General features: G+C 32.1%; 5 protein-coding genes across 5 annotated transcripts; 4 read left to right on the forward strand and 1 right to left on the reverse strand.

The window, feature by feature from the left end:
- Positions 1-10,914: 10,914 nt before the first annotated feature.
- LOTGIDRAFT_83098 (hypothetical protein) lies at positions 10,915-18,937 on the forward strand (the record flags this gene model as incomplete). The annotated part of the gene is made up of 6 exons (XM_009058985.1): positions 10,915-11,046; positions 14,852-14,952; positions 17,565-17,681; positions 18,004-18,154; positions 18,379-18,579; positions 18,869-18,937. Coding segments are annotated over 6 exons (771 nt in total), but the record flags the coding sequence as incomplete, so codon positions are not given.
- Positions 18,938-29,149: 10,212 nt separating this feature from the next.
- On the reverse strand, positions 29,150-44,139 carry LOTGIDRAFT_217135 (hypothetical protein). Its single transcript, XM_009059039.1, has 23 exons — positions 44,105-44,139; positions 42,760-42,873; positions 42,220-42,462; positions 41,575-41,742; positions 40,577-40,655; positions 39,796-39,883; positions 38,349-38,445; positions 37,112-37,213; positions 36,631-36,709; positions 36,258-36,431; positions 35,767-35,828; positions 35,422-35,499; positions 34,865-35,067; positions 34,291-34,514; positions 33,784-33,880; positions 33,368-33,528; positions 32,909-33,158; positions 32,234-32,310; positions 31,675-31,749; positions 31,178-31,291; positions 30,762-30,871; positions 30,484-30,587; positions 29,150-30,104 (listed from the first exon to the last, which is right to left on the reverse strand). The coding sequence occupies exons 1-23, from the start codon at positions 44,131-44,133 to the stop codon at positions 29,992-29,994; spliced, it is 2,841 nt and encodes a 946-aa protein (XP_009057287.1). The 5' UTR covers positions 44,134-44,139; the 3' UTR covers positions 29,150-29,991.
- A 524-nt stretch (positions 44,140-44,663) lies between these two features.
- LOTGIDRAFT_233270 (hypothetical protein) lies at positions 44,664-49,776 on the forward strand. The gene is made up of 7 exons (XM_009059040.1): positions 44,664-44,756; positions 44,944-44,988; positions 45,336-45,451; positions 46,094-46,257; positions 47,477-47,504; positions 47,786-48,110; positions 48,467-49,776. The coding sequence occupies exons 1-7, from the start codon at positions 44,720-44,722 to the stop codon at positions 48,895-48,897; spliced, it is 1,146 nt and encodes a 381-aa protein (XP_009057288.1). The 5' UTR covers positions 44,664-44,719; the 3' UTR covers positions 48,898-49,776.
- Positions 49,777-53,886: 4,110 nt separating this feature from the next.
- LOTGIDRAFT_162980 (hypothetical protein) lies at positions 53,887-57,008 on the forward strand (the record flags this gene model as incomplete). Its single annotated transcript, XM_009059041.1, has 4 exons — positions 53,887-53,950; positions 54,810-54,902; positions 55,765-56,031; positions 56,764-57,008. The coding sequence occupies 4 exons, from the start codon at positions 53,887-53,889 to the stop codon at positions 57,006-57,008; spliced, it is 669 nt and encodes a 222-aa protein (XP_009057289.1).
- Positions 57,009-58,476: 1,468 nt separating this feature from the next.
- On the forward strand, positions 58,477-60,745 carry LOTGIDRAFT_162981 (hypothetical protein; the record flags this gene model as incomplete). Its single annotated transcript, XM_009059042.1, has 4 exons — positions 58,477-58,546; positions 59,054-59,278; positions 59,650-59,916; positions 60,501-60,745. The coding sequence occupies 4 exons, from the start codon at positions 58,477-58,479 to the stop codon at positions 60,743-60,745; spliced, it is 807 nt and encodes a 268-aa protein (XP_009057290.1).
- Positions 60,746-64,777: the final 4,032 nt, after the last annotated feature.

Below are 64,777 nucleotides of genomic sequence, written 5' to 3' on the forward strand. Positions count from 1 at the left end.
CTGTTAAATCATTTTACTGTGTAGAATTGTAGATTGAATTCGAAATTTAATTTTGTGTTGGCATTTTTGTGTATAAAAAAACAATAACTAGCGGAAGTGACTATAGTAATCCAAGATGGTGTTTGTGTTTGCTTAGTACACCAAAAGCATAACTGAAGTGAAGTTAACCATTCCACAATGGTACGAGTTTGTGTTTGTTTTGTGTACCAAATAGGTAACATATATATATAGTAATCCAAGATAGTGTTGGTGTTTGCTTAGTACACCAAAAGCATAACAACTAACAGAAGTGATGTTTAACACTCAAAATGGTGTTGAAATTAAGATTCCGGTGTTAACCAAATGAGTGAATATTTGATTACTTAACAGAATTCATTAGGTATTGAAGCAGATTGAAGAAAACCAGACACCACAGGTACAGTACAACATGTCTGCACCCTGCAACCTGTACATCTGGATTGATAATGGATTATTGTTGATTGAGCAACTCCTTATCTGCCATCTTGTTTTTCTTCATCTTTCAACATGGAGGTCTATATCTGACAAATATATCATTGCTGGTCAATTTGAAATACTTTTAAACTTTCATTTGTTCAATGGAGTAATTGTTCTTTGCTGATATAGCTCAAGTTCTGCAAAGTTTTCTCAAAGGTAGTCACGTGATGTAATTTCATAAAAACCCTGTTCGCTAGGAATGAATTGGTGCTGGGGATCACATTTTTTGTAAGAATTAAAGGCCCAGAGAACTCATTTCTGACAATTTTGAGCTGCCAAAAATGTATCAAAATCTATATCTTTTTGCTTTTGTACAAAGACACTGTAAATGAATCAATCTCTGTTGAACTGAAGAATGTTTTGCTGGGGCTTAATTCTCACTTGCTGGGGTCCAGCCCCCACGGTCTCCACCCTTACGACGGAGATGCTTTATATGTATCCATTATGAAGAAATCTGCTCTGAAAACACCAATTCAATGACTATGATCTTATACTTAGTGTGCTAGTAAGTAAGTTGATAATTTCAGCAGTCTTGTTGATTAATAATGATGTATTTTGATTTAAAACGAAGACGATGTGGTTTTAGAATAAATTGGTCCCTCAAGCTATGACAGTGTTGATGAATACAGGGATATGTTTAAAAGATTAAAGTATTAAGTCAATTATTAGGTTATATCATAGGATAGGTCATCAAGCCGTTTTAGTAGTTAGGCCATGTGTCATTAACATGGGAAATGGATGAAGTACATATTCTGTGGTTTGTGGGCAATCAAATTGGTAAAAATAGGAAAGCACAAATTGCAAGAGGGTGTAACACTGTAGTTAACTGCATGTAAGAATGTGGAATAATTTAGTTTTATATAGCATTGACCAAAGGCATGAATGTTGAATCCCAATTGAACAGATGAACGAATCTAAATTTTTTTCGGTACATTACAGTAAGTGAGTGGGATGGGAATGACTCAGAATTTTCATGTATCTAAATATTCTATCAATTGAAGTTTGATTCTGAAATTCTGATACCTTATCTTCATGAGATACTCCTACTCATAGTAATGACCATAACTGATAACTTCATTATCTTCAGCTGGTGTTATTTGAACTAATGGTTGAGTGCTCATCTTTAACCAACTAGTTTCCAAACTGTGGTACGATAGACTACCTGAGAAGTTGTATCACAAGCTAAAGACAATTGAAACTTCTCTGTTGCAGAATATCATGCTTAAGAGATCAAGGATCATACATACAAGAGTCCTTAATGTTGAAAAGCAGGAATTTGTATTTGTTTGATGTCAAGTTCTTGTGTGATTATTTAAAATGTACCAAAATGTACACATTTTACTGTCTTGTTTTGTGACACTCACAGGGCTCAGGTCATTGAAAAACCCTAAAGCTACCATGGTCAAGAGGATTGTCTATACCACAAGCTGTTTGATGGTGTCAACTTCACAGATAGGTAAAATCTATGAAGTATTCTGTTATCTAGAAATCACCATCTAAATGTACCTTAAGCTGTGCTATTCTACCTGCTCTTCCTATTTATTAGTTGCAGAAGTGACATTGATGTGTTGACCTGCTGTGAGGGGAGATAACTCTCCAGTTATACCTGTCAATCATTTTAGCTTGATGTATTGTTGATATGAAAAACAGGTGTCCCTTGACTTGATGAATTATATGTATAAAAATATATTAAGACAACTAACATATGTGTTTACACCATTGAGTCAGTGTTTGACATTGCAATAGAAAGAGGGTCCATTGTTGGTAGAGAAGGAAAGGTCAAGCAAGGTTTTGCCCCACCTCCACTCTTATCAAAGGGTTTTAATGCTTGGTGATCCTAGCTTCCTTGACCAATTCTGTGGCACCTACTTGCCCCCACCCCACTAATGATTCTGAGAAATGCCACTAACCATTCCAGCACTCTATCCATCAGATCTATCAAAGCGGATGTCAGAAGTACAAGGTTGGTACCATAACCTTTGGTAGTGTATGATTTCTCCAAGTAGCTGTTTTCAACTGTATCAAATGATTCTAAAAGGACAAGGTCATAATCAGTTTTATTTTTGGTTCAGTTTTGAAGGTTGTTTTGTCTCCTAGTATTTTGCATTCCACTGTTCAGGTGGTTCTCTGAGATTAAAAGAGGAAAGTTGCTTTGTGGAGATTTTATTGACCTTCTGGAAAAAATTGTGGTCAAGGTATGCTTAAAGGGACAGTTTCATCATCTGTCGACCAAGAACTGTAGTCTCAGAAACAGGAATTAGTGTTAGTAGTAGTATTTACAGCTCACATCGAACTTTGAGCCTTCAAATCCATTTGTGTCAGAATTATCAAAGATAATACAGAAGTTAGAAAGTTAAAAAGTTGACTCATCTGTTACGACTCTGTCATATATAGAAAACTTTTGGAATTATATGACTTTTGTACATTGCCAGTACTTCTGAAGACTATCTACATATATTCAAGACCCAATCAACCCCAAAAATGGCAAACCTTTCCCTTTAATGTTGTTTCCTTCACATTGTTCACTTTTGGCTTGGCTTGGGAGGTGATTTGGTCTGTTGCTTTAATATAAGATATCTCCTTGTACTAATGTATGAAAGAATCAGGTCATGATTAATTCTCTAAGATAATAAAACAGAACAGGAAATTAATATCTCATTATAAGAGAATTATTTTCTGATTCTATATAAAGATTCATTGACCTATATATAATGTTCTGGAATTATAGTTGCTTATCTGAAACCACAAGATTATTTGAATTTAAAGTTATGAAGATGTCTAAATATATGCTTTTTTTTGTTTGATAGAGCTCAATTTCATCTATATATAGCAGTTTTCAGAATCCAAATCTGGCATTTGGATCTCCCACAAATACTACACCAATTAGAAATTTCATCAAATCCAAATTGGTGTAGTTTATTTGTGCTGAATTGGAAGTAAATCAGACTGGTGAAATTTTGGGTCAACCAGCAATTATATTGACAACTATATCTCTGCAATAGGCATTTTTATCTGATTCACAAAGCTTTGTTACCCTTCAAATTTGAAATCTGATATTTTTTTTAAGGATATGTAACATGCCAAGATGTCCTCCCACACTTAAAGATAGGTTGTATTCCCTGATCACACTCTGAAATAAGTGAGCCATTGTATAAGAAAATAAATGATTATTTGTGTGTGACAAATAGCATAGATTATTTAAAATGAAAGTGACATTTAGTGATTCAATGTTATGTACTAAATACTGAAGTCACTTCTCTGTCAAATCTGAGATTTTTTATGGTTTTCAATAAATCTTGTCAGAAATTGAATAAACAAGTTCAGTTAAATTTTCAAAACCCATTAAATATTTTGTACTGTGTTAAACCGTCTTTGGATGAAATTTCAGTATTAAGAAATGTGATCTTTTGTGCAGATCTTTAGGTTATAATCATTAGTAGGAAGGACTCTCAGAAGTACCGGCTTAGGAAGTGAGCATACTCTTAATTTTGGTGTATTTATCCAACTGCAGCTAATTATCTCACTGACCTTTCTGAAGACATCCTTTTGGATGCATTCTTGTACCCTCTCTTAAGAATGAAACATGCATGAAGAAATTTGTAGGTAGTGACTCATTCAGTATCCAGATACAGTGTTGTGTTCAACACACCTGGTCAATACTAGTATAATATAAACCAAACAGTCAAATTACCTGATTCTTATATCTGTATACTAATTGTCTACTTTCTTTTTTCTACTTTATGGTTTATGTTACAAATATTGAACTGGTAAACTTTGAAAATGCCAAGACTAGTTTATATGCACATTTTATTCCTTGAGTTATATAGATGTTGCCTAGTTGGATAGACACTGACTTTTTGTCAAATATTTAGTATGGATTATTGTTCTTGAAAACGCATTCAATTTTTAGATTGTAAACAGAAGGACATTCTTGACGGAATTTAATGACAAAACTTGGTGTGAATGTTTGTTATCACCCAAAGATGAACCCTATAGAAAATCAGAAAAATCGAATATTATATAATGTGAGTTATTGCCCTTGTTCATGGAAATGCATTCAACAAGAAATGTATCAATGAAGGTTGAATATTTCCTACTGATGATTGCAACTATACTACCAAATATTTTATTTCAAATTCAAAGCTGCCAGTGGGCATATATCACCTTGCCTGTCATGCTATCTTGTTTATTGACAATGTACTTTTCTGTATATTGTAAATATGCATCAATTCTGCATAATAAAATAGTTTGGGAATATATTTATTAAGCATTAAACTTCATCCCTGCCAGGACTCTTCAATGATTCAGGAATGTAGTGCCATTCTCTGAGTTATCACCCACTCTTCCTGTTCTACTGACCTTGTCAACTCTGTCCATAATTTAAGATTTCACAGAGATGAATTCTGTGCCTTGCTTCACGTACCACTAGACACCTGCATCAATTGTGTCTTGGTGCAAAACTGTAAAAATAGAATTTACGATTCTTAAAATAGAAAATTTATCACGAACCATACAAATTAGTTGATAAAACTTTTCATGGGAAGTTAATTTCTAAACATTATGACACGATTTCTTCATCTTAAGTTTCAACTTAAAGAAGCTCTTATCAGAAAGGTTGTCTATAAATCTTTGAAGTATAGTTTGTTGTCAATTAAATATTTTCCATGTTATATCAAATCAATTTTGGTGATTTTGGTATTGTTTCATCGGGGCTTTTATGTGTGCAGCAAAAGTACTAAGCCCATAACAAAGTTCAGATTTCAGAAATTTCCATGTCCATACAAAGATTGCAAAAATGGTGTGCATCCTTTCATGGCTCATCTGGGCAAGCTTTTGTCCTGTTATGGCGCAGGCTCCTCGGAACAATCTTTTCTCCTGTTATGGCTCAGGCTCATCTAAACAAGTTTTTCTCCTGTTATGGCTCATCTAAACATCATTATCTCCTGTTGTGGCTCATCTAAACATCTTTATCTCCTGTTGTGGCTCATCTGAACAACCTTTTCGCCTGTTGTGGCTCATCTGAACATCTTTATCTCCTGTTAAGGCTCATCTGAACAACCTTTTCGCCTGTTATGGCTCATCTGAACAACTTTATCTCCTGTCTGGTCTGAACAACTTTATCTACCAAATATGAACAACTTTTCTCATGTTATGCCTAATATGAAAGACTTCCATGCTTCATGTGAAGATCTTTTTTTCAGTTGAAAATTATATGAAAATGGCAAATTTCTAGTGATTTTTCTCTCTGATTTTTAAACACTTCTGACTCTGAAAATGTTAAATGGCCAAATCATGTAATTTGGGAACAAAGGGTTATTATTTTGTATATTGTTGAAAGGTGTTAAGAAGTCCAGGTAGGTGTGTTGTCTAGAGTGAGAAGTAGGTAATTAGGTCTAGTATGATAATTCCAACTCTTCAACATGTCAACAGAACATTTTCTAGGTGACAAGATGGTGGATTATAAATATTTAATAACTAGAGTGTTTATCTTGAAATAGTGTTCAGTAATTAGAGATTTTTAGCAAACAATTGATTGTCTAGTCACAAATTTTGTCAATCAGTGCTTTGAGATTCAGATTTACGCCATTCTAGCATCTTTGTGAATTCATAATTGCCTTGTTTAGTCAATTGTCAATTTATACTGAAGCTAATTCAAAATTATTCCCATCATGCCATGGGAGTACCAAAAGTCTGGAACAGTTTTACTTTATGTTGTTCATAATTCTAATGGAATCTATTGAAAAATTCGGGTAAATATTTCTTTTATGAACTCAATTTTGCTTTGATGGAAAAAGTGCAATCTGAAAGAGCGCATCCTTTGGAATAAAAATTTGATTGGTGCTTTTATAGTCTGCCTTAATCTCTATAGTATGATTGTGCCGGAGAATTCATTTCAGTCTACATTCAGCTGATATCAAATTCAACAATTGAATCTAGTTGTGTACAGATAAATTTAAAAGATCTTTTCTGATTTTGCATTTAGAAAGATTTTCCCAACTGAAATTATCATTTTCGTGAATTTGATTTTGGATTTGTAAGCATGTCATCAACAAGGTTTTTAAAGAAGAAATATATCTAAGAGGTATTCTGTCATATTTGTATTTTTAAAGGTAGATAAAATCAACAGAAAATAGTCATAGTTATCAGATAACTATTTTATGAAATTTTGATACTGTTACATTCCATTTTTAACCTGGTTTAAATATCACTTACACTTTCTATAACCTTGACCTTGTGATAGTGTGTTTTTGGGGGATCGAGTTGACCACATATTTTAAATAGTTGTTTTGCTATCAATAAATTGTCTAATGAGGTTAAATTCTGGATGTGCTCTTTGATGAATTTTGATATTGGAATTTATGAGTTTGATACTATCTAGTTCTGTAACTGGATTCTGAGACATTTGCAGGTAAATTTAAGCAATTTCATTTGAGGCATATGAAAATGCTAAACTTTCACTATTAGTTATGTGAACTCTCTCAATAAAGGATGTCAGATATCAGTGAGTTGACAGATAAAAATGCAGAGTGAATTTAGGTGCTCATTAATAGGAGAGGTTTGAGATTTTGATGCCTAAAATTTATACAGTGAACACTGAACACTATGACTGATTAGCTTATCTAAAAATATTCAAGTTTCTGAGACTAAGGTACCATTGGTCAAATGGATAACAAACATGTCCCTTTAAACATGAGCATGCCAAAATTTGACATTTATTTGGTTTGAAATTTTTGAACAAATTATATAATATATTATGAAAGATTATAAAGAATGTAATGAAAAAAAAAATTATGCTGCTCAAGCAAATTTTCAAATTTTCAAATTTATTTCCTCACCTCTTTCATGACATATATCAAATTGAGACATCTTATTTTTGACACTTTTAAAAAAAATATTAGTTTAACCTAGAACTCCAGTTTGTAAGGTTGAATGCTTTTAATGTCTCTTTTAACTGTAAATACTTTTATTAAAACAACTTCACCTTGTATTATGAGACTGAGGTTATGTGGTCTAGGCAATCACTGTTACATGCAGTATAAATAGTGTGAACTAGAATTGTGTTTTTATGTCTATGATCGCAGGTACATGTTTTTCAAATAACAATATTTGGAATGTTTTACAAGTTAATAAAGAATTGTCAAGTACATTGTGATAAATGGATGGAAATTTTTAAGTGTGAAATTTTGTTTGTCTACTCCTTACCTATGGTACTATATGAAATTGTGATTTTGCTTACATTGGGAACTGATTATAACTTTTTTGGCATAATTTTTTTAATGTAATTTCTCTGTTAATATAAGTGTGCTTAAAGGGACAGTGTCACCATTTTCATGGGTTGATTTGTGGCTTGAATATATGTAAAAAGTCTTCATAAATACATGGTTTTGAAGGCTCAAATATTGACATTAAGCTGTGGACACTATTACTGATTAGCTTAGAATTCCTGTTTCTGAGACTAAAGTACGATTGGTCAAATGGATGGCAAATCTGTCCATTTAAACAGCAATCTGTAAAATCTTGATTAATTTGAATGTGGAAATCATTACAAAGCTTACATACAGATCTACATGGTTTGAGATTTTAAGCATGGATAAAGTTTGATGGCTACCTGACTTCGTAATTTTAAATACATAACAAAGTTTAACAGTTAACTAATATGACTCGCTTTTGTCATGAATAGATCTTTCTATATGTGACTGTTTAAAATTTCAACACACCTTATCATAGTCATATTGTTATTTATTATTTTCAGCCTCTCCTAAATTCCTTGTATAAGAAAAGTTATATTGCATGTGTAGAGTTATAATAAATAATATAGTATTGTATAGGGTGTGGTGTGATCTAACACGATCGTATTTTATCATTGTACAATACACGATACACTTTCACCACACAACACATTCGATCAGAGATCAATAATTGATGGGTATTTGTCATAGGAAGGTGAATTGATTTCTGATATAGAATTTCCGGTTGGAATATTGTTGTAGTGAGGTACTATTTTGAAAAACTAATTCTCAACTATTTGGTATTGATGACAATGTATATGTAGGTAATAACTGGTGAACAGTCAATAAATGATGGGTTTTTGTCAGAGGAAGGTAAATTTATTTATTTCTACAGTTTGATTTCTGATTTAGCAATTCTGACTAGAATGTGTTTCTGGTGAGGTTTTTTTTTGAAAAACAAAACTTCAACTATTTGGAAGTGGTGTTGAAATGAAAATGTAGGTAATGATTTTTACAATATGATCATTTGTTTGATTTTGATTTCTTATAAGGCAACATTTGGTTTTGATTTTCTCAGATGGTAATTTTTTTATTTTTATGAAGTGTTCATAGGATTGTTAATTGATTACTATAAGTTCGTAATATAATGATAATTAAGGAATGACCTGAACATTTTTTCCGTTAAAACGGAATCATGATTTAATTATTTGTACATATACATGTATCAAATAAACACAAAAAATGACAAATGTACATGATTGCAAATTTACATAATATTTACATAGAAATAGAGATATTAATACTGAATGTCATTCTACAATTGATGCATTGAGCACTATTTTAACAGTGATATTTCTATATCGCTCTACAATTGGTGTATTGAGCACTATTTTAACAGTGATATTTCTATATCGCTCTACAATTGATGCATTGAGCACTATTTTAACAGTGATATTTCTATATCGCTCTACAATTGATGTATTGAGCACTATTTTAACAGTGATATTTCTATATCGCTCTACAATTGATGCATTGAGCACTATTTTCACAGTGATATTTCTATATCGCTCTACAATTGTTGTATTGAGCATTATTTTAACAGTGATATTTCTATATCACTCTACAATTGATGCATTGAGCACTATTTTAACAGTGATATTTCTATATCACTCTACAATTGTTGTATTGAGCACTATTTTAACAGTGATATTTCAACATCACTCTACAATTGTTGTATTGAGCACTATTTTAACAGTGGTATTTCTATATCACTCTACAATTGTTGTATTGAGCACTATTTTAACAGTGGTATTTCTATATCACTCTACAATTGTTGTATTGAGCACTATTTTAACAGTGGTATTTCTATATGGCTCTACAATTGATGTATTGAGCACTATTTTAACAGTGGTATTTCTATATCGCTCTACAATTGATGTATTGAGCACTATTTTAACAGTGGTATTTCTATATTGCTCTACAATTGATGTATTGAGCACTATTTTAACAGTGGTATTTCTATATTGCTCTACAATTGTTGTATTGAGCACTATTTTAACAGTGGTATTTCTATATCGCTCTACAATTGATGTATTGAGCACTATTTTAACAGTGATATTTCAATATCACTCTACAATTTTTGTATTGAGCACTATTTTAACAGTGAAAATATTTTATTATTGTAACATATTATATTTACTTTATCATTATGATACAAGATGACATGATATCAAATGATTCTAAGATTAACATATTTTACAAGTCATAATTTAAAAGACATCTCATATTTTATCATATTATATTCTATATATAAAAAAACAACCTGTATTTGTAATGCAATAACCAAAAATTATTTTGGATTTTTATGCCATGTGAAATTAAATATTTTTCTAATTTTCTAATTTCAGGATCATCCCTAGATTTGACGCCAACATTGTTAACAATTTACGATTCCAAGGTAGCAGGAACTACAGAGGATGATCACCTGGAGCAAGCAAAACTTAAATCGCAGTCCTTACCAGCGTCTGTGTCTACTAGAGTTGGAAAGGAACCAAAAGTGAACATTCAACATGATTTTGATAAACGTCATACTGTGATAGACCCTCATTCAGTTGAATTAGACGATTCACTTAGCGATAATCGTAAACGGCCTTTAAGTATAAGTTCTATGTCATCAGCCTCTTCTTCATCATTACCACGGCAACAACGAAAACGTCCCAATTTAAAGGAATACGATCATTTGTTAATTAAAAGTGACTCTAGTATATTGAACGGATGTATTAAAGATGTGAACGGAAATACGAAAACTGAACCGATGGATATCATGTCTGCAAGATTTGAACGCAAGATACATCAACCTGGAAAGAATGATCTTTCTGGCTTGAAACATCTGGAAAGTTTTTCGAAAAAATCTGATCATGATAAAAACAAACCAAGATCAAAAACTGAAATAGTGAACAAAAATGAGTCAAAAGTAGACTCCAGAAATAATGTGAAAATTGAAGTGATCAAACCCATCATTACTGTGAGACGGTCCCTTTCGGATGCAGACGCATATGCTGTGACAGCGGCTTTGGAGAATCATAAAGCAAGTGCTAATAAAAAATTGAATTTGACTCATGTAGGCAGTGATTCCAATGGAAATACGCTAAAACCTCCAAGCCCACGTGATGGCCCTGAAAGTCCTATCACCTCTGACACTCCCGATGGACCTATGTTATCCAAACCTGTACCTCAATATGTGAGTTATGTGAATCGGGTGGTAGCTGAAATTATCGAAACGGAAAGAACATATGTCAAAAGTTTAGAGGATATCATTCAGGTAAGCGTTTCATTCATCCATTGATAAAGATCTGGCCTTTCTTTCTATCAATGATCATTCAGTTCATTATAAAAGATCTTTCAGTATGACAGAGACATAAACCCGTTTTACATTACAAAATTTATCTGTTAACGGAATGGAAGAATTGTGTGTAATGTAAACAGAACGGTTCTCCAATCAGACTCGATAAATTGGTGTAATGTAAACGGTAACCGTTCCAAGAACGCTTTAATGTGCATGCCGCACATAGATCTTCACATTTTCCGGCTCAATTTCATCAATATTCAGTACAATTGTTGTTTATATCCAGTTGTCTTCAATTACATCTTGGTGATGACAACGATTAATTTTAACTTCTTCAGGAAGAGTTCCACAGATAAGCGTACCGATAACGCTTTTCATTTGCACTACAACTGAAGAACCATTCTCAGACCACTTGAGTTTACTTGGGCACATTTTATCGCGACCTTGTCTGGACCGAGAATGGAACGCTTCATAGTGGCGTGGTGTAAAAAGGGCTATATTTCTGAATACAATTTGCTCTATCAAATAATTGAATAATAGCTCTAAAAAAAAAACCTCAACAAGGGTATATCAGACATCCAAATTGTTTCATATAAGAAATTTAAAACTTTATTTATAGACACCTCCAACTGTGATAATTGTGTCTATCTTTATACAAATAGTCTCACAATAATGACATAAGAATAAAAATATTTCAAATCCGCTGACCGTGAATACAAACATTAAAAATTATTCCAACCATTAATATTTCAAATTCCTATTAACCTAAATCTACCTAGACATTGACCAACATTATTGAGAGATAAGGGACCCCTGGTTGGATGTGTGTGGTATTGTTGTCATGCTAACTTCATTAAAATTAGCCCCTGGTCATCCTTAAACCCTCCTTAGTCTCTCTTTGATGTTTGATACACAGAGTTAAAATGATACCGGAAACTGCTGGGCACTTGTAGATTTTGATAACACAATTTCAAACCTCTTTAATTGAAATTAATTTAGGTCATCTTATCTCTTCAGGGAATCATAATCTTAATATGGACCCCTATGATTCTTACTTATATAGTTAGTTTCACGTACATTTGTATTTTCTGGACTTGGTTCAAGAAACAGATGGCATGGAACATTTTTGCTGAAAGCTTCATCCTACAGATTTTGAAATAATTTCTTAAATGATAAATTCCTGATTTGTTTATTGGTACACTAAATTATGCAAATTAGCTGATATATTAACTTTGTTTAAGTGCAAACGGTTGTAAAAACAAAATAATTGAAATTACGAAGGTAATGGTATGCCAAATCTAAGCATTAAATATTTGAATTCAAACAGAGGCCTGCGGTTTACCTTTGTCTAGTCTTAGATGTTTTCTGAACAAAACTGATTAAAAAGTGCATAAGATAGCTTAAAAATAGAGAATAATATGTAATTTTCTGAAAAAAAATGTCTGACAAGGTGAAAATAGGTAATAATAATATAAACAGCTTACTTCCTGTATATATAAATGATAAATAACGGAAACCAGACAAGTTAATATCAAGTGAATTATAATTATATTTAATTTTTGTGAGTTTCTTCTAAAAAATATAAAATTCTGAAGGTTATATACTTACCCAAATTTTCAAAACTTTAAATGAACAATAATGAATAGCTGATATCTTAAGTGTTAGGAGGTGAAAATGAAAACACCAAGCGCTGGCTCAGACATCAAAATTTTCAAAAACTGAAATTGCCTAGCTTACTTTTGTCAAGATGCAGAAATGTTTGATAGTAATGTTACTTCATCATTCCTTAGCAGACAAATTGGTATTGTTTTCTTAAGATATTAGGGTGGTTGAAAGGTAACAAGTTACTAACCAACAGAAGGCACTGTCACAGGGTTAAAGCAATGTTTACAAATGTTAAAATCAAAATTTGTACTCGTAGTCCAAATTCGAAATGTTAGGAATTAAAAGGAAAAAAGTCATCACTTTTTTCAAAATGGTGGCTGACATATTTCAAGAATAAAACAAAAGGCTGCTAAGTGACTTATTCTAAGTACTGGTACCATCTCAGTTAGTTGTTAATATATAATGAAAAATATTGAGACTGTATCTCTATAAGCTCAACTACCGGTACCAGTAAATGAACTTTGTAAAAGGATTCCTGCAGATCAATTCTGTGTTTTCTTAATAATGATGATAGATACAACACTGACCTATCATCTAATTAGTCAAATTATATATGACTGGTATATTAACCTTTGAACTGAGAGTATTTAATGTAAAAATGATGTAGTGTTGATTGATCTAAGATTGTGCTTTCAGTTAGTTTAGTTTATATCAACTGAAACCATATGTACCACATCTACCTATCAGTGTTAGGTCTAAAGTTAAATGAAATCAAGGGATAGAGTTGTCCAATTTATAATTTTGATTAAAACTACCCTTAACACTTTTCAGTTTGTACATCTCAATTTCGATTTGATGTCTTCTGTTGAATTTTCAAAGATGCCTAAAATGAATGTGACTCCGAACTTTTAAGCTTGCAGAATCATTCCAAATGGCCGTTACCAACTGACATCATAACATTAACTCCATATTACTTGAATTCAAGTTCTTTTTTTTTTCTTCACACTCAGTGTTCAAAGGGTTATATTACTTGTAAGATTACTAAGTAAGTAATTATGAAAAAATTGAACTTGTCAAAGATATTTTATCTTCTCTAACTACACCATTTTAAGTTATTAATAATTCTTATCAGCTATCTTAATTTGATAAAAAATACAAAATATTTAAAAAACTTGTGCCAAAAATAAATGATTATATTGAGAGGTTTGATAAGAACTCAGTCTAAACATTTCTGTTCTTACAATAATTTATTTATTTTAATTTCTCCATTTAATTTATTTATTATATTTTGACTTTCATCTGAAATTCCAATATTATCTGATTACATTCCAATTTCCATTTTTTTTTTTTTTGGCTTGGCAAAAATTGTGCAGTACATGTTTCTCAAAATATTGTAGATTAACACATGAGCATAACAATTAACCATTGTTAACGTCAAAATTAACGTGTTTCTTCACTTAACGTACAAGTTTAGTTGTATGAATTTTTGAGAAACATGGTCCTGGTAGGGTACTGAAGAAACAACACCACATAAGTATTTCTTTAGACTGCTACATCTTACTTCTCTACATCTTACTTTTCTACATCTTACTTCTCTACATCTTACTTTCCTACATCTTACTTCTCTACATCTTACTTTTCTACATCTTACTTTTCTGCATCTTACCTTTCTACACCTTACTTTTCTACATCTTACTTTTCTACATTTTACTTTTCTACATCTTATTTTTCTACATCTTACCTTTCTACATCTTACTTTTCGACATCTTACTTTTCTACATCTTACCTTTCTACATCTTACTTTTCTACATCTTGCTTTCCTACATCTTACTTTTGTGCTCTTACTTTTCTACATCTTACTTTCCTGCATCTTACCTTTCTACACCTTACTTTCCTACATCTTACTTTTCTACATTTTACTTTTCTACATCTTACCTTTCTACACCTTACTTTCCTACATTTTACTTTTCTACATCTTATTTTTCTACATCTTACCTTTCTACATCTTACTTTTCGACATCTTACTTTTCTACATCTTACCTTTCTACATCTTATTTTTCTACATCTTACTTTTCTACATCTTACTTTTCTGCTCTTACTTTTCTACATCATTTTGATTTCAAAGCACATGTAATCAATGCAAGATAAATTGTTATATTAAATTGTATAATTTCAGGGTTATTTAGAATATTTAGAAGAAAATGATAATATAAAAGTTGGAAGTGATGATGTTAATTGTCTATTTAGTAATATCAGAAGTATCTATGATTTCAGCAAGTAAGTTAAAAAAAAATATCCAATATTATCTGTATTTGTGAAAATTAAAGGTCATCTTTCATGTGAGATTGTACTTTTGAATGCAAGGAAGGTTCACTATCTGGGAGAAATCTTTTCTTTGACTTAAGTGGCCTGTACTATGCAAAGAAGGTGACCTTTTCGAGATACTCAACTACATTATTGTTGTATTGGGTTGTATTTGTGGTAGAGACTTTTCATTACTATCTCCAGGAGCGACTGGTCTAGATTATCATAGGAAAGGTCATCTTTATCTGAAAGAAATGGCAGCTCTATCATTGCTAAGGTTGTTTATATTTAAGGTTATTCCAAGACTATCCTTATTTGATAGTCTAGACTTATTTTGGAAAATCAAGGTCATCTTTATCTGAAAGAATTGGTAGCTCTATCATCGCTATGGTTGTTTATATTTAGGGGTTATTCTAAGACTATCCTTACTTCAGAGTCTGGGCTTATTTAGGAAAATCAAGGTCATCTTTATCTTTACAGAATTTGTTATGGATGCAAAGGTTTTTAAGGGTCAGACAGAACTTTATCAAATCATATGTCCTCTTATTCAGTTGACGTAGTTTTCCTGAAGTATTCAGAGGAAGGAAACATAAACAATGAAAATGACCATTTAGACGGAAGGTCAAATGGCCACCAAGTATCTAAATTTGGAATAAATGTAAATATATAGCCTGATTATTGACACATGGTTTTATTTGAAGTGAAGAATAAGTGTCAAATTTGCCAGTTTTATGAGACTTATTTGATATGGTTGTCTGATAAGGTCAAAACTGAAAAAGGGGTTTTTGAATTTGAATTTTTGAACCAGGCACCCCTTCCGGGAAATCTTCCTGATTTGCAAATGGCAATCTTTTAAGAACATCCCATCTTACTTTGGGGCTATTGGTGTGTTAGTGTCTACACTCAGTATTGCTGATTTCATTTTCACCATCAAATCATGGTCATGTTGTGGAAATGTAGAACAGATTTTGATGAGGGCACATGAACTTAAAATGTTATTGTGACAAATTTTTGAGAACGATTTAAAACCTAAAAACATGACATCATCACTGATGTAGTTTTTCTCATCATTCAAAAGGAAATGATTCAGAAAGACAATTTAAACTTTGCATGTCTCTTGACAATGCGTTAGTAATTAGTCTAAAATTTAGATTTGGATTAAACCCAATGTAATGTTAGATTAAGGATTTGGACTAGTTTTAGTGGACCTGTGAAAGTTTATTTAGGCAATTCCCCAATCAAGAATGTCCAGTTGAGTCAATATTGCTGTGTAGTTTGTTTCAATGGTTTACATTAACGAAAGCTTGTTGTTTTCCTGTAGTCTGTACATATTAACAGGTTACTAGTTTAAAATTTATAGTACGCCTACATTCTGATGTATGTATTGATGTGTACAGAGCATAGTAGTAGTCCCATAGTCTTAGCCATAGTCAATCCATGGCATAGATTAAAATAATACCTTAGAATTTTTAAATTCGGTTACTTCCTGTCATTGCTGAGGCCTGAGTCACGAGCATGAAAAAGAATGTATTTAGGGCTCTGCACATTAAACAGCCCTCAACAGTTAGATATCAAAAAAAGCAAAATTTCTTCCATTGCCACTGCAAGGTGTTGCTGACATATTGCGTTGTATTGGTGATGTAAACATTGATATTTTATTGAATGTGAAATATCAATATTATCATATTTGTTGTTTGTTGTTGATATTTATATTTGTGTGATATTGATTGGTCAATATTATCTCTTGTTGTCATCACTCAGGATATTGATATAGTTTGTTCTTGATGATCAATAAGTCAATATTTTTGGTACATGTACACTTGTGTCATGTCATTCAGTAGCAAGTTTGTTGTGCACCCACACGAGCAGTCTTGGTCAGAGTTTTTTGTTGTCGATTGGAGTCTTGAATAAAATCTCACGTGTGCTCGTGCTTCCATCACCAAATTATCACGTCCCCGACAGGATCTATTATATCAAACAAGTTTGAAAATTATCTCTGATAGTTTTATCGTCTGTGCTTTTCATCATCCAATGAAATTCATTTTCCATTCTTTGCACTCTGCACGTTACTATCAACATGGTGGAAAACGATCGCCAGGAGATTTTTGCTAGTTGGCAAAACTCTTGACATAACTCTAGTAGGCTATAAAAATCTCCGACCAAGACCGTTCGTGTGCCTGCAAATTTATTATCATGAATTGCCATCTATAGAAAATTGTTTGGCTTGGCCTTCTAAATATGGATTGTCCTAGCTTCAGTCCATAACACTGTTTTCACAAGGAAATTTAAACTGTTTCATGTCTGGAACACTATGGTCAATCATGGACTTTAGTCATTCCTTGTAGGTTCCATCTTTGCAAATTTTCAGTTTTTTGACACTGCCCAATGCTTTGAATTTTAAGTTCATTTTAAGTCATTTGATTGTTAATGAAATTGTACCCCTTTTATACCCTATTAATGTATATAGAAATTGAACCAGTCTACCACCTTGTCTTAAATTAAAAGGATGATTTTCCGAGTTTATATGTAATTTCACAATACCTAGTGTTCTTGATAATAATAATGTTCACTGTGATATTTTTCAGGGTATTTCTAAGTGAGTTAGAACAATGTGAAAGAGAACCTATTAAAGTAGCCGAATGTTTTGTAAGAAATAATAAAGGTTTCGTTATTTATACAGAATACTGTACCAACTATCCTGGGTAAGTTGTATTTGGTTGTAAAAGTTTTGAAATGCTGTGAACCATCATGGATTTTTGTTATCCCCTAGGGATTATACAAAATGATTTGAAAATCTGTCTTTGGAGGATGGGGGAGGGGTCCAAAATGAGAGGTTTCTCTCAGAAGCAAGGCCCAAAGAGCAAAAGCCCCTCAAGATTTCAGAGCATTTAATGGGCATTTAAGACCTTTCACAGACCCAATGAGGGGCTGCCTAAAAATGCATTGTTTCAGATATGAAACCTTAGCAGGATAACTGTTTGTATTCACATAATAGATATAAAAATGTGATTTTTATGTTTTCAGTGCTGTTGAAGTCCTGACTAAATTCATGAAAGACCCAGAATTATCAGAATTTTTTAAAAACAGGCAGCAGAAGTTAGGTCATGGATTACCTCTTGGTGCTTATTTACTTCGTCCTGTTCAACGAATACTCAAATATCATCTTTTACTACAGGTTTGTCAAATCTTCTTTTGGGCTTATATTTGCAATATGATTAAGCTTATGACACATGTTAAAGATCAGTTATAACGTCAATATCTAGAGTTTTGCTTTGAATTTTGCTTTGGGCCTTTTTTAGTATTTTGATAGCTGTTGGCATATGGAGTACAGTCCTGTAAGTCCTACTTGTTTTAAAGTTTATCCCACAAGATAAACTTTTGGTTGGATTTTTATTTCAGAATATATGGAAGAGTTTTGAGAAAGACGAAGAAGGTTATGATATTTTAGAACAAGCATTTAAACATATGACCAGTATGGCCCACCATATTAACAATATGAAACGTCGCCATGAACACGCTATTAAAATACAGGAAATACAGAGTCAGTTAGAGGACTATACTGGTGATGATCTTACAAGATTGGGTGAACTTGTTTTAGAGGTACTATAACATAACTATTTTTTTTGGTCTTCATTATTTTAATCTGCAATACATGGCTGATCATCAAAAGCACCTTTTAAAAAGTTACAGAAGTTGTTACCCAGTTGTAAAAAACAATGGCTCTGAATGAGTAAGCAATTCAGCATTTGAAGGTGAAGGTCAAATTCTATTTTCATAACAAAACTACATTCAGGATTGTTGTGTATTTTGGAATACAACAGAGAACCTGCAGGATTGATTGCGCTAACTTTAAGATCACGCTTTTATTGTGTTACATATTTTATTTTAGAGTTCATTTCGAGTGCATGGTGCAAGAGCATCTCGTCACATATTTCTGTTTGAGAAGGAAATTTTAATCTGTAAAAAGAAAGATGGAGGAATGCTAAGTTGTAAATCTTCTATACAGGTAAGAGGAGGCTAGTATATCCAGATTGGGATTATGGGTATTGTGTCATTTTAGGATTGAGATTTTAGGAGTGTGATTCTTTACCTTAAAGTCTAAACCAACTTTGCATCTAATAAAGAAAATTTTTTGAATCATTCGTAGCCTTTGTAGTTTTTTACTGAACATGTCATGTCACATCAATAGAGGTAACTGAAGGGAAGACAAAAGTTTTGCGGAAATAACCGTATTTAAACAACCATCAGGACTTATATTTTCACTTCCACCTAAAATGATTTCTAAGATTGGAATTCTCATGCTGTCAGAGTGTTATGTATATAAAACCCATCTACAAAGTATTTGTGTAAGGATGGAGGTTAAATTTGTAACATATGTTTTCATGAGCAACTTGGTGCAGAAATTTGTTTAAATGTAGTTAATCCGTATATTGCTATATTTTTCAGTGTTCTAATCTAATGTTGGTAGAAGTTATTGACAACGAACCTCTTAGTTTTCATATTATACCATTTGATAATCCTAAAGCTCAGTATACACTACAGGTAAATATACCATTTGATAATCCTAAAGCTCAGTATACACTACAGGTAAATATACCATTTGATAATCCTAAAGCTCAGTATACACTACAGGTAAATATACCATTTGATAATCCTAAAGCTCAGTATACACTACAGGTAAATATACCATTTGATAATCCTAAAGCTCAGTATACACTACAGGTAAATATACCATTTGATAATCCTAAAGCTCAGTATACACTACAGGTAAATATACCATTTGATAATCCTAAAGCTCAGTATACACTACAGGTAAATATACCATTTGATAATCCTAAAGCTCAGTATACACTACAGGTAAATATACCATTTGATAATCCTAAAGCTCAGTATACACTACAGGTAAATATACCATTTGTTTTATATACTCACATTTATTGCCAACACCCTTGTCTATCTTTCTGTGAGCATTTCTCAACAGTGAATTAGATGCTACAATTTGAATGAAAAGAAAAGTAATTTCTAAACTGCTGTCATGGGCATATGTTATCTTGTCTTGCAAACTTTCTTGAACTTAAACTGTTCTGTCAAAAATGGTACAAACCTAAAATGACTGAATTTTTGTTGCCTTGCCTGGTCTGACTGATACAGAATTCATGTGTACTGATTTCCAACATCTTTTAGGCCAGAAATATGGAGCAGAAGAGAAGATGGTGTCAAGAAATTAAAAGATTAATATTAGAAAGTTACAGTGGGAAAATACCAGATAAAGTCAAAAGTTTAGTTATGGAACTGGGCAGAAATCATGATGAAGGTTAGTTTACTTAATTGATTATAAATTTTATGTACACATAATGCCACTCTGCAATTTGTTTACCAAATTTTACAATGCTGATATTCAAACTGTGGTTGTATTTTCCAGCTTTTTTTAACTTCTTTCTTTAGTTAAAAAAGAGCTTATCTTCTAATGTCAAGGCCGAGATAGAAGGCTTCAGTTTAGTTTGTAAATAGGAAAATACACTTGATTTGATTTAATAAACTCACAGAACAGAAGTGAAGAGTCAACAACAAAAAATTCTCCAGTACAAAACAGATGATAGTTTGGTGCTTGTGATTTAAATAAAGGAAACAAATCTTTTATCTTTTCAGATTTTGTGAGTACAGAGAATTTAGATGCCAGCAGAAAACATCAACATACAGCACCAGAATATTTGGAGAAGCGTCGAGTTCGGAGAAAATCAGGCGGCAAACTTCCAGGTAAGCATTACGTTTAGTTTCGGCATTGTTTTTCTGAGCATTTTGAGAATGTGTTGATATTAGATTACCGTAGATATTTATTCATTATTTTTTTGTGCTCATTCTGTTTTCTATGTTCTCACGGCTTGATGTGCATCCATCAGTTTTATTCTCATTTTGTACATGTGTTTTACAATATTCATGTGTTTTACAATATTCATGTGTTTTTACAATATTTCATGTGTTTCTTGATGTTTTTGTCCTATTACGTTACATTCTGTTTACAATAATTAGGCGAAAAAAAAAAAGGAATTTAAATACTCACCTCTGCTATTTCCCACAGCTATTTCTGTTTTCCTCAGTGCTTGAATTCACAAATTTTGATATTTTAGCAGGTGTGTCAAATTGAAAATTGCACTTTCTATCTGAAATGTAATTGCTTAAAAATTTGAATGCATTTTGATGAAAACTTCTTTAAAATAGCAACTTTTAATTCAAAAGTTTTAAGAACAGCCAAAATTTGAATTTCTTTTGTTCCCTACAAAATTTGGTTTTGACTGTTTCTACTAGGTGATGATTGCGACTTGTTTATTGACAAATATCTTTGTGAGTTGTCTTCTCTTATAACCATTAATATTGTGTTTAGCTGAGTATTGATTGTACTTACTGGAGCACTCTAGTTCTTATTGTTACCTTTAAGGGGATATTAAAGAGGTTCTCTTAACAATTTATGTGTATCATGGACACCATTGTAATATTCCTTCAGAAATTTGTGTTCCTTGCAATTCTAATTAAGCTAAGCATTTTATCACAAAGGCACTCATATATTCTTAGCTTTTGCAATTGTGAGTCTTATGACACTTAGCTTTAGTAGAACTGCATGAACCATAGACTTCTGATTGAAAATTGAAATGGTGCAAATTGATGCTATCAGCGTCCCCGATACAAATAACAAGTTTTTAAAACCTTTTTACAATCCCTTTGATTTCACCTGGATTCTATTAGCATGTTTATTTACATTGCATGATGTATTATACCAATCTTAAATAAATTCATATAACCTTTAACCTAATCCTACTGGAAGGCAGAGCTACAGCCATCTTGTTCATATACTGTATAATTGGGTATATAATACGCTAGCATGTATAATACGCACCCATATAATTATGTTGCATATTTTGTTGATATACATACATTGTATAAAGTTGGTTTCTAGTCCTCTGACACTTTTACTGATAATTAAATGGCAAGATTGTTTATTCTGGACTTGAAGTAATTTCTATTTAAAAAACAATTGTTGCTTAGTAACAGAAACTTTCCAAGATCACGGGAAAAAAGATTATAGGCATGGCATCTTTAAATTAAGTATTTGCATTAATTTCTTGATGGATAGGCTATTTGGTTTATAATAGAATTAAGGAGAGCTTCATTGGTTTGGTCGTGAACAGTTGTGCAGTTTTTCATTGCATGTTCCCAGGTTTTTTGCTTTGGGTTTGATGTCCCTTTGGATTTGATTTTGATATGTTTGTCTGTGCAGGGAACAATCTAACTGAAGGTTATCAAGTTTATTTTTTGATCATGATTTATGTACAAAATGATTTAATGGCTTGTAATGGGGTTTTCTGGTGTTTTATTGGTTTGAAGTTTAGTATCGTAATTTATGGATCTGTTCCATCTTGAATTTGAGGCCTTAGAGAGGCGCTGACAGTTTAAAGTAATGATTTAAATTCTGTGTTCCTCACAAAATTGGAATTTGCAAGTAAATATTTCCAAGAACTGATTGCAATTTCAAAATGATTCTGGATACAGTAGTTTGGTGTCAAAGGTTATATGAATTTATTTAGATTGTAACTTTAACGTTGTTGATTAATTTCATGAATGTTGGCGCCACATTTTACCCACAAATATCATAAAATCATTCCCTATGATAGTTCCATATATAGTTCCCTTCATATACAATTTACACCTGTTATACATCAAAATGTTAGCAAATATGTCTTTAATAGACTTTATTTTGGCTCTTGCTAGCAGGCAGTTTTTCCCTTCAGTACACATCAATACAAATGAACGAAACCAATGGTCTTTATATTCTCTATATTTGATCCTCTTCATTTGAAACCTCAAGGAAATAAGACTTGATATTGCCTGCCCAAGAATACCAACCTTTCCTTCTTTTAGAAGAGTCGCTGTATGAATTTTGTCAAGTCATAATCCCTCGGTGTTAATAATTATTTTTTTCTTTTTAGAATTTCATCTATTGAAGGCACAGAAACAGAAACGAGGTAGTTATAGAAACCCAATCACTTAAAAAGACTATCAATGATGATCTAGAGCATGTTTTCGGAACACAGTTGAATTCATTTAGTTAATGTGGTCATATGACTTTGATTATTTGATAAAATATCCCATTTAGGCCTAAATCATAGATGAATTTCAATCAATAATACTTTATGATAATTTTGCACTCTATTAATAATGTTTTTCTGTTTTATTTTTCAGCAAACAGAAGAAAAGTAAGTATGATTTTTGTCTTATTTTAATAATTATAAAGAGATAAGCGTATCTTTTCAGGGATTTAAATTTAGTATTAGAGTTTCTGTTTTTTTTTATATAAAGTTCATAATGTGACATGATGTTTTATTTTATGTGTTTTCAGTCTCCTGATAGAAGAAGAATATCTGGGGAAACCAATAAAGATAAAGACAGGAGAGGTCGGACATTGGATGTTGTACCTAGAACTGGACAGAAAAAATCGCAATCTTTGCCTCGTGGTGAATTGGGAATATTCAGTGATTTTGATATTTCGGATAGATCTCTTTTGGACAGTACTTTAGACTCTCCTGGTGTACAAGATAGTTCAATGGATATTACTCCAGAGGTTACTAAGAGAGCTCAAAGTTTCAGACGTGCGGTACGTCTGGGTCCAATTTGTTCTGCTGATTTGTCAGACGTGAAAGTGGATTTTAATTCTAAATCTGATGTGATGGACGTGGATTCTGATACAGATGATCCAAATTTAACTCAAGATCATCTAGCAGAATACAATGATTGTATGTTTACTAGTCGTTCTGATCTGGATGAGGAAACAGACACGGATCATTGGGTCCAGCAGTCGCAAGAAAATTTAGAAAATTGTGATAGTTTTGGAAGTGATCATACACTTGTTAATGGGGTCAATGGAGATCATTTTCGATCTAAATCTGAAGTGATTGTATCACCAAGGGCAACGATACCTGTAGACATTGATTCAGAGGCATCAAAAAGTTTCAGTGATTTGAAAAATGCCGAAAATGGAAAGAAATATTCTGGTTTGATTCGTGGTCGTCCTCGTGTTGGTACAAATTGGTTACAACGAAAACCAAGATCTAACTCAGAAAATACTATCACTGCCTTTAATGATTCTTTCAGAAAAAAATCTATGGACATTATAGGAAAGGACAAAAGTTTGAACAGCAGTTCCAGTTCAATTGTTCAACAATTGTCCAATGAAAGCGATAAACTTCATGCAGCTAAAGGCTCTAATGCTAAATTATGGAGTAGCAGCGATCAACTTTTACGAGCATCCACATCCAGTCTTGTTGTTCCAAATCATGAGGATCCTTGGATTAAACACTCCGATTCTAAACCTTCTACAAATATTTCAGTTGTCACAGCTCCAAAATCTCCTAACTTGCAACATTGGGGACGTCCTCGAAATGTATCAGACGTAACCGACAGACGCACACCTTCTCGTGACAATTTAGACTGGATGGTTTATGTCAATAGAAATTCATTAAATGAGTACCCTCAAAATGTGAAATTTTTGTCCAAATATTGTTCACCAACAAAGAACAACACATCGGTACCGAAACAATTCAAAGGTGTGTGGCGTAGTGATTCAACCAGAAGTGAATCGGGAACAACTCGCTACCTCACACAACCAAAATCCTTACCCGGAAACAATCAAAATAATAACAATACTTCAAAGGGAAGTAACCTTTCACGCTCAAATTCTTCTCCTTGTAATCGGAAATATTATGAATTGGGCTATGGAAGACATCGACCAGCCTCGTTGGATTTGGAAACTCTTCAAGAAAGTGATAGAATCATGGAAGAAATGGAGACCTACATGAAACATTCTTCTAACCACTCACTGAATCATGCCAAATTTCCAACAACAGCACCACCAAATGAGGAAGACAAAGATCTGAATAGACTTTCAGGGGTATCATCTATTTCAACCTCTTCATATGACAGCCAAGCCAGTCATTCGAGTTCTAGTGACAATCTTGTTGGTAATCTAAAAAATAAGATTCAGAATTGGACAACCAAACTGAGCAAAAGAAATGAGGAATATGAACAAATGTCTGCTACATCAAGTGTGCCTGACTTCAGACCCAATTCCGAAATTTTGTCTGATGATGAAAAATATGATAACGGACCAAATCAAAATGTGTTGCCTAAAACTGATCAAATGGAACATAATCAAAAAGTGAGGTCACCATCGAGAGAATTATCTATCAACTATCATCAACGAAGGCCGGTACGAACCTCAAAAGAACCTGATCTTCAAACAGTATTATTAGAAGGTAGTTTAGGTAGTTCATCTGTTGGTTCCAAACTGGCTAACAACCTCCCGCCAAATATTGAGGCTATGTATGCAGCAAAAGTTCAGCAGTCTTCAACACGACCTCATAGTGCTTGTATCTTACGTGACACTGATTCCTTGTCTTCATTCGATCATTCTAGTAAGGAAGGAACTCCAGAACCTTCATCCCGTCTGTCTCTCCCACCGAATGATGCCCCACTTATACCTACGCCATCATTAAATAGTTCTGAATTTCAGCAGTCTGATTCAGGATTTTCTATGCAAAGTGATGATGTCATAGACAATCATGATTTGAATGAGTTGAGTAAAATAAAAGTGTCAGAAGCAAATACGGAGGAATGTAAAACTGAGAATTCTAATGATTCTGAAAGTAAAGTTGTACATAAAAGTGTTATTGACGTTAAATACAAAAAACATGGAGGTCAAAGTCCGGTTCGACAAAGAAAGAAAGACAGGAAGCGGACAACATCTAATTCATCAGAAGAATCTGTGGACAGTTTTTATGAGCGTAGATTGTCAGCAGATCTGAATTCCGATGTTTTCCGTGATTCAGCTGTGTTTTGTGATATTGACACTGATATTAAACCGATATCAAAGGAAGATTCTCAACAACCAGAGCCAGTTTTCAAACCTGTGAGAAAATCTATCAAAGACTATGTTCAATTACTGGAAGAAAAAAGCAAACCAGTGCCACCAAAAACTTTTGGTGTCAAAAGACGTGAACCGGCAGCTATCATCAAAGAAAAACTTCACCATCTTCAAGAAAATTCCCAATATCGCAAATCATCAAGTCGATCTGCAAGTGAGGAACGAGAGTTATCTCCCCCTAAATCTCTGAGTGAAATCAAATCTCATTTATCAGAATCTAACAATCAGTTCCGATATCGTAGAAATCGTGCAGAATCGGAAAATAGTAATGATAGTGTTTGTAGTTCTGTCAGCTCAACCTTACGTTCTGCTAGATCGTTAGGTAGACTAGATCAAATAGGTACAGATACTGAAAACTTAGTGATTATGAAAGGATGGGTCCAACAACTTATTAGTAAATTCCAAAGTGATAATAAATAATGGTGACTTTCTCATCAAAAATATTGGAAATGATTTGAAGACAATTTATTCCAACTGATGATTTCAATATTAAAACAGCCTTGTTTTTCATGAAGCAATATCTTTGTAATTATGCAAATCATATATGTGTAAGTTTTCAATCAATGTGTAAGTTTTTCATCATGTGTAAGTTTTTCATCATGTGTAAGTTTTCAATCAAAGTGTAAATGGTATTATTATTTATTTAAACATGTAAACAAGAATTGTAAATAGATGCTTATGAGATTATTGTATATAATTAGTGTAAAAAGCGATTTTGGAATTCTGTACTTCCAGTAAGTTTCCATTACTAAAATCTGATGCTATTTAGTCAATCTACTTTATTATTCCATTCTTTAAGTCAAAAAATTTTGTAACCGGAATTAGTTTGACTATTACTTGGAGCTATGGATGGTCTTATTTCTAATATGTTGGATGAAAATATGCGCCAGAATAACTGAGACGGAAGAAAAATTTATAATTAACTGCTGTTCCTCAGGCAATGATCAATGCATAGTACAGACTGTTTTGATATTAGCCTGAAAAATACGTTTAGGGCCATACGCAAAATATCACTTTTTCCATGTAATGCAATTTGGCTTGATAAATGGTTAAGATTCTCAAAAACTAGTTGTGTTTGGTCCATAATGTGCCAATATCCCATCTGTATATCATGTCTGAGGGTAGAGACAGGTTTGTTGGGCTATTATATATGATGCATTAAAGTAATGTCTAATTTCTTTTTCATATTCATTTGCCATTTTTAATTTGAATTGTCATTGTTTTATATCTTAACTGACTTAAGATCGTCATACTAAGTTTATCTCTTTTGTACATGTTTAATTGAGAAGGTGTTTGTACAACCAGTGCTTCCACCAAACTGTATGTAAAAATGATAGCTATATCTTTTCTACAGTATAAAGTCACTATATTTCAAACTGCAGTTGTGTTTCAGAAAAGGGGTGGAGACATGAATGGGAGGATCTCGTTGCTCACTATATTTTACAACATAATCGGGCAGTTTCATACAGAACAAGAGATACATGATTGGCGAGTTCTGCATCTGTATGTCTAGGATTTATGGAATCAACAGAACGTTCATTAAAACAATTTAGAACGTATACAGAATTCAAAATGGAAGTGAAGGAAATAAATGGGAAAAATTTTGGAAGTCAGGGCAGATTTGTAACAGACAGATCCTGCTCAGAACTATCCAATCAAGCACCATCTCACAGTAAAATAAATGCTCTGAAAATATTAAAGCAGTACAAGTGTGTTATTTAAATGTTTACTTCAAGACATTAAATCATTCAAACAATTTACAGAGTGCCTGATTATTTCAGCAATAAAAATTAATATTTTACATCCCAATCAATCATTCTTACATTTAAATTATAATCATTGCTTATTTAATATCTATTCCACTTGATCTGTAAAAATTAAATGAAACTGATTACACATGCAGTTTACTGACCTGTGATATCACATACACTTTACAGACCTGTGATATCACATCGAACAGTTTACTGACCTGTGATATCCTGCCATGCAGTTTAATGACCAGTGATATCACATACAGTTTACTGACCTGTGAAATCACATCATACAGTTTACTGATCTGTGATTTCACATACAGTTTATTGACCAGTGATATCACTTCATACAGTTTACTGACCTGTGATATCCTGCCATGCAGTTTACTGGAAGGGGTTTTATCACTTCAATTTTACTGACCTGTGATATCACTTCAGTTTTACTGACCCATGATAACATGTCATACAGTATATTAACACATGATATCACTTCATACACATACTCATTAGACCCATGATACTACATCATACAGTTCACTGACCTGGGACATCACGTATGTACGGTTTACCGACCAGTGATATCACATCTACCTGTTTACTGACCTGTGAAATCACATCTTCCTGCTCACTAACCTGTGATATCACATCAGTAAAAAGACACAGGAATTTACACTACAATAAACAAACAATTTTTTTCATGATCAAAACAAAGAGAAATAAGTATAATCAAGGATATTTGGATCTTTTGCTACTAAATAGACCAATACATAAATCTTATATTTTGCTTAGACCAGGTGTACATTATTCTTTCTGTCAACAAGGTGATAGAATAAAAATGTCCAAATATGTAGCATTTGTCATTATAATTAACTTATACATTAGCACTTAATAGATGATCTATTGCACTTGCATTGAATCATACCACAAATTTCAGGTTTTACACTTTCAAAGTTTTGCAAATAACACAATTCTCTAATCAGATTAAATTACTAATTAATTAAATAATAGCAAAAAAAAAAAAATTCTCATTCTTCATAAGTACAATTGATGCCAAAAGAAAATAAAATGGTATATGCTTAATATGTAAATTATTGAAATTCACAAAGTGGTCTTCTAACAGCACAAATGTCAGAAGAAACGTTATTGATCAGTTCTTAGAACCTTAGCCACTTTTCATCCAATAAGTATTGTATTAAGTATTAACTATAAGTGGAAAACTTATTCATTAAGAATTTCACAATCAGGTGACAGCTAGTTGTAGGTTCTAGGCAAGTTAATTTGGAACCAAAAAAGATATTTACCCCTAATTTTCTCACTTTTGACGTTCGTAACAAATTAGAATGAGATGGACGAAAGGAAGTGATGGACAGAGGCAAAAAAAAAATACATTCATATCAAAGAATCCACATTTCAATTTCTTCAGTACATTATATACAGCACTTTTACGACCAAATTAACAAATAAAATTACAACAAAACTAATATAACATTTCTATAAATTCAAAATCATTACTTCTTGCCTAATTTTACTAAAACAAAATGTGAATAAATTACTCAAACATACAGTGAGTAAACAAGTTTACATGCAAAATATTTGGTCAATTCAAATTATAAATGATTCTAAGAAAGGGAACTAAATGATGATATAGAAGCTAGTCATTGGTAAGATTTAACAAAATGTCTACAGTCCTTAATAATATCATACTAGTTGAATTGGGAACTCTTTGGTTATATTTGAATTTGTTTTCTTGACTTTTTGGTCGTAACTTTCGAAAATATCATATTCAGGACTTGAGTTTATCATGATGTCACATGACTTTCAATCCAACCAATCACAAATATCCCCGTAAGATAAAACGTCATTGTTATTGGTTTAAGATTAAAACCTTATACAAAGCTACTTGGATAAAGTGAATCACAGTTCTATCTGTTTATTGATAAGCATCATCGATTCAAAAAGAAAACCTTAACCGATTTTTTACTTGCAAATAAAGTCCAGTTCTTGCACAAATTAGGAAATCAACTTCAGACAAAAAAAATGAATTGTACAATTTTATAAAAAGTAGTGCAGTAAATTGAAATGAGGCCATAGAAATTGTAAAATGATGGTGAAAGGGAGTCAACACATACAACATTTTAAATGTCTAACCAGTAACCAATCAAAATCTTTGAAACCAAAACCAGTTCAACTTTCAAAGTTTTTGATTGGATGTTCAAATCTTGGTACAAATTGACATCCCAATGATATAACAATAACAAATACCAGTAATAATAATAATAATAATGATAACTAAACGATGACCAATGTCCATATATCAGCTATATTATCACCAGGTTTACGTATTGTTAAACTTTTATTATTCTCATTATATTGAAATCCTAAAATACGACTGTTTTCACCACCTGAAATAGTTGAAAATATATGTAGACTCATTGACAAAATTTTAACAAATAACAATTACTGTATATTTCCGAATATAATGCGCAAATGTGTATAACGCGCACCACTTCCTTACCCCATCAAAAAACTGGAAAAATCCATTTACCCATATATAATGTGCACCCCTTGTTGACGAAAAATTTGAGGTTGGAGATGGCATAACGCAGACACAAAAATAGTGAGCATATTTCTCCTTACATAGACTAACATGAAAATTGTGTACAATATTTCTTTAAATGCAGGCCACATTTTTACAATTTATAATCATTATATACGGTAGTAAATGTTTGAATTGGACACATCAGTTGAAAGATAATGTGTAGAAAAAAGGTCTAGACTTACTTGAATTAGCAATAGTAATTTTTTTAGGTTCATTAGGAAAACCAACTATAATAATTTTTTCTATCCATTCTCTTGTATTAAATTGACCTTTGGGGTCAATATTTCTGAAAAAGGAATGGGCAATTAGAAATTGCAATGTAAAAATACTATAATTTGAAATACACTATATAAACGAACACTGTATGCTGTATACTTTAAGTACATATCATTTGCCTGGTAGCACCTCGTTCCGTCACTTTGGCTGTTTACGAAAAATTTCAATGTATAAAAATACTTACTTAGAAGATAAAGTATTTTTATTAAATATAAATTGTCTATGTATATAATCTCCATTTTTATATTGGAATGAATGATAATCATCAACATATAACTCTCCTTCAGCTTTACCCTAAAATATATAATCTAATCTTAAATCTAATCCTTTCTTCTAGTATTGTAATTCTAAACTTTAAAACCAACAAATCTACATCAAAGTATTCATAATAATCTAGAGGTATTTTCTCTCATTAGTAAAGTCAACAGAAGTTAAGATCAACATTTAATAGTTCCATAATAGTCCTGTTTAATTTTCTGCTTTCTGCTGTGGAATTTATGAGTCACATTTGAATACTTCAATGTCTAAGCTCTGAAAAAGAAACTTTAGAAACAGCTATTAAGAGCTTCTTTACTCCATTACAATTAAGTAAATACATACCTGTTTATCCAGACATACTATCAATGTAAATGGATCTTGGTACATGAGACTGGATGATCTCCTAGGTCGTAATTTACGTGCTATAATAGATCCACCTTTCTGATATACAGGTATCTGAAACAGAAATTTCACCTATTGCAACATTGTTCAACCAAATTAGACAAACGCCTAGAGATAACTCCAATTAAAGTCATTATGATACAAATAAAAGGTCATCTTCACAAATTTAAGAAACAAAGTACCTTGACATCATTAGGCCCTTGTATCAATAGGAATTTAAAATGCAGGGATTTGATTGGATTGTACGCTAGTCCTTTAAAGGGATTGTAAAGAGGTTTTCTAAATTTTTTATGTGTATCGGGGACACTGATAGCTTCAATTTTCACCATTCCAATTTTCAAATAGACGTCTGTGGTTCTTACAATTCCACTAGAACTAACACGTTTTATGACGTCTCTAGAGGGGAGCTGCAGAGATATCAATAGTAGCTCACCTACCTTATCTAAGGGTGCAGGAACATTGATTGTCATTGAACCATCGTATGTTTGATATGTATCTATATCATACCATACCTACATACAAAAATATACATAATATATAGACAACAATATACATAAAAAATATACATAATACACATACAAATATATACATAATATACATACAAAAATATACATAATATACAAACACAAATATACATAACTGGAAAATTAATATAAGTTGTCAGGCACCATTTAATAAAAGTTTAATTAGAATATCCAAGTGAATGTTAGTGATGGCTTCACAATAACAGTTGTAAGAAACTTTCTCCCATTGAACTAAGTATTTTCAGGGTTTTTTTTATTTTGATTGTGAAATCATTGTTTGTTTTCATGTTAACAGATGCACCAGTTATCCAACTTGTCCTTGTTTATTTTTCTTACATGTCTAATATATGTAAATGTTTCTAAAAACAGCCTTGAAATGCAATAATAGCCCATAAAATACAAGATTATAAATCAAAAGAAAATGGAAAATGTTCAGGTTTTAATACTACACCAGGATATATAATATACTTACATTATCTTTACCCGGGAAATAAACATTAACATTAGTCTGACCTTGATCAGTTACTGGTTTTACTAATAATGATGAACCTATACAAAATAAATTGAAAGATTTGTATGTGATGAGCAACAATCAAAGGTTTTCTCCTGGTCAAGACAGGCAATGGCACAGGAGCTCTGATAATCTCTTGAACAGGTAACAAGTATTGCGAGTGTCATTCATTCCATAACTAGCTTCTCTGATGAGACAAACATACATTTTATTGAGGGTCCTTGTGTGCTGCCAAAGTTTTGATAATCATCTATATAAAGTGTATGATGGAATTACTTAAAACTTTGCTGAGCTCTCTACTGCAGCTACCAAACACAAAAGAATAACCAACTTGAGTCTTTCGAGATTAAATATTAATCCCTTCATGTCTATGCTTTAAGCTAAGGATCCATGTGTGCTGCTCATGTTTTGGGAATCATCTTGAGTAAAATGAAGAATTTCTCAAAACTTTTCAGAGATCTCACTCAACTGCTGCTACCAAACACGAAAGAGATAACCAACATTTAGGCTCACAGAACGAGATGAGCTTACATCCAACGAGATACAATCAATCTAAAAGAGTGACCAAATCACTAGTGCCACAATGCAAATCTGTCATAAAATCTGCAAATTCTCTAGCAATAAATTATTCCTTACCTATCAAAAACTGATCATCTATTTTAAAAACATCTTTATCTTTAGGATAATCAACCCATAATGGTCTAAAAATAGGTAGACCATCTTCTTCTGCTTGGTAAAATAATGTATAATAATATGGTAATAATGAATAACGTAATCTAAGAGCTTCTCGTACAATTTTTATATTTTCTTCTGGTAATAAGTATGGTTCTCTACGTCTGGTGTCCAGATGGGCATGGGCTCGGAAAAATGGGTAGAAAGCACCAGTCTGAAACAGAATTGCATGTTGGGATAAATCTTAAGAAGCAGACGACAAAACATTGCGATCAATTCCATCCAAAATTTGTTAGATTTGTGATTCACGGAAATCAAAGGCACGCTAGATTTGACCATTACCAAATACAGAAATTTCATGAAAACAAATTGATATTACAATGTCCACATCAAAAATTTTGAAATATTGTTCTTAACAATTACCTGGTACCATCTAGTGAGCAATTCGGGATCAGGATTTTTAAAGAATCCACCAACATCAGCTCCTGAGAATGTTATACCAGCTAAATTTAATGATAGTACCATTGGTATAGAGACCTTGAGATGAGACCATTCTCCTATATTGTCTCCTGTCCATACAGCACCTGGGTAAAGAAATAAGTTAACATGGAAGAAACAGCTTTTTTATACAAGGATACGGATGGGTTCATGGAGGATCTTTTCTTCCAGCTGGTTCTTGACCAAATCTTATGGCGTTGATCTTTTGTACAGAGAGAATAACGGGGCTAATTATGAGTACTATAACAAAACAAGATGATTGAAAGACCTAGTGAAAGTCTATGTATAAATTTGGCCTCTACCGGTCTTTGTGAATTTGGACTACAGAATCAGACACTTACTGTATCTCTGTGAACCAGCAAAGAAGGCTCTAGTTAAAACAAAGGATCTTTCTTTCCCACCAGATCTTTTGACTAACCCTTCCATAGTAGCTTGATGCTGAAAAAAACATGGAATAAATGTTATCAATAGAAACTTGGATTATTTATTGACTGTACAAAAATAGTATTAAATATTATGTAAATCTCATTATTTTTTCACATACATGCTGTATAATGTACATTTCCATTGACATAACACAAACATGCCATAAATATTATGTAAATCTCAATTGTACTTACCACATACATGCCATAATAAATATCATGTAAATCTCAATTGTACTTACCACAAACATTCCATAATAAATATTATGTAAATCTCAATTTTACTTACCACATACATGCCATAAATATTATGTAAATCTCAATTGTACTTACCACATACATGCCATAAATATCATGTAAATCTCAATTGTACTTACCACAAACATTCCATATAAATATTATGTAAATCTCAATTTTACTTACCACATACATGCCATAAATATTATGTAAATCTCGATTTTCAAAATTATTATAATGTTTGACATCTTTATGGAAAGTTATTTCTGGCCCGTTAAAGACTGATGGTTCGTTCATATCATTCCATACTATTAAATCTGGGGTAGAGCCTTTATATTCACTGAGAGCAAACTTATCAGCCCACCATTCTCGAACTACAGGGTTGGTAAAATCAGGCCAACTTGATGAGCCTGGAATATTTTTTAATAACTTTGCATGCCAAATCTATATCTTAATATACTTTCAAAATCTATTTACATTTTTGAAATACTGTTTGTATATTGAATAAAGCCCAGGAATTAAGGAGCTTAAAGCTGAAAACTTGAGCTCATGCAACAATTTAAATGTTATCAGGCAGTCGGTGACAATTTTCAAGACAAAATTTAATGGGGCAAATTAAGTTGATAATGATACCCTATAGCACAATACATGGTTAAACAGTCCAAAATATAATCAACTATAGCAAAAATAAAGTAGTCCCAAAAGTAAATTTAATTACAAGACCAAAATATGACTGTTTATAATGATAACATGTATTTACCTGGCCAACACCACCCTTCATAATCATTACCATCTTTATTTTTAATAAGAAAACCTCTATCTCTAGCATCAGTATATACACTATACCCATCTTCTCGTTTTAGATGAGGATCAACAATAGTTACTAATTTACGTCCCTTTACAGACAGATTCTTTATCATTTCTTCAGGGGTGGGGAATTTATCATGAGCCCACGTAAAATATCTGCAAAAAAGAGTTAGGTATTAATGAAAAATTTATCATTTAATCCAAAAAAAAATTTAGGAATAAAAAAATAAAGGAATTAGTACAATATTTTCACATTATTTATAATAAACAAGGCTAATAAAAAAATAAACAATGCAAAAAATAAAGTAAGCTAAAATTTCGACAGTGAACTGTGAATGACTGATTATCTTACCAAAAAAATCCAGTTTCTGATAAATAAAAAAAAAAATTGCCAATCTGTCCCTTTAAATGGACACCCAAATGTAGAGGTGGATAAATCATTATTTCAGATACCATGTCATGGTTCGTCAACATTTAATTTTTTCAAAAAAAAAAGATAAAAAAACTTACTTTTTGCCATCTGTATGTTCTATATCTAACCATATTACATCAAATGGTATATCAAATTTATCAAAGTTGGCATCCACACTGTAAAATACCAGAAAATGATATTAAGGATTTAGGTATAAACATATCATGCTACCATAGTAATTATATCTTGTCAATAAAATAAACAAAAGTATAGCAATGCATTTCGGTTTTTAAGTAAGAAATCAACATCAGTTCTTAGAGATCACGTTTTGCAAATAGATTGTACAAAAAAAAAGGCATAAACCTAATGTATGAGCCTTATTTCAGAAAATTAAAATAAAAGTAGAGAAATTGTCATTTTCTATGTAATATGGAATAACTTACGCTTTAACATCATCTTGATCATTATAATTCCATCTACATTGATGATAGGCCAGAGAATATAACTGAAATTGATAGATATGATTTAACAGTTTCATTCAATTTTTTTTTAACGTTTTCACATTTATTAGTTTAATGTTTTTTTTAGTGTTTCTAATCATAACTTTGATAGGATAGAACAATAACATGAAAAATCAGCTAATAACAGTCAATGACATTCTGAATGTTATCTAGTTATTACTGATTATAAATAATCTATATAAAGGAATGCAGAAGAGCCTAGAAAATTCAACTGTCCTCAATTAAATTAGTATTGCAAAGAGACCTAACATCATTTTTCTAATCTGAATATTGATAGGAATAGTGAAAGGCTAGTATCTAACTTATAACTCTTTAAGCTAAAGCAAATGACCACATAATAGAAGCAATCAACTTATAGCCAAAAAGCTATCCATCTATTTAAAATCTGATTGTAATATGTAAACTATACATACTGGTGGTAATTGTGTGGTTCCTGTAAGTCTACTGTATTGTTTAAATACATCACGTGGTGTAGGACCCAATAATAAAAATACATCTATTACACCACTTTCACTGAACCAATGTGTATCTGTCTGTGGTATCTCATTATTACCTTTTACAAAATCAGCTATATGGGAAAATACTGACTGAAAATATAAACATTAGTGTGTGATATCAAAATATCAGTTTTTGGGGATTGTTTCAAATAAGCTAACCTACGATTAAAACTCATAACTTCTACTTGTGAAATTTGCAGTGATATAGCCCAGCTTTAAATAGATATAAAGATAAATACATGAATGCTTATTCCTTTAAATCACCAATAAACCAAATTTATCAATATACCTTATCTGCTGTATTAGAACTAATATCTATCCATGTTTCTGCTGCATTGTGCCAGAATATACCAACTGTTCTGTCTTCACTGAAAGCAGAAACACGTAGAATGATTTTCTGAATGTTTACTGAAATCATGATCATTGTCTACATTCTAACAAAGTAAAAATCTAATGCTGCTAAGTCCTTAATAACTAAGAAATTTTCAATATTTAACACAACTTATAAGTGCGTGTAGCAGATCATGCTTACTTGTTTTGAAACACCTGATGGTACCTCTCTTTGGAGTCCACTACTATACTATTTTTAACTCTTGATTTTGCCATGCTTTGGATGAGATTTTGATAAACGGAATTGTCTTGCTTGTCCAGGTTTTTTTATCATTCAAGTACTTTGAAATAACAAGCACATGAAGTAGGGTTTACAAGCTATGTTTCTATGGTGGGCAATGGCATCGCCACTGAAGATACATCAGTAAAAGTTAACTTACTTGTGAGCATACATAAGAGGTACAGCACCATATAAAGCCATAGGATTGTATAAATCATATTCAAATACATCTAAATTAAATAATCTGTAAGGATCTGTAGATCTACAATACAAATACATCTAAATTAAATAATCTGTAGGGATCTGTAGATCTATAATACAAATACATCTAAATTAAATAATCTGTAAGGATCTGTAGATATACAATACAAATACATCTAAATTAAATAATCTGTAGGGATCTGTAGATCTACAATACAAATACAACTAAATTAAATAATCTGTAGGAATCTGTAGATCTACAATACAAATACAACTAAATTAAATAATCTGTAGGGATCCATAGATCTATAATACAAATACATCTAAATTAAATAATCTGTAGGGATCTGTAGATCTACAATACAAATACATCTAAATTAAATAATCTGTAAGGATCTGTAGATCTACAAAACAAATACATCTAAATTAAATAATCTGTAGGGATCTGTGGATCTACAATACAAATACATCTAAATTAAATAATCTGTAGGGATCTGTAGATCTACAATCTAAATTAAATAATCTGTAGGAATCTGTAGATCTACAATACAAATACATCTAAATTAAACAATCTGTAGGGATCTGTAGATCTATAATACAAATACATCTAAATTAAATAATCTGTAGGGATCTTTAGATCTACAATACAAATACATCTAAATTAAATAATCTGTAGGGATCTGTAGATCTACAATACAAATACATCTAAATTAAATAATCTGTAGGGATCTGTAGATCTACAATACAAATACAACTAAATTAAATAATCTGTAGGGATCTGTAGATCTACAATACAAATACATCTAAATTAAATAATCTGTAGGAATCTGTAGATCTACAATACAAATACATCTAAATTAAATAATCTGTAGGGATCTGTAGATCTATAATACAAATACATCTAAATTAAATAATCTGTAGGGATCTTTAGATCTACAATACAAATACATCTAAATTAAATAATCTGTAGGGATCTGTAGATCTACAATACAAATACATCTAAATTAAATAATCTACAATACAAATACATCTAAATTAAATAATCTGTGAACGAGCTGTGAACACTATTACTGACTGGATTAGCTAAAAAAAAAATCCCATTTCTGAGACCAAGGTACTATTAGTAAAATAAATGGTGCATCGTTCCCTTTTAGAACTCAACTGGACTAGTATTTATAATCAGAGAATTGTCTTACTTGGTTGTTTTAAGGGCCATGGTATCGGCATGTTCTGGAATACCATAAACATTTTCAAAACCAGGAAATGATACATCAATTCCAATTGAAGATGGCCCTGAAAAAGACAAGCAACAAATTTTCGATTTGCAGAATTTAAATATGTCATAAGTTGAATAAAATTTAGATCATCAACATATTAATTCAATTTCAAATCCTTGAATATATTTGAAGGTCAGTTAAACAAAACATTAAAACTGAATTGGATAGAGGTTTTTTGTTTAAATATTTTACTTTAGAGATTAGGAGAAGAGCTTCTGAGACCTTCCACCATAATTGAAAGAATTGTGACCAGAAATAGCAATCTATAGTACAATTATGTAAATAGTATTGTAGTATTGGTCATAATTTGGCTACAATTGGTACATTTTTTCATTTGTTCTGGACTTAAAAACATTAATAAATGCAAAAATCACATGATAACATTTTAGTATTACTAAGTCCTTGGGGAAAAATATAAAAGTCTCTTAAACAATGTGTTAACTAGAGCTTTTCAACCGATTGAAATAAATCTTTAATGTTTTATTCATATTGAAATTTCAACCTTTGTCAGACTACTTTTTTAAACCTTTGCTATATGCGCGAAAAATCATCAACAGCTATTTCTAACATTATCAATTAACATAAAAGAACATATTCAGAGTAGTTAGATTATAAGATAACAATAAAGATAACAATCTATGTATTGTAACTGTTATATATATAACATATATTGTTATTGTTATTGATTAGTTTGAACATCTGTTTGTCTCGTAACTTTACGATACAATGTTACAAAGCAATCATATTTATATTACGGTTCATTCCACCTTGCTTAACATTTCATTTCTACACGAGTGGCTTTGTTAAAATCTTGTTTAAAACTTTGTCAAGAAGCAAGTCCTCCTCTTCTGCACCAATTACGCTATTGAAGACAGGCAACACCATGCAGTGTGCAATGAGAGTAATTTTGCCAAAACAGCTTCATAAGCCTGCTCTTTTTTTTTAATTCCAACTGTCAAGGGATCTAAAAAAACTTTCAAAATGCAGATAATTGGTCAAAATTATTACGAACCTGTACCGTTACATGCATCTTTTCTTTAGAATGAAAAATTTTTCCCTCTTTTATACCCCCACTAGTGCATCGATAAGAAGTAATAAAATTTCCAAAGATACAAACAAATCTGGACAATTCCAAAAGAGAATTAAATGATATGAAATATATATAATAATATCAAGAACAGTCTCATTGCAATCAAAGATGGCTATACTATATAATATAATAATACTGACAGAAAGCATCTGCTCTTTCCACTGACATATAGCTTTGTCATTTCCATCTTAAAATGATCCAGTTTTCATGTCGGAAGAATTATGTGACAAGCCCAGTTACCCAGTGGTATCAGGTGTGAAGAATAAGAAAACTCACCATGTGGTTTTGAGTCAGTAAAAGTTTTAAATGTTTCTTCCCACATTCCCGTTTCATCTTCTTTTTTCTCTTCTTTCACTTTCTCTTCCTAGTTAAAATTATTATATAAATTATCATTTGTGATCAGAATTGAAAGCCTACACTAGGACGGCTTTCAGAAGCGCTGGTTGTGGCATCATGCATTTTCTTACCTTAAGGAGGATTGAACCCTTGGCATCTAACTTCATAGCAGATGATAATGGAGCTAGCTGCCAACTGAGCTATTGCACTGCCAAACAAAGACAGTTTTACAAGCCAGCCTTAGAGGGAAGTGTAAATTTTATTAATGTAGAATAATTGATGCAATTCCATGGTATACAAAAAAAAAGTCAAAATACAGATTTGGATGTTTTGTGCTTTTTCTTCAATTACTACACATGCAATCCATGATCTGATGAGTTTCTTCTTAAAAACATGTTCTTTGGAATTTTGAGTCAATTCAACAATTAAAAATCCATAAACTAAGGAATTTAATTTTTAAACATTTTTCAATAATTAATTGCTTTATGTATAATTAGTTAATAGATTTATTGGATAAAAGAGGGATGCTGTAACATATTTATGACACCCGGTTAGATCACAGATGAATATTTACACTTCAAGTTTGAGACTTTAAATCTTGTGTGATCAACTCACATCTTAATTAGTGGTACTTTGTTAAGGTGATTTGATGACTCATTTTTTAAGGAATTTATTTTCGAAGCGAAATCATGGAATTTATTCTAATCCAACAAGAATTTACCTGATTTTCTACAGCTTCTTGAGGATTAGCTTCTTCACCATTCTCATCAGCACTATCATCAGCTGGTGGTTTTGCTTCTCTGAAAGGTTTTGTAATCCATGAAAACATTGTTGAGCCAAAAGATCCCAACCAACTCCTATAATTTCAACAATAATACTCCTCAAAATCGCAAAATTTCCATTTCTTGCAAGCAATTTTAAAGTGCACAGAAAGCTTTCAAAATATCCCCCATAAAAATAAATTTAAGAAATTCAATACGGATGCAAGAAAATATTTGATAAATTTTGAACAAAATGAGAGTTGGTTAAGAAAGATATTTCAGACATTCTTAAAGATAGAGTTATATTTAAAGCATCTTATGCAAAAGCAAACAGCACAGATCTTTATTAAAGTCATTATTTAACAGAAATACTGTAGGAATGAACATAACAGGAAATTATTATTACAATTTTCAAAATTGATACTGTGTGTAAGTTTTAGTTGAAAATCTACACAGTATGAGCAGTCTTAGGCATATTGGACATTTTACCTCACATAAAGACAAATGACTACCTTGTCAGAAAAATAATTACAAACGTATGGACTACATTTTCAATCTTGTTATTGCATAATCATTATGCCACAAGTTTCTATTCATAAATCACATTATTATGTCACGGCATCTGGAAATTCCAGGTAGCTCAGTTTGACCCGAATTTTCAATGGAAAATATGACTTTATTTCAGCTGAATACTATTTCATACCAGGAAACTTTCCATTTATCTATCCATGAGTTAACGAATACAACACAAGTTTCGAAATATTTAAACAGGCATTATTTGAAATTGATTCTGATAAAAGATCACATACCTCATATATGGTATAATTGGATTATTAAAATAATAATACAGAAAGCAGAAAGGTGAGTTGAGAGCTTGACAGCTCAAAATATGACATGATCTTGTACATGGTACATTTTACAGACCATTCAGCCATTCTGTTAGTATTTGAATACTTACGGTTTGATCCTCATTTGTTCAAATTTCAGTAATCCCTGTGAATTGAGACTCATAACTGGTGTTTCATCAGTATAAGCATCTATTCGAAATGGTGATAGAGATAATAGTAGTTTATGATTGGACATTTTAATTACAAATTTATCTTTATCCTTTCCAGCAAAATTTATTCTACAATTAAAAAATAAAATCCAAAAATTATCAAATTCATAAAATTTTTGAATTAAATTGAAACACAAAAGGCATACTTCTAGTTCGATGTAGTTTGTGCAGTAAATTATAGAAGTGGGGTAAGAAGGTAAATTTTTGCCCTGGTTTCCCCCCAGTCAGCAGTGTTAATTGGGGGATCTGACCAGAAAAGAGCATTTTTTTTGTTTAAATGCTACAGTTGTTCATTTCAACATCTCTCAAAAAGATCAAATGAAAGGAGGTAATGTCCTTCATAAAATGTTTCTCATTGCACATTACATGGTGTTGTGACTCTTCACTAGTCCAATTGGGTGCATAAAATTGGTCAATATTGGTTACTATGAATATGAATTTGAAAAAGCTAGCCACATTTAACCTGAGATGACATAAAACTTGAAATTATTTTTTAAAATGTCCAATTTTTAACATGATGATAAGACATGACAAGGTAGTACTTACTTTTGTTGAGCAGGTTCTTCTTTTAATGCATCACCCACAGGAATTTCATATCTTTCTTTTATTGGACTTAATTCATTCATTTTGATTCGAAACATATTGTCTTGTAGACCAAAGATAGTTAATAAAAACCTGACATTATTGTCTTTGTTAAGTAATTGTATATCTATAGTATTGCTGGTTATTTTTAAGGAATCTTCTAGAGCTACATATGGTGATTGTGCTGGTTGGTAGGCTCTTTGACGTCTGCAAATGAGAGGTGAACATATTACTGTTGGGGAAAAAAGACATTTGCAAGACTGCTATCTTACAAATCTTAAAGGGATTGTAAAGATCTATGTGAATGTTTATTGGGAACACTGATAACATCAATTTGGACCATTTCAAATATCAGTCTGTTGTCTGTGGTTCTCGCAATGCCACAACCATGGATATGATGTCATATGAAGAACAAACGCTCTAACCAACTGAGTTATAGAACTATAGGCAAGAATTTTATCATAAATGATTTATCTCCAACAACAATTTGTTAGTTTGTCTTACTTGCAGAAGCTGCTCTGTTCACATGTTTTAAAGTTGTCACGCTGAACAGCATAAAGTTGACATATGAAATAACTTAACAATATGAAGCACTTGGTCAAAGACATTTTTGATCTGCTGAAAGAATAAAATAAAGAGAAAATGTTAAAGTTACATCTTAGTTAAACATGTTGATCTATTTCTCAGAATTCTAAAGCTACTCTCTGTCTACCTATAACGTTTTCAGAATCATTTTCGTAAAAAAATATCAACTGCAAAATACTACTGAGAATCTTCGAGTTGATCAAAATGTCAACCAATAAAAAGAAACTTTTTATTTATAAGCTTAAATCAGAAGCCTTTTCACAGGAAATTTTGAAGGTTAGTGTATAAGGTAAAATCTCCGAACCTCAAATCTAAGATGTTGGCAGGTGATTAAAATTATGAATATATTTGTGAATTAAAGAAAAAAGTCAATTTCACGCTCAATCTGGTTTCCTTAGTAACTACTACTAGTAGTAGAATCGACTACATTGGGCATTGAATTGAATTTTTTCTCTCATTTCAAAAATATTCAAAACAAAATTTTCTACTTTATGCCATTTGTCTTAGGGTCCATAGTAATACGAAGTTCAGTGATTTTACATTTGAAATAGATACACTTCCTTCCCAGTAAATTCATTTGAAAATGACCTATTTTGCAGACAGTAAAATCATGTTTACAAATAATTTTTCCAGTAGTTGACATCTTCACCAAACCAAAGACAATCAAAAACTCTCAGTACCGTTAGTATTTTGTAATTGATGTTTCAGTTCATATGAATATGATAGCCAAAATTCAATTCACAAAGCAGTGTAGTCAGAGAGTACATGACAGACAATTAAATATTGGTACTTCAATTTTTGGTACATTTGATACATTAATTGACCACACAGTCTAACATTTTTACTTCAATTTCAAAGACTTTTGATATATTCCCACTTCCAAGAAAAACAAATTGTTTTCTTTCTACGACTACAGTGCTACTTTAACTTAATATCACCTTTTGTCATTAAACCTACAAATATCAATATCTGACCAAAAGATCTGATGACTGTTCAACTGACTGATAATCAAATACTAATCAAATCATCATTTCTTCCACAGTCTAATTCTGTTTTGTCTCGACCAACCAGAGCTCACCACGCCAATGTCAACGTGCAGCTATTATTGTTTACTACAATGTAAACCGGTTTTAACAATCAAATAAGACACCAATCGACTAATTTTGGGCATTGACTAACATAACTGAACTTGCATGAAAACTTTCGCAGTGAGATCATTACGTTCATAAAGCCTGTCATTTGCATTTACAGCAATTTAACTTACGCAATTGCACACCGAGTGGACATCGCCATTTTTTGCAACGGCGTCTGAATATTGTTTCGTATAATTTCTACTGTAACAATTTAGCTAGCAAAGTACAAGTTTTAAAATAATTGTAATCATCTTTTTTTTGTCAAAAAATCAAATTGAATAAGGTCACAAAAAGTAAGTAATATTTACAAATTTCAATGTCTAGGTATTGTTTAGTTTCGTAAATTTGTGACTCGTAGACAAAGACTTAACAGGTGCCCGTAGTCCCGATTGTCAAACAGACTCATTAACATTGTTCGAGAAATGTAACACTTCTTTTTTTTTCTGGCAGTAAAAGAATGCAATGATAATATAGTGTTTTAGAACATAAAAGCTTTCCTAGACATTCTAATGAAAATCACTATTCAGAGTAGATCTAACAAGCGAAAAAACGTCGTTAGGCGTAAAAAAATATATTTCGTTCACTGTTTAGTTTTGACGTAGATATGTACGCAACTGTAATGGAGTTGTTTACTTCCGTTGTTAAAGAGACTTCGAAAATAATACACCTTGTATCAATAATTAACTGTCGGGTAAATGATGTCGTCACACATTAATTAAATTTATGTAACCGTTTAGTTTTGGAATATGGCTTGTTCTGGCTCCGATTCTGTTCATATTTCAAGTTAGTTATTGGGCTTTTCATTATTTTTATTTTTTGCTTTTAATTTATGATATTTTATAAATAATAATATTATTATTAGATCAAAGCTGATAGGCTTTTAAAGAAAATAATGATATAGTAGTGAAAAATAGAATTGTAATATACTGTCAGCTAGTGCAAGTTTTATTCTTATATATTTTTTTTTCAGATAATGTGCCTCGAATAAAAACAGGATATTTGAAAAGATATAACAGTAAGTAGGCCTACATTAGGCTACTAGAATGTATAATGTAAACAGTCATTGTTCTGAAAATGTGAATGAAGCTTTTGTTAATGACAGCAAACATAATGTGGTGGCATATTCTTGAAGGACATTTTTTAAAGGCCCTATTTAAATTCTTATCAAGAGATGTTACTACACTTTAAAACTCTAAATGAAATTGAAAAGAAAATTTTAAAGTGTGTTTATAAAAGGGAATTAGTGCCTGGAATGTTCTTAAAATTATATAGATTTTCCTTTATAGTTTTTTTTGATAAAGACAATAGATAACCGTCGATGTCAAATAACCATCAGTTTCAACTTAAATTTCTCCTTTACAGAGGGATTTTTTTCATCAGGATGGAAACAAGAATATTTGGTTCTATATCAGGACAGTACATTAGCTTGGTACGAGGATCAGGGTAGCTATGAGCCCAAAGGTGGAGTCAAATTAAAGGTAATAAGCCAAAGATTTAAGAAATGTAACCTGCGGCAGCGTCAGCTTCCCGAGACTGAGGGTAAAAATAAAAGAAATGAATGGAGTTTTACATCCTACCTTTTGCACCTTGCAGTGTACAATGAGCGTTATTTAGCTTCCTCTTTTTCGATTTCAAACTGTCGAGGGTTATATAACGTGCACAGCCTGTAGCATCTGAACAACACTTTATCCATGTCGCTCCCTACAACCTGTATCACAAGGGAAAACCGGGTTGAAAATCCCAAGGTATTATCTTGATGTATGCAGGGATTGAACCCTGGACCTTCATGTTAGAGAGCAAGTTGTCTAACTTACTGAGCCACCGCAGCTCCCGGGGTACAAATAGGGGGCATACTGACTAAATGGGAATAACAACTTTTGAGTTTGAGATTCAAACTGTGGTAGTTGCTTCCCATGGATCCCTTGGAGAGAGTTCTCCTCCAAGAAAATATTGAAAAAAACAACATATTTTGGTCCAAATAATATATTTCTAAATTTATTAGAAATCAAATTAGGGTACAATTATGTACACCAATTTTCTAGTTGTGCAAATTTATTTACGTCTTAAAAAAAAATTATTAACAATTTTCAGATGTATGTTTTGTTATATTCATTTTGTAGAATGTGTGTAAATTTTTAGCTGTAGGAGCCTACAGTCAGAATGTACCTAACAGACCAGATCTCCCACCTGGAGGAAGAATAACTAATTTAATAGCCTTTCCTCTCAAACCAGATAAAAAAGCTCAGGTTATTTGGATATTATGTGCTGATCAAAATGAACTGAAGTAAGTTGGATACCAAATTGTTCAGTAATTTATTTTATTAATACAATATTTTTTGAGAACAGGATTCAAACCAAGGTTGTTAATTTGTCTGTATGTGTTATTTTTTTTCTCACGGAAGCATCTATATAGCTTTATGATTTTATAAGGGCATTAAAAAAGTATGTGATGCAAATATTAAGTGGTTAATTCTTCATTGTGCATCAGCTTTGTCGGAAACCCTAAAATTATGTAGAATATCTTACGCCATACAAAAAAGGGCGAATTTATTATTTATTACTTTTAAGCGCTTTTTTAGATTTTCAACTGGAATAAATCAGAGCGAGCGCAAGCAACAATCAGGCATTTTTGGGCCTGTAAAACAGACTATTTATTTTGTATGGCCTTATGAATTAAACTGTTCCTGGCAAGGCAGTTCATCTGGTAAATCAGGATGATAACTTTTCATTTCTTGGTATCTAGGGAAATAATGTATGTAAATGTTGAAATATAGAAATAAATATATTGAAATGTAATAGGTGAATAAGGCTTAGATTGTAATATGTAAATAGATATGAAGAAATTTTTGTTGGTTATGTTGTAATCCTACAGGAGTTAATATATCTTTTACTGATCAGTCAGGCAATGACGTCTGGGTCATTATCAAAGTAAACATAAGATTTCAAACTTTGAACTCATATAAAAAATTATTGTGCACCCTACCCTGCTCACCCTACATCTAATACAGGTTGTCCAGCAGCCCTAAAATTCTTTAAAAATCCTTTCTTTTTTTTTTGCTAAAATTCCTTTAAAAAATGTTGAACTGTTTTTTGGTATATTTTTCTTGGAAGATGATCGTTTGTGGATGGTCAACAAGAAATTAGCCCTTATTTTTTGTCAATGAGTGTTAGACAGTCTGATAATATATTATAGTCCAAAGAATATATGGATTTTTGATAATATTGTCTACTTAAATTTTTGAATTTTCTGTAATGTCAATAGAGGAAATAATTTTTGTTTTGTGGAGATGTTAACTTTCTAATTTTTTTCCAAATTACATATTTTGTCCATTAACTTTATTTCCAAATCTTCATTACAATTATCATAATAATATTTAGAAAAAATAGCCCATTCTTGGATTATATATAATCAGTGTTCGTAGGCAGCAGATATATAACAGCATTTATTATGCTCTGATTTTTTTGTGATATTTATGCTGATTATTTTTTTGCTTTGTTTTTAGCTCATGGATGAAAGACATCACTAGTACAGTAAGTGTTCCTATTTCCAATTCTCTTATTATGGGCATAATGCTTTCAAGCTCTGTCAAGGGAGATAACTACTATTAAGCATACTTAATCTACCAGTTGACAACTAATCTGAAATTGGCAACCCAATAAAGTTCTTTCAGTTTATTTTTGTTATATTTTCTATATCTGTTTTTGTTAAATTTACCATTTATTGTTAAATTTATCACTTCATCTAGCTTAGAATAAATATCTGAAACCATTGTCATGTTAAATTATGATTATGTCATTTCATATTTTTTCAGCTACCACCACCTCCAAGACCTCCCCAAGGTCAAGGTCCCCCACAAATTCAAGGTGGGCCACCACCACCAGGTTTTCAGCCCCAGGTCACAGGTCAACCTGCTTACCCTCCACAGCAAGGCCAAGGTCCATATCCTCCACCACCGGGTCAAGGACACTATCCTCCCCAACAAGGTTATCAACAGCAACAAGGCTATCATCAGCAACAAGGCTATCATCAGCAACAAGGTTACCAGCAACAGAGAGGAGGTCAACCTCAAGGTACAACTGTTGTTGTTCAAGGGGATAGAAGGAGAAGAAGATCATCTGGAGATGGTTTTGCTACAGGTAAATCTTTTTGAGCGATTTACCCATTACATTAATACTGACTAAGGATCATTGATGGATAAATGGACTGGAGTTTTACATCCTACTTATCTGTTCCTGATTAGGGTAATCAAAGCAATATGTCAATGCATTATGCTATCATGAATATACTGCAAGGACAGGGGAAGTGCCGTAATGTTTTCCATTTGCAATGCATTTCATATCTTTAACATTCACAGCCAGAATGTTTTTTAAGAAAGAGAACATTAATACACAACAATTTATTTTTAAGATAAGTCCCATTGAAAAAATAGCAATTTTTATTCCTCTAAGTACACTTCTGAGCACAATGAAAATTTGTACTTAATCTATTTCAGGTCTCCTAGTAGGTGGTGCCTTAGGTTATGGGATGTCTCGACCCATGGGTTATGGAGGATGGGGTTATGGTGGCTATGGTGGCTATGGTTACGGGGGTTGGGGTGGAGGTTATCATGATCATGGTGACAATATCAACATAAACAATTACAATACTACAGAAATAAATAATGTTGAAAATAATGAATATAATGAAACTAATACTGAAAATAACTATGGTGACGGCGGGGAGTATGGGAATGGAGATGGGTATGGTGGAGGAGATGGTTGGGGTCAGGGGGATAATGGAGGAGGTTATAATGATGGAGGTTATGATGATGGAGGGTATGATGATGGAGGTTATGATGACGGGGGTTATGATGATGGAGGAGGTTATGATGATGGAGGAGGTTTTGATGATGGGGGATTTGATGGTGGTGACTGTGGAGATTAACCAATTAAAAATCAAAATTTGTTATTTGTTAAATTATTTCTGATTTATTTTCTTAATGTCTTTTTTATCTTTTGGACAAATAGTCTCTTCAAATAGCAATATGTACGAGACACAGTTCAGACACAGTTCATCCGTCCAGAATTAGTGTTTTAGACCTGTCTTAAACTAAGCCATGAACTTTTTTGTTTAATGGTGTGGAAATGATGTTGGTCATATTATAATGAAATATTTGGAAATATTTTAAAAATTAATCAACAATTTTTTGAAAATTTGTTTTTAAATTTTGAAGTTTATTATCAAAACTTTATTTTTCAAAGTTTATTGTCAAATATTTTGAAAGTTTATTGTCAAATATTTCGAAAGTTTCGGATATTTGAAATATCTGATAATCAATTTTCGAAACTTTATTAATATTCATTTGAAATTTTATTATGAAATATGTGAAAATTGATTTTCAGATATTGGAAAAAATTTATTATCATTTATTTGAAAATTTACATAACATTTAGAATGAAATATTTGAATATTTAGAATGAAAAATTTGAATATTTAGAATGATAAATCGGAAGAAAAGATTTGTAAATTCAGAACGTCAAATTAATATATTATAATCAATATTGCTGCTTTGGTCTTAGTGCCTTTAACTTTTTGACCTTTAAGTCTTTTGACTTTTTTTTAAGAATTTGTTTTTTGTTCGTGGATATTTTGATCACTCATTTTCAGAAAATAGGTTAGATAAGTATAATAAGATGTGTCACAAACACTTATATCGTTGTGTAATGTCTAAGATATGTATTTTTATTGTTATAATATAAGTTTTATTTTTCATTAAAAGTGATATATAACCTCAAAGAGGTCGCTCGATTGAGCTTTCATACCGCTTGATTGATGGCAGAATTGGAACAGACGTAACCTGTTCAAAACTCTCCAATCTATCGCCACCAAATTGAGTTTGGTGGATTTCATATCGTATGTATATTTGTAAAATGTTAAATTTTAAACTAATTTATTCACAATATATGCTAAATAGTTATACATTTTAGAATTATTTTTTATGTTATTTATATTTTTAAGTCGACTGTGATATATGTTTTGAGCATGGTGGCATTTTAGGCCTTGTATTTTACTAATGGTGCCAGCATACGAACAGTCTTTGTCGCTGATTTTTCTCGCCGACATGAATCCTGAGTAAATCCTCGCATGTGCCCACGCTTCCACAAAAAGATTACCGCGTTGCTGACAGGATTTATAATATCAAACCAGTTTGATATTTGTCGCTGATTGTTTTATCGTCTGCAAGACAGACTATCATAGTACAATCAGATTCATTTTTCTTTGAATTGCATGATTTGCACGGGCTTATTGTAGCCCGCAGCCGGTCTTGACAATACTATAGTTGGCAACTAAAAATCGCTGACCAAGATAGTTCATGTGCACGCACCGTTAAGTGTTGATTTTTGTTCAAATTGTGATTTTTATTGCCCTTTTTCAGCCCACTCAATAATATTTTATTTAAGGATGAAGTGCACATGTAAAATTATGTTGTATATCTGTCCTCATGTTGTCATTTGGACATTTATTTTTTGCACCTATGTCTTTCAATCTGTTAACATTTGCATATAAACTCTCTAGAATCTTCAGTTTTTAACCAATTTTATTTTACATAAACAAAAGAATGATGAACAAGTTAGAATTCGGGAGACAAGTTGGCCCAACATACTTTAGTTTCAGAAACGGAACTCATTTTAAGATACTCTGTGATGTATAGAAAAGACATATACAGAAATAGTGAGTAAAATTCTTAGTTTGAAGAATTTTTTTTCAAATGAATTATGCGATTTTCGTAGATTTTAGTACTTCTGAAGACTAGTTACATATATTCAAGACTAAAATCCAAAAACTCCCCAAAATGCCGCACATCTCCCTTTAACCCCTGACATCTGACAACAAGGACAAGATCACTCGAAAGTTTAAATTTAATAATAAAAAAAAAAACAGGCTAATGTAGCTGTCGTGACAAAATTCACTGCATGGCGTTGCCAGTTTTCATTAGCTCAATTAGGTGTAGAAAAGTAGGACAGAAAAATCCATTCATTTCATTCAAGTAGCTTATGTTCGTGGTCAATTTTGATTTAAAAAACTCTCAAAACCATAACAAAATTTCAAAATTAAAACTTTGAAGTTATCTATCAAGAATTATTGCCCTTGTTCTTTGATATGTTTGCTATTCATTATTAGAATATGCAGGGTAATCTTTTTAAAGGGAAATTCCGCTTTTTTTGTGGGTCGAAAAATTTTTTCTCATGTTTGTGAAAACTATACACCTAAATTGAGAGAAGGGTGACCTTTAACATATCTGAAAAAATCTATTTATTTATTTGAAAACATTACGTAAGGTTTATAAGTTAGTCATGCATTTTGGAAGCTGTAAGAAAACTACTGTACGGATTTGAGTAAAATAAACGCTAATTGAAGATATATGTGTCTCATACTTATTTTAAAGGTTAACTAATAATATCGAGCTATTATAAAGCCAAACGCCAAAACTAGGTCAAACTGCTTAATTAACAATTAATACTATCCGTCTTTAATTAACACTTTTCAAACAAATTCAGTTTGATCAAGTAGATACATAGATATAAATAGCATACTTTCAGGTATAATTTACAAGTTTTTGATAATGAAAACTTTTTACAAAACGCGAAATATCCCTTTTATTAAACAATTTCCAAACTTTAGTGCAATCTAAGTCAAAATGAGGATTCTGTGTGTATATGAAATACATAATTGAAAAAATGGATACTTCATTTTCTGCCTATGTACTACAATCTTAAATTTGAACTATGTTGTTGTGAACTATGTTGTTATGTTGTCTGGCAAGTTATGTTTTTTTGCACTGTTTAAATATTTACTAATGTTAAAGAAAGTGTATATATAGGTTAGAATTTGTTCTGTTGTTTTAAGTTTCACTTCACATTAGAACTCAATGAATAGACTTTTCTTTTATATTGGTTAGAATACAAAAGCTTGTCATCGCAAGTTTTTCAATAACAACCTGTCTTTTTGTGATTTTATTGACAGTTCTCATTGATTGATCTGGTCTGAGTTTTTTTATACGCCCACACGTAAGATGGGCGTATATTGTAATCACCCTGTCGGTCCGTCCGTCTGTTCACATTTGGTTCGTGCTCACTCTACAGGCTACAATTCTTTGCAGATTCTTTTGATTTATATTTTGTGTGTCAATGTCATTATGAAGATGATCCCTATAGATTTTCGTGGTGATCGTATAATTTTTCACCGAAATATCGTGTCTGACTTGACGTTTTTCTCTATTAGCTATATTGTGCAACTCGTGCTCACTCTACAGGCTACAATTCTTTACAGATTCTTTTGATTTTGATTTTGTTTGTCAGTGTCATTATGAAGAGGATCCCTATAGATTTTCGTGATGATCGGATCATTTTTCACCGAAATATCGTGTCTAACTTGACGTTTCACTCTATTAGCTATATTGTGCAACTCGTGTTCAATCATTTCTGACAGCTGCCAGTGGGCGTATGTTACCTTGTCTGACAACCTATCTTTTTTATATTTAAAGGGATATAGTTGTCTAAATATATATTTTAACAACAGAAACAATTCAATTATAGAATCTGAGCTTATTTCAGCCTGAAGAAATGAGAGATCAATGCTGACAGCAGTATTTAAATTAGGGAATGCTGATAATAGCCTGAAAATTTTACACCCTTACACCTAATGATTCAAAGAAACGCCACCGGATGTGACCCATTACTCCATTGTTAACTGTGATATTTTGTGTTATAAAGGGATATAGTTGCTCAACCACTAACTTTCAATTACCTGTATCACTTATCAGAAGCAGGACATAACTCATCTGCAATTAATGATTTTCATAACAAGACATAAGACTGCTGTCATGTACAACCAGGTACAAATCTCAGTAATTGTAAACAGGTTTTTTACATTTTGTATGTGTATTGGGGACACTGATAGCATCAATTTGTACCATTCCAATTTTCAATCAGACGTTTGTGGTTCCTGCAAGTCCACATAAATAAGTGTTTAATGACGTCACTTATCGCAAAATATTCTCTATCACATATTAAGGTCATTCGCGATTAGTGACGTCATCAAACACTTAGTTTTAGAGGAATTGCAGGAACCACAGACGTCTGAATGAAAATTGGAATAGTGCAAATTGATCCCCGATACACATAAAAGATACGCATTGCAGAAAAACCTCTTTACAGTCGCTTTAAGGTAGAAGAATTTTATCAGATGATAAAGTGAACATTTGACAACTTTATCCCTTTTACATTTTTCATATAATTAATCTAATATTATTTTTGATTTAGAGTCTATTTTTGCTTTTGCAGATCAGCATATTGTTGGATCAAAATGAATATACTTATGACAATAAACTTGGCTTTTTTTTTTAAAGGGATAGTAAAGATGTTTTTTAAAATAATTCATGTGCATTGGGGACACCGAAAGCATCAATTTGCATCATTCTAATTTTCAATCAGACGTCTGTGGTGTCTGCAAATCCACTAAATCTTATGATCAAGAGAAAAATTCGTCGAATTAGTCGAACCTAAATCCCATCTAGTAAAAGTGGGGATGCAAACCATTTCTTGCTCGAAATATCTGATCAAACGTCAAAGACACAATAATTTGTTGTTGTGAAGGTATACAGTCACTTAGACAACCACTCAATGAATAATTTATAGAACATCAATATTTTTTTAAAAGAAGTTTCTATAGGGAAATTTATACATTCATTCGCCAAGATTTAGAGACAAAATTGACATCACGGGAACCGAAATATTAATTTATTATTTATATATCATTCTCTTCATTATTAAAAGGTTTGCGTCTACGTTTTTGGCCTTCTTATGTTTATTTATAGTGTTAGCAAAATCGAGAAAATACTCAAGTATCTAGTATCTACTTACTACTTATAAAATGCCGTTTGTGTGGATGAAATTGCTGTTTTTATTTGTATTTTGGAATACCGATGAAATAGTTGGTGAGTGATTTAATCTGACATTATGTTCGTATTTGCAATTACTAAGCACACTTATTGACCAAATGAGAACGACGCGCGTCAAAACCACCCAGTACAAAAATGGACGGAATAATAACCACCTGCGCTCATCTGATCTTGTAAATATAGCCGTACGTTTATTCACAATATTATCATTTGTTGTAAATACAGTGTAGGACTATACGCTCATTTACAATCCCTGATCTTGTAAATATAGTCGTACGCTCATTCACAATATCATCATTGGTTGTAAATACAGTTTAGGCCTATACGCTCATTTACATTCCCTGATCTTGTAAATATAGTCGTACGCTCATTCACAATATCATCATTTGTTGTAAATACAGTGTAGGCCTATAAGCTCATCATATACAATCCCTGATCTTGTAAATATAGTCGTACGCTCATTCACAATATTATCTTTTGTTGTAAATACAGTGTAGGCCTATACGCTCATTTACAATCCCTGATCTTGTAAATATAGTCGTACGCTCATTCACAATATTGTCATTTGTTGTAAATACAGTGTAGGCCTATACGCTCATTTACAATCCTTGATCTTGTAAATATAGTCGTACGCTCATTCACAATATTATCATTTGTTGTAAATACAGTGTAGGTCTATACGCTCATTTACAATCCCTGATCTTGTAAATATAGTCGTACGCTCATTCACAATATTATCATTTGTTGTAAATACAGTGTAGGCCTATACGCTCATATACAATCCCTGGTCTTGTAAATATAGTCGAACGCTCATTCACAATATTATCATTTGTTGTAAATAAATTTGTAAACGCTCATTTACCGTTGTTGCAAATATTTTTTTCCTTTTATTCAGTTTCTGGATTAGAGAATCTTGCATCAAACAAACCAACTAGACAAACAAGTGAATATGGCGGTGGACGATTTTCTTCAAAAGCTGTCGATAGAGGTCTTAGCACCTCTAATCTCTACTGCTCTCATACAAAAGATCCAACAGATACGCCCAATTGGTTGGTGGTTGACTTAAAAGCTGAATATGAAATTAGAAATATCTCTGTCTTAAATAGACAGGACTTAGGTTGAGTTTTTTTACTGGAGAATTTTCTTTTGATTTAGTTTTTTGATATTCATTCCAGTGCAAACGTCGAAGTTGAGATTCAAAATACGACAGCTCTGTGGAAGCGCATAATCCTTACATACAGCATCTAAAAGGATCATCCCCTAGAAAACGTTTGATAAATTGAAATGATTTGGTCCCTTACTCCCTCGGGACACATATTTTGTGTCAAGACAGCTTGCCAGGCAAGGTAACATACCCTCACTGGCAGTTGTCTTTATTGAATAAAATACGATTTTTTTCATTTAATTGATCTTCATAATTCAATGTGTAGTTTGAATTTATTGATATATATTTTACTGTCAGTTATTAATGTTTTTCCCAATTTAATAGCGCCTATTTTTCTTTCTCTACACCTGGGGGTATAAACCATTTTCAAGAGGGCAAAGCGTATCGCCATTGTTTAGTGATAAGCTTGAGCTATGAATTGGCGCAAGAAATTTATACAAAGAAAAATGGCCCGTAGCTACTGGAGGCAAGGGTGGCAGTGTCAATACTGTAACTAAACACCATACACCATTGCCCTTCTGGATATATTTGAACACGTCAGGCTACGGGCCTGACTGGAAATTCGGTCAGATGATAATTTGGTCATGATGCGATTTACCCTGAGAATCAAATTGTATTACTGTGACCAATATTCAATGATATTCCTAAGATATCAGATTTGTGTTTATAATAATTTTAATTTTAGGTGATAGATTGAGAAATTTTACTGTTTCTGTTTGGCAATATGATCCTGGTCCTCATATCAAATATAACATGGTGGATACTGAATACTGTATTTGTGTCCATTACCCGAACACAGCAGAGAGTGGCACCTGGACAAATTTAACATGTACGAAAATATGTTTGGGAAGATTTGTTCTGTTTGTTTTGAATAACCAAGAAGCTTTAACAATATGTGAATTAGAGATATTTGGTGATATATACAATGGCTGTCCAACACAGTACTTACCTGGTAGGTTTAGAATAAAGGGATATATACTTCTAATAATGGGATTATAAATAAATAATTGATTAAATATAAAGTAAATCCACTGTGCAATAATTTAACAATTTTAAAAGGGCGTTCCGTTTTTTTTTTGTAGGTCGAAAAAAAATTTCCTTCAAATTTGTGAAAACTATACACCAAAATCCAGAGAAACATGTCCTTTAACGTATCTGAAAGTTTTAACTAAATTGATTTTTTAACGCTAAAACTATTTAAAAAGTTCACATAAACATGTTAAGTTCGTTATGCTTTTTGGAAGTCTAGTCGTTCAGATGGGACAATAAACCGAGGCCCCGTGTGCTCCAGGCTGTGCACGTTAATGATCCCTCGACAGTTGGAGATCGAAAAAGAGCAGGCTAATGTCGCTGTCCTGGCAAAATTTTTCTCGTGGCACCCTGCATGGCGTTGCCCGTCTTTATTAGCCCACATGGTGCAGAAGAGTAGGACATAAAACTCAATTCATTTCATTTCATTTTTGGAAGTTTTGGTAGAAAACGTGTTAGATCACAGTTAAGACCTAAAAGAAAAAAGGAAACGAAATTGTGATTAAATGTAGTAGATTCAAGCGACAAACGGGACTTTTTATTTCTGGAATATGTGAGGAGCTCGATTACACAACAATTAAAGCAACAATGAGCAAGACTTTGAAACCTTCATATATATCATTGCAAAGTTATGTCTATATACTCTTTATTACAGAAATGAATATAAAGAAAGTGGTAGGTAAACGTTCCAGTCCACCAAATTGTACACTCTTACCATATGAAGTAACCAATGTATATGAGTGTATCCATCAATGTTTACAGATGAACAACTGTACCAGTTTTAATTATGGTCCTAATTTAATCAACACTGTTAATTGTCAATTAGTGAGATGTTTTTCACATCCAAAAGAAGACTTTACTGTAGATAGTGATTGGAACTGGCGATATTTGTCACGATAACACATTTATCTTATGTGCGACATAAGACCTATATGGCTTAAAAAGGCTTAAGGCTTAAAAAGGACATTGTTTATCTCTTTATTGAGATCGGACAGTTACGCTAGTGCTCTGTAATAAATGCTGTACTTAAAGACAATAATATTGTTTGCTGGCACTATGTTAAGATTGTTATGGGGTCACGTCGTGATATTGGTGGGCTAAACTAAACATCATAGGATGTTTTTTTCTCCCAAAGGCACTAAAGCTACTGAATGAATTAAGATCGCAAGACCAATAACAAATCATTGGTAAATTACATAATTAAAGAGGCTAGAGATGCAGAGGGGGGGGGGGAGTAGGCATTTGCCTACCTAGTAAAGTGGTTGCACCCCCACTTTTTTTCAACAAATCTAAATGTCTACCTTTTTTTCTCCAAAATATGTGTAAGAATGCACAAAATTCATTCATTTTTTCTAAGATTTTCTTGAAAGAACCCTCTAAGACCCTCTATGATCGGCTTGCGACTATGATTCCACCACAGAGTAGCCAAAATTTTAATTCAGTCTTAGCAGTTGTCCCTTCCATTGAGTCAGTCTGCCTTATATTTGTACCCCAGTCTCGGAAGACTGGCGCCGCAACTGCCTTTCTTCTTTATTAGCTATTTCATCTGTCTATTCTACATATCACAATAATGAAATATTAATAGTTTTCGACTCCATTTCGGTTTTGAAACAGTTAAAAAGACAATGTTCTGATAATTATAAGAAACTTTATATAATACATTTATCCATCCGAGCGTGCTATACGCCTACATTATTCAACTGTGTGCAGATAAACTAAAACTGGATGATAGAGGCTAACCCTCGTCAGTCATTCGACACTTTTAGGCTACTGATTGGCTTAACTAAAAATAAATCTATATCTGAGACTAAAGTATATGATTGGTAAAAAAAATGACGGATCTGTCTGTTTAAGATTAATGAGATAACTGGTATAATATTTAATACACAGATTTTGAGTTAATGCCCAATACATCAATGTCAATATTATGAGCTTTTGGAGCAAAAGTAACGACTTAGTAGGATTGTTCAAAATGTTCAAGCTGTCAAAAATTGTTGTTCTGTGGGTGTAGAGTTATTTGGACGTCAATATTGTATTCATAATAAGTTTCATTAGGGAAACATACCCATTTACTTTTTAAGAAACAGCATTCAAGTCACTGGAACCGCTTTTAACATGATGTTTTTATTCAATGATTACATGAATATAATTTATTTATTCCTTGAGTGTCATTTAGTAAAGTAACTGTTTTGTTTTCATTTAGGCGACGTTTCGGGATTTCTAGACTGTATCAAGCTATGATAATAACAACAATTTCTTTGTATTACGACAAGAGTGAGAAAAACTAAAAACAGCATGTTTTATTCGGGATAGGACCAAATACTGAAGATTCTGAATAGCATCTACTGATTCGACCAATTTTTATAATATGCCGTTTGTGTGGATGAAATTAGTTTTGTTGAATTTATTTGGAATTTTGAATACCAATGATTTAGTTGGTAAGTGATTTTATTTGACATTATATAGAATTACCCCGGGAGACTGTCGAATGCTGAAACATGTCATTCGGCAATTCTCTACAGTTTCCGCAAAGCTGAATCTTTTTCGGCGAATGGCGAATTTCGTTGGGTTTTTATAGGCGATATTTGTGTGATTTGTCTCCGATACTTAAATTCTCAGAATCACGTGACAATATTGACATAGTTCCGACAAACTACCATTACTACCATTACCATGATATATGTTGCAGAGAGCTAGCATAACTTTCGGATTGAACAACTTTTTCGAAATTCGTGTTTTTTTTTTCATCAATCAACGATGGCAACAGTCATCGATAAAAGTAAAACAATGATAATAAGTAGTTTCTGATGTCCAGTCTATTCCTATATATGACTTTCGCAGACTGGAGGCATTGGATGATAGAGGCTAATGTATCAGAGGCTTGTAAAACCAGATAGTGATGGGAAAGAAGCAATATACATTTAATTCCGACATTTTTATTTTAGTTTTTGGATTAGGGAACCTTGCATTAAACAAACCAAATAGACAAACTAGTTATTATTATGGTGGTAAATTTTCTTCCAAAGCGGTCGATGGTCATCTAACCATGGGTAACACGCAATGTTCTCATACAAACAATCCAACAGATACACCTAATTGGTTGATGGTTGACTTAGAAACTGAATATGAAATTACAAGTATCAAGGTCTTAAATAGACAAGGCGACGAAGGTTGAGTATTTTGACTAGAGACTTTACTTTTCTTTTTATTTTACATCTTGAATTTTGGTTCTCCAGCCTCATTTCAATAGCTTTTAAAACCTATAGCATCATTATTACAAATTGTTCACTCCGGTTTTCGTCTGTTAGTTTAGCCCAGAAATTGCAGATATTGCAATAGGCTTATTCACTGTTTGTCGTGAATTTGGGCAGTGGAAAATTGGTCAATAGGTCACAGTAATTTGGTCATAAAAAATGCCCTTATTGGTTGTATTATTGTGACCAAATTTCATGTGAACAATTCTACTAAAATTTTACATTATCAATTGAGAGAATTATATAATATTGAGCTGGTTGTATTTATATAATAATTTTAATTTTAGGTGATAGATTGAGAAATTTTACTGTTTCTGTTTGGCAATATGATTCTGGTCCTCATATCAAATATAACATGGTGGATACTGAATACTGTATTTGTGTCCATTACCCGAACACAGCAGAGAGTGGCACCTGGACAAATTTAACATGTACGAAAATATGTATGGGAAGATTTGTTCTGTTTGTTTTGAACAACCCAGAACCTTTAACAATATGTGAATTAGAGATATTTGGTGATATATACAATGGCTGTTCAACACAGTACTTACCTGGTAGGTTTAGAATAAAGGGATATATCCTTCTAATAATGAGATTAGAGTCAACTAAATATTTGATTTACCTGCTGTTAAAACTCTATTTCAGAAAGTAAATCCAGCGTACCATTATTTTTAAGAATTTCAATTTAAAAAAAAGTACAGCTTCAGTCTCAATATGGCGCCGAGGTTGGGTCGCTGAATTGTTCTTATTGAAAAGTTGCCGCCCATTATTTAACCGTCTGTATGCTGGAGATTTATAAACTTACTGAGGATCGGTGCAAAGTAAACTCCCATGCATACATTGACCTTTAGGTTTATATATCCGACAATTGTTTATGATATCAAGAAAAGGGTTCTACATGACTGGTTTGATTGATTGGTTAAAAATAACAAGATTAGAACGAGGTTTCGGTAGAAAACGTGTTAGATTACAATGAAGATAAAATTGTAATCTAATTTTAACAAGATTATAAGCGACACGTAGACCTTTTTACTATTGAAATACAGGCGGGGCTCGATTACACAACAATTAAAGCAACAATGAGCAAGACTTTGAAACCTGCATAATATATATGATGTTTATATCTTCTTTATTACAGAAATGAATATAAAGACAGTGGTAGGTAAACGTTCCAGTCCACCAAATTGTACACTCTTACCATATGAAGTAACCAATGTATATGAGTGTATCCATCAATGTTTACAGATGAACAACTGTACCAGTTTTAATTATGGCCCTAATTTAATCAACACTGTTAATTGTCAATTAGTGAGATGTTTTTCACACCCAAAACAAGACTTTACTGTAGATAGTGATTGGAACTGGCGATATTTGTCACGTTAAAACATTTTCTGTAGACATTAAGACTATATGTCTCATTCTAAAAAGGTTGAAAGTTGACAAAATAATCTTCTGTTTAAGCCATAATGGAGGATATCATATAAATTATTTCGGCTTACTACTTGTTTTGTTGTATATCATAAGTAATATCTCTACAGACAGCCTTTTGCTCTACTTTGTCGACCACCTCCCCGATGTGGGCCAGAATTGAAAATGTTCTCAGAACGCTCGACCGTTTACATTATATAAAATTCACCCTTTCCTTTCTGATAAGTTTTGATTAAAGGATCAAATGCATTGTCAAATTGGCATTTATCATTTAAATTATGTATAAATATATGAAATAGTGGAGGATAATGCTTGATCAATAAGACATCTCAGTGAAGCGATTAATCGCATGACGTCTAGATTATTTTCTAGCTTTCAAATGTAGTCAAAGAAAAACCATGGCTATCTGGGATGTTTTCAAACAATATAAAAACAAGTGTGCTTTAATGATCATCCGTTAGCTATAAATCCCTGAGTTATTCTGGAATGGCTAAAGACCTAGAGGATCTAATTTTAATTCAATGTGTTATGTGCCAAGTGCATTCTTGCAAACTACGCAAACCCCTATTCACTAGATGGCGCCACAGTTTAAATTTCAAAATGGCGCTAGCGAAGTGACCACTCTACTCTGCTTATATTCTCTGTTTGTATCAAATAAGGACCTTCACGATTAGTGACGTCATTAAACACTTAGTTTTAGTGGAATTGAGGGAATCATAGACGTTTGATTAAAAATTGGAATAGTACAAATTGATGTATATAACGTGATTAAAAATACGTCACTAGTACCATTGTATTTTGCTTTAGTATCTCGCAAAAGCCCAAATTTGGATTGTCGTTTGCGACATTTTGGATCGTAATGTCCATACAATTTCGGAACACCCCGAATGTGTTGCGGTCATCAATTTGAAGGCGCCGAATATCATCTCGCATCCACTGCTCCTTACGTTTTTGAATGCCGACAATGTCGACAAACTACAACGATCTTATACCTCGACTGCAATAGTCACCCACACTTTATTGTATAATGGAAAATTATAAATGAATCGATTTAATACGATTTAACGCTAGAGAATACAGCCAATCAGAGGCTTCAACAGAATATCTGTGAACACAAAGCCATATGTTTTCAGCCTTTTTGTCGCGGGTTTTGGTTGGCTGTTTTCGCTTGCGTACAATCAGATCAAATCGCTGCATTCCGTGATACAACAAAAGTGGCTATTGCAGTCAAGGTATCAGTATCTATAGATCAATTAAACTTGATTAAAATCGATATCTTACTTTATGTAACAGAAACAATTAGTTCAACAAGTAATTCATTCTTTTATAATACTTTCAAAAGATTTTTAATTATGAATAATATTATTTCGTTTGGAACTAAATTAACTATCCCCATCGATATCTTGAACATTCCTGTTATTACGTTCATTCAGTCTTTATATAAAATGTGATTGACAGTGTCTTCATAAACCAAGTACTAGCATAGTTAACGAATCGAACCGTAAAAAAACGAAATCCAAAGCAAAACTGATAGATGCTAATCATATGAGGAAGTATATCAACCATAAGTGAGTGAGTATTTAATAATGAAAAGTGGTATCACTTGTATTTGTTTCCTCATGTGAAAAGATTATGTATGAAGTATGTCTTATTTCCCTTGTTGTTAAAAACGCGTTCGATTTAGAAGGCACAATTTTTGACGGATTTTGACGAAACTCGGTGAAATTGTTCATCATCACCTAAGGATGAACTATATCGAAAATAAAATCGAAAAATATTTCATATGAGTTATTGACCTTGTTCTTGAAAACGCTTTCAATATAGAACTCGTAAACACTTAAAGGCACGATTCTTGCTGGATTTTGACAAAACTTTGTAATATTGTTTAGTATCACCCCAAAAATTTCTAAATAAGTGTATGGCTTTGTTTGAATATTTCAAACATCTGTTTTTATTCAAAATCAAAGCTGCTAGTGGGCGTATATACTTTGCCTGGCAAGCTATATATTAGAAATAGCATTCACCTGAACCGAGAATTAATTACTTTTTATGTCATATTCTATCTATTTATTGTTTATAAATAAGCTTTTGTCACTGTTTATTACACAAATATTTTATTTAATCCTTGAATGTTATTTAGTAAAGTAACTGATTTTGTTTAAGCGAAGTTTTTACTAGAGTTCTCTTGTCTCTATCAAGTTATGATAATAACAACAATTACTTTGTATTACGACAAGAGTGAGAAAAACTAAAAACAGCATGTTTTATTCGGGATAGGACCAAATACTGAAGATTCTGAATAACATCTACTGATTAGACCAATTTGATAATATGCCGTTTGTGTGGATGAAATTGGTTTTTTTTAATTTATTTGGATTTTGGAATACCGATAAAATAGTTGGTAAGTGATTTTATCTGACTTTATATAGAATAATGAACCGAATGTCATGTCCTACAGGCTAACTATATTTTTTACATATTTCAAAAATTGAAATCACTACCCGAATGTCATTTCCTACAGGCTAACTATATTTTACATATTTAACTATTTTTTTTTTATATTTCAAAAATTGAAATCACTACCCGAATGTCATGTTCTATAACAATATTTTACATATTTCAAAAATGGAAATCACTACCCAAATGTCATGTCCTATAACTATATTTTACATATTTCAAAAATTGAAATCACTATCCAAATGTCATGTCCTATAACAATATTTTACATATTTCAAAAATTGAAATCACTACCCAAATGTCATGTCCTATAACAATATTTTACATATTTCAAAAATTGAAATCACTACCCAAATGTCATGTCCTATAACAATATTTACATATTTCAAAAATTGAAATCACTACCCAAATGTCATGTCCTACAACTATATTTTACATATTTCAAAATTTGAAATCACTACCCAAATGTCATGTCCTATAACAATATTTTACATAAAGTCTTTGAATGGCATTTAGAAATTGTGAGTACGATATATAGACACAGCTTTATGGAACAACAATCACTGGTTAAAGTTTTATGCAACGTTTCGACGTGTTTCCCCCGTCGTCCTCAGGCACATAATGAGAAGAAGTGATGGGCAAACTATATATACATTAATGCTTATTATTAAGAACACACAAGAGATAAATGGTTTATTGATACATTACATTAAATTTTAACAGGTACAATAAGAGGTATATAATTCTTAAAATAACATACAGGCTGATTAAGTAAAATAATTGAAGTAAAGTAAATGAATTAAAAAAGATTAATTGAAGATTAAATAAGCAACTATTGCTGGTATTGGAGTCTTTTATTAATAGAAATTACATTGTTCATATAACTAACTATGCTTAAAGTTGGAAATTGTTTTGAATATGAATAATTACAAGTTGATAAGTTTATCATATGCATGCGATAAACGAACACCTTCATCTCTGTTAAGGTCAGGCTGATATCTTCTGATGTGGATAGCTTCATGAAGTCTCCTGGTTTTATCTATGTGCTTATTGATTGTCAGTATGTTGGTGTTGTCAAAGTTGACTTTATGTCCTGTTTTCCTTCCCATAGCAAGATGTTCAGCCACAGCAGATGTTCCTTCATTGCCGGGCTTGTCTTGATGGTCTTTGAGTCGAACATCAAGGGGTCTCTTTGTTTCCCCTATATACGAGCTTCCACAGGAGCACTCAACTTGGTAGACACATCAGTTAGGTTTTTGGTTGTTGGAGGGATTCAATTTACCACTGGCTCTGAGCAAATCTTTAAGCGTTGAGTTGCCAGAGAACACTGTTTCAATGCCGACTGACTTTTTCAGGATCTTCTTGATTTGGTATGATGCCTTTCCGATGAATGGGATAGCTAAGCGGGTTGATGGTCTGTTGGGATTAGGCTGTTGGTTGGTTGGTTTTTCCATTAATACGGATCGAAAAGCTTGATGTACAAAGGCTGGAGGGTAGTTGTTGTGCAAGCAGAATACTTTCTTGATGTGT

The sequence above is a fragment of the Lottia gigantea genome (assembly GCF_000327385.1).
Source record: "Lottia gigantea unplaced genomic scaffold LOTGIsca_37, whole genome shotgun sequence".
Lineage (NCBI taxonomy): Eukaryota > Metazoa > Mollusca > Gastropoda > Lottiidae > Lottia > Lottia gigantea.

What these genes read in the sequence shown, in the direction of transcription:
- LOTGIDRAFT_217135 (XM_009059039.1), bottom strand. Translation starts at nt 44,133, where the DNA reads ATGGCGATGTCCACTCGGTGTGCAATTGC. An exon ending in TACTGACTCAAAACCACATG is followed by an intron (nt 38,446 to 39,795) that starts GTGAGTTTTCTT and finishes TGTCTTTTTCAG; the next exon opens with GGCCATCTTCAATTGGAATT. An exon ending in AGATGATCAGTTTTTGATAG is followed by an intron (nt 32,311 to 32,908) that starts GTAAGGAATAAT and finishes TATTTTGTATAG; the next exon opens with GTTCATCATTATTAGTAAAA.
- LOTGIDRAFT_233270 (XM_009059040.1), top strand. Translation starts at nt 44,720, where the DNA reads ATGGCTTGTTCTGGCTCCGATTCTGTTCATATTTCAA. An exon ending in ATATTTGAAAAGATATAACA is followed by an intron (nt 44,989 to 45,335) that starts GTAAGTAGGCCT and finishes TCTCCTTTACAG; the next exon opens with AGGGATTTTTTTCATCAGGA. An exon ending in AAGGTGGAGTCAAATTAAAG is followed by an intron (nt 45,452 to 46,093) that starts GTAATAAGCCAA and finishes TTCATTTTGTAG; the next exon opens with AATGTGTGTAAATTTTTAGC.